This window comes from Diaporthe amygdali (genome assembly GCF_026229845.1).
Source record: "Diaporthe amygdali strain CAA958 chromosome Unknown NODE_19_length_847323_cov_64_739301, whole genome shotgun sequence".
NCBI lineage: Eukaryota > Fungi > Ascomycota > Sordariomycetes > Diaporthales > Diaporthaceae > Diaporthe > Diaporthe amygdali.
Genome location: NW_026517039.1, coordinates 1 through 66,819, shown reverse-complemented (window position 1 = coordinate 66,819; position 66,819 = coordinate 1). Strand labels below are relative to the sequence as shown.

General features: G+C 48.3%; 23 protein-coding genes across 23 annotated transcripts in view; 9 read left to right on the top strand and 14 right to left on the bottom strand.

Annotated features, from left to right (window-relative positions):
* J7T55_010369 (uncharacterized protein) overlaps positions 1 to 192 on the top strand; it is a gene marked incomplete at both ends in the record, with an annotated part of 598 nt that extends 406 nt beyond the window's left edge. The window contains one exon of the mRNA XM_053144906.1: positions 1 to 192. This exon is cut by the window's left edge and continues 50 nt beyond it. Within this exon, the coding sequence (XP_052992217.1) occupies positions 1 to 192 (192 nt within the window).
* Positions 193 to 680: 488 nt separating this feature from the next.
* J7T55_010368 (uncharacterized protein) lies at positions 681 to 2,834 on the bottom strand (the record flags this gene model as incomplete). Its single annotated transcript, XM_053144905.1, has 1 exon — positions 681 to 2,834. The coding sequence occupies one exon, from the start codon at positions 2,832 to 2,834 to the stop codon at positions 681 to 683; it is 2,154 nt and encodes a 717-aa protein (XP_052992216.1).
* An 825-nt stretch (positions 2,835 to 3,659) lies between these two features.
* J7T55_010367 (uncharacterized protein) lies at positions 3,660 to 5,006 on the bottom strand (the record flags this gene model as incomplete). The annotated part of the gene is made up of 4 exons (XM_053144904.1): positions 3,660 to 4,078; positions 4,149 to 4,216; positions 4,268 to 4,431; positions 4,725 to 5,006. 4 exons carry the CDS (start codon positions 5,004 to 5,006, stop codon positions 3,660 to 3,662), a joined length of 933 nt encoding a protein of 310 aa, XP_052992215.1.
* A 1,320-nt stretch (positions 5,007 to 6,326) lies between these two features.
* J7T55_010366 (uncharacterized protein) lies at positions 6,327 to 7,070 on the bottom strand (the record flags this gene model as incomplete). Its single annotated transcript, XM_053144903.1, has 3 exons — positions 6,327 to 6,503; positions 6,574 to 6,963; positions 7,017 to 7,070. 3 exons carry the CDS (start codon positions 7,068 to 7,070, stop codon positions 6,327 to 6,329), a joined length of 621 nt encoding a protein of 206 aa, XP_052992214.1.
* A 1,189-nt stretch (positions 7,071 to 8,259) lies between these two features.
* On the top strand, positions 8,260 to 9,003 carry J7T55_010365 (glycoside hydrolase family 128 protein; the record flags this gene model as incomplete). Its single annotated transcript, XM_053144900.1, has 1 exon — positions 8,260 to 9,003. One exon carries the CDS (start codon positions 8,260 to 8,262, stop codon positions 9,001 to 9,003), a length of 744 nt encoding a protein of 247 aa, XP_052992213.1.
* Positions 9,004 to 9,474: 471 nt separating this feature from the next.
* On the bottom strand, positions 9,475 to 11,303 carry J7T55_010364 (uncharacterized protein; the record flags this gene model as incomplete). The annotated part of the gene is made up of 5 exons (XM_053144899.1): positions 9,475 to 9,628; positions 9,691 to 9,854; positions 9,943 to 10,341; positions 10,408 to 10,952; positions 11,012 to 11,303. The coding sequence occupies 5 exons, from the start codon at positions 11,301 to 11,303 to the stop codon at positions 9,475 to 9,477; spliced, it is 1,554 nt and encodes a 517-aa protein (XP_052992212.1).
* A 1,015-nt stretch (positions 11,304 to 12,318) lies between these two features.
* Positions 12,319 to 14,723, bottom strand: J7T55_010363 (uncharacterized protein; the record flags this gene model as incomplete). Its single annotated transcript, XM_053144898.1, has 9 exons — positions 12,319 to 12,443; positions 12,509 to 12,534; positions 12,650 to 12,673; positions 12,727 to 12,794; positions 12,859 to 12,891; positions 13,099 to 13,136; positions 13,321 to 13,339; positions 13,397 to 14,511; positions 14,588 to 14,723. The coding sequence occupies 9 exons, from the start codon at positions 14,721 to 14,723 to the stop codon at positions 12,319 to 12,321; spliced, it is 1,584 nt and encodes a 527-aa protein (XP_052992211.1).
* Positions 14,724 to 14,993: 270 nt separating this feature from the next.
* On the top strand, positions 14,994 to 15,308 carry J7T55_010362 (uncharacterized protein; the record flags this gene model as incomplete). The annotated part of the gene is made up of 1 exon (XM_053144897.1): positions 14,994 to 15,308. The coding sequence occupies one exon, from the start codon at positions 14,994 to 14,996 to the stop codon at positions 15,306 to 15,308; it is 315 nt and encodes a 104-aa protein (XP_052992210.1).
* Positions 15,309 to 15,811: 503 nt separating this feature from the next.
* On the bottom strand, positions 15,812 to 17,169 carry J7T55_010361 (uncharacterized protein; the record flags this gene model as incomplete). Its single annotated transcript, XM_053144896.1, has 2 exons — positions 15,812 to 16,284; positions 16,344 to 17,169. The coding sequence occupies 2 exons, from the start codon at positions 17,167 to 17,169 to the stop codon at positions 15,812 to 15,814; spliced, it is 1,299 nt and encodes a 432-aa protein (XP_052992209.1).
* A 2,104-nt stretch (positions 17,170 to 19,273) lies between these two features.
* Positions 19,274 to 19,582, bottom strand: J7T55_010360 (uncharacterized protein; the record flags this gene model as incomplete). The annotated part of the gene is made up of 1 exon (XM_053144895.1): positions 19,274 to 19,582. The coding sequence occupies one exon, from the start codon at positions 19,580 to 19,582 to the stop codon at positions 19,274 to 19,276; it is 309 nt and encodes a 102-aa protein (XP_052992208.1).
* A 905-nt stretch (positions 19,583 to 20,487) lies between these two features.
* On the top strand, positions 20,488 to 21,554 carry J7T55_010359 (uncharacterized protein; the record flags this gene model as incomplete). The annotated part of the gene is made up of 4 exons (XM_053144894.1): positions 20,488 to 20,650; positions 20,718 to 20,881; positions 20,995 to 21,190; positions 21,247 to 21,554. The coding sequence occupies 4 exons, from the start codon at positions 20,488 to 20,490 to the stop codon at positions 21,552 to 21,554; spliced, it is 831 nt and encodes a 276-aa protein (XP_052992207.1).
* A 333-nt stretch (positions 21,555 to 21,887) lies between these two features.
* J7T55_010358 (uncharacterized protein) lies at positions 21,888 to 22,443 on the bottom strand (the record flags this gene model as incomplete). Its single annotated transcript, XM_053144893.1, has 2 exons — positions 21,888 to 22,289; positions 22,378 to 22,443. 2 exons carry the CDS (start codon positions 22,441 to 22,443, stop codon positions 21,888 to 21,890), a joined length of 468 nt encoding a protein of 155 aa, XP_052992206.1.
* A 3,096-nt stretch (positions 22,444 to 25,539) lies between these two features.
* On the top strand, positions 25,540 to 28,485 carry J7T55_010357 (uncharacterized protein; the record flags this gene model as incomplete). Its single annotated transcript, XM_053144892.1, has 11 exons — positions 25,540 to 25,586; positions 25,879 to 26,006; positions 26,514 to 26,621; positions 26,706 to 26,809; positions 26,902 to 27,066; positions 27,131 to 27,240; positions 27,337 to 27,358; positions 27,415 to 27,546; positions 27,612 to 27,968; positions 28,017 to 28,139; positions 28,219 to 28,485. The coding sequence occupies 11 exons, from the start codon at positions 25,540 to 25,542 to the stop codon at positions 28,483 to 28,485; spliced, it is 1,563 nt and encodes a 520-aa protein (XP_052992205.1).
* Positions 28,486 to 30,046: 1,561 nt separating this feature from the next.
* Positions 30,047 to 33,159, bottom strand: J7T55_010356 (uncharacterized protein; the record flags this gene model as incomplete). The annotated part of the gene is made up of 4 exons (XM_053144891.1): positions 30,047 to 32,110; positions 32,197 to 32,478; positions 32,559 to 32,838; positions 32,963 to 33,159. 4 exons carry the CDS (start codon positions 33,157 to 33,159, stop codon positions 30,047 to 30,049), a joined length of 2,823 nt encoding a protein of 940 aa, XP_052992204.1.
* An 866-nt stretch (positions 33,160 to 34,025) lies between these two features.
* J7T55_010355 (uncharacterized protein) lies at positions 34,026 to 35,134 on the top strand (the record flags this gene model as incomplete). The annotated part of the gene is made up of 3 exons (XM_053144889.1): positions 34,026 to 34,623; positions 34,688 to 34,970; positions 35,041 to 35,134. The coding sequence occupies 3 exons, from the start codon at positions 34,026 to 34,028 to the stop codon at positions 35,132 to 35,134; spliced, it is 975 nt and encodes a 324-aa protein (XP_052992203.1).
* A 2,097-nt stretch (positions 35,135 to 37,231) lies between these two features.
* J7T55_010354 (uncharacterized protein) lies at positions 37,232 to 38,901 on the bottom strand (the record flags this gene model as incomplete). Its single annotated transcript, XM_053144888.1, has 2 exons — positions 37,232 to 38,561; positions 38,630 to 38,901. 2 exons carry the CDS (start codon positions 38,899 to 38,901, stop codon positions 37,232 to 37,234), a joined length of 1,602 nt encoding a protein of 533 aa, XP_052992202.1.
* An 835-nt stretch (positions 38,902 to 39,736) lies between these two features.
* J7T55_010353 (lactoylglutathione lyase) lies at positions 39,737 to 42,101 on the bottom strand (the record flags this gene model as incomplete). The annotated part of the gene is made up of 5 exons (XM_053144887.1): positions 39,737 to 40,145; positions 40,203 to 40,394; positions 40,635 to 40,896; positions 41,152 to 41,257; positions 41,466 to 42,101. The coding sequence occupies 5 exons, from the start codon at positions 42,099 to 42,101 to the stop codon at positions 39,737 to 39,739; spliced, it is 1,605 nt and encodes a 534-aa protein (XP_052992201.1).
* Positions 42,102 to 42,163: 62 nt separating this feature from the next.
* Positions 42,164 to 46,540, top strand: J7T55_010352 (uncharacterized protein; the record flags this gene model as incomplete). The annotated part of the gene is made up of 12 exons (XM_053144886.1): positions 42,164 to 42,181; positions 42,235 to 42,350; positions 42,481 to 42,524; positions 42,575 to 42,612; positions 42,672 to 43,089; positions 43,147 to 43,220; positions 43,286 to 43,354; positions 43,409 to 43,451; positions 43,501 to 43,635; positions 43,889 to 44,054; positions 45,096 to 45,334; positions 45,387 to 46,540. 12 exons carry the CDS (start codon positions 42,164 to 42,166, stop codon positions 46,538 to 46,540), a joined length of 2,514 nt encoding a protein of 837 aa, XP_052992200.1.
* A 1,452-nt stretch (positions 46,541 to 47,992) lies between these two features.
* J7T55_010351 (uncharacterized protein) lies at positions 47,993 to 50,236 on the bottom strand (the record flags this gene model as incomplete). The annotated part of the gene is made up of 2 exons (XM_053144885.1): positions 47,993 to 49,665; positions 49,720 to 50,236. The coding sequence occupies 2 exons, from the start codon at positions 50,234 to 50,236 to the stop codon at positions 47,993 to 47,995; spliced, it is 2,190 nt and encodes a 729-aa protein (XP_052992199.1).
* A 2,767-nt stretch (positions 50,237 to 53,003) lies between these two features.
* On the top strand, positions 53,004 to 56,524 carry J7T55_010350 (uncharacterized protein; the record flags this gene model as incomplete). Its single annotated transcript, XM_053144884.1, has 6 exons — positions 53,004 to 53,093; positions 53,161 to 53,434; positions 53,636 to 53,796; positions 53,855 to 54,392; positions 54,452 to 55,091; positions 55,156 to 56,524. 6 exons carry the CDS (start codon positions 53,004 to 53,006, stop codon positions 56,522 to 56,524), a joined length of 3,072 nt encoding a protein of 1,023 aa, XP_052992198.1.
* A 527-nt stretch (positions 56,525 to 57,051) lies between these two features.
* On the bottom strand, positions 57,052 to 59,843 carry J7T55_010349 (uncharacterized protein; the record flags this gene model as incomplete). Its single annotated transcript, XM_053144883.1, has 4 exons — positions 57,052 to 57,086; positions 57,143 to 57,218; positions 57,275 to 59,360; positions 59,419 to 59,843. The coding sequence occupies 4 exons, from the start codon at positions 59,841 to 59,843 to the stop codon at positions 57,052 to 57,054; spliced, it is 2,622 nt and encodes an 873-aa protein (XP_052992197.1).
* Positions 59,844 to 60,474: 631 nt separating this feature from the next.
* On the bottom strand, positions 60,475 to 61,830 carry J7T55_010348 (uncharacterized protein; the record flags this gene model as incomplete). Its single annotated transcript, XM_053144882.1, has 4 exons — positions 60,475 to 60,982; positions 61,071 to 61,450; positions 61,502 to 61,597; positions 61,654 to 61,830. 4 exons carry the CDS (start codon positions 61,828 to 61,830, stop codon positions 60,475 to 60,477), a joined length of 1,161 nt encoding a protein of 386 aa, XP_052992196.1.
* A 598-nt stretch (positions 61,831 to 62,428) lies between these two features.
* J7T55_010347 (uncharacterized protein) lies at positions 62,429 to 62,850 on the top strand (the record flags this gene model as incomplete). The annotated part of the gene is made up of 2 exons (XM_053144881.1): positions 62,429 to 62,511; positions 62,673 to 62,850. The coding sequence occupies 2 exons, from the start codon at positions 62,429 to 62,431 to the stop codon at positions 62,848 to 62,850; spliced, it is 261 nt and encodes an 86-aa protein (XP_052992195.1).
* Between the last annotated feature and the right edge of the window lie 3,969 nt (positions 62,851 to 66,819).

Genomic DNA, 66,819 nt, shown 5'->3' with positions numbered 1-66,819 from the left:
GTTCGAGTCGGGCAATGTGCAACTTACCGCACTGGCGTGTGGGCATTTTGGCAGCGCGAGTCTGCCACAGCTGGGGTCGGGACTGGTACTGGTACACAGCCTGCCCCTGCGCCTGCAAACCCTTTTCCTTTCCCCTTTACCCCTCCCGTGGACACCGATGGACAAGGCGATGATTCCCAGGAAAATAATTAATCTTATGAACGGGTGGAATAACGAGTAATCGGCGATGTCATTCCTGTATACTGCCCTCGGACGAGAAACATCAGTTGAGGGTGAACTCTGTCCGGAGATACTAGATGATGGACATTTTATAATTCTTTGGTGGGTGGAATCTTTCCCAATCCTCAGGTCAATGTTCTCCCCGGGACAAATGACATGTAAGAGGCAGAATGTAATTTAAGTCAACAATGAAATGTTGTTGAATCACATGCGGAGAAAAACAAAACACATTTCTGTGACATGGCCAATTGACGAAAGTCATAAGGTAATTTGTTTTTGTAGTGAATTAGACGCACTACTAATCGGATGGAAGAGCCATGGGAGATACTCGCGGTTCGCTTTAGTTCAACAACTTTGCACAATTGACTATCCCCCACAGTAATACACTCAACCGGCAAATATGTGTGGTTGGCACGCAAGCTATAAAAACATTGAAAGCGCCAGCGAGATGGTCCCCCGGATCACGACACCTCAGGGATAAGGACCACGACTACAAATCGAGTGACTTTCTCCCCGTCTTTCAATGGAGTCCAGTAGCTGACAAAATCCTCTGCCGCCCCGTTGCTGTGGTTTGTTGGCACTAGTCTCTCCAAACTAATGCTTTTGTGCAGAGTGCGATTATGGTGGGGCGAACTTGGCGTTGCGTCTCCCCCCAAGCCCAATGCAGAGATGCCGACTCCACTGGACTTTCTGGATAATGATAGGCCCCTAGGGCGGCGGAGGCTGTGTCCATTGAGCGTCAAGTCGAGCTTTGCTGTCCGTCCTTCGGCAATGTTCGCTCGGACGGTAGATTTGAATGACTTGTTCACCGATGACGAGTTCCCAGTCTCCGAGAGGACCTTGAAGATGTTGTTGCCAATGACGTCTGCCAAACACTTCTGAGTGCTGCCATTGTTCAAGCTGTCCATCACTGCCGTGGAACAGAATGCAACTGGAAGCTGGGACTTCAAGCTCTTCTTGTCATGAGAATGTGTTGATGGGCCTGCGGGAATGTAATCGAGAACAATGAATCGAGAGTATGGTGAGAGGACTGCATGATGAGTCGGAGTCGGAGACGTTGGAAGATTGATTGAGCCCCTCTGGTCCATAGGCGTAGATGGCTCAGAGGTCGACAGGTCGTGATTACTCTCGGTATCGACTGGGGATACGGGTGTATCACTTCGAGAATGACGTCTAAACGTCTTGAAGAATTTGTTGCGAGAGGTTTGCGGGGGATATTTGGCGTCCCTCTCCCGACCCGGTCGCTTTTCCCCCTTAAACGCATTCCGCCATGATCCGCGATGTTCGTGTTCATCAAGAGTCGGCAGCTTGCGGTCCCTCAGAGGAGGCACATAACCAAGTAGACCGGCGACGCCTTCTTGCGACTCCAGAACTTCTGTCACGTCGACTTGGCCCCCAAGATGGTAGCGAACTTGGCCGTCGAGCCCCATCAAGTGCGCTGTGAATAAGAGGTTCCAGAAAACCCGGCCGTCTTTCCGATAGTTCAGTAGTAGTTCAGACCACTCATTGTTCTTCGTAATAGCATCTCTGATGCGATCAACGCCACTTGCCCTTGTTCCCGGACCCTGAAGGAACCGACAATTTCTCGCCACCAGCTCATCATGTTTGTATCCAGTGAGGCCGGCCAGACCATCCGACACAAATACTATAGGGGAATCAGTTTGATAAGAATCAGTGATACAAAAGGAATCCCCGAATCCTGAGCAAATTTGGCTGGGTGAGTACCCTGGTCCAATAGTTTGCAGGCCGAGAGATAGTTGATTTTTGAGAAAGTCAGGGTAGATATCTTGTGCAAGACTCTTTTCGATATGTGACTTGGCATCATCGAAAAGGCTCTCTAGCCCGGGTAGAAGCGAGGTGGAGACGTTCTTGATGTCGGTGTTAAGACTCTTGGACACCGCCATCGGGAGTCTAATGGGTTGGGAAGCCGCTACGCCAGTGAACTTCATCGAGATATTTGCCATGATCGATGAAACTGCGTTCATCGTAGTTGCATATTCCTCAACCTTCATGAGGAAGTCGATATCCTTGTACCGGCCCCAAGACTGTGCAAATTGCCTCATACGAGCGACTGCAGCCAGATCTTTCAAAACGGTGTTGACGGTTGTCATCGCGAAGACATCCAGTATTGGGAGTTGTGGAGTGAAAACATCTTCAAACTGTTCCAAGTTGGTTCTGGCATCTGGTTCGCCAAATGTATTCCCGGTCCAGATACCGGGAGAAAAGAATGGCGATCGTGGAGTCCCGAGAGTATCATAATCCGTATATTGCCGCAGAGCCGACTCATTGACATGCGACTTCAGGCCCGACTTCCCCTTCAAACGCCTGGTCAGTGGATCCGGAATCTTTTTCCTTCGTGAGCTTAATGGTGATAGTGGCGACGGAGGGGGCGACAAGGGCCTGACAGGCTGATCAGAAGCCTCGTTTTCCATTTTGAACTCCGGGAAAGGCAGGGTGGTGGAAGATGAGTCCCGCCTGAATAGGCTACCATACAGGTGACGCCCCGCGTCCCCGAGGCAAGGAGTTGTGACACTATCGTCAGAGCTGTCTGACTTTGTAGCCGTGATCCCCAATGGGTCCGGTGACGTTTGACGGGGAGAGGGTGTCGTCGTCATTGTGGTGTCCTGGATGGATGTTTTGCAAAACCAGCTGCAGTTTGGAGAAGCTCTTCAAGCTAGACACAAGGGATTGCAAGATCATGATGCGCGGGGGCTAGGTTATGAACTTGGCTCACCCGGAGCTGAGCATTCAGTGCATCTTGTGAAGCTAAACTGCACAAGGCGCAGCTAAAGCGCCTTGGGCACTGAATTGAGTCTGAGCTGCAATTGGTGGCTTCGGTCGTCTGCTTCGAAATGGATCTATCGTGACAAAGACATGCACTCGTCGTCGGCACCATTCATAGCCGACATCCACTTCTGGTATAAGCATTGTGAGGAGGCCTGCTCTTTGACCCGCGGTCGCGGATTGACCACGTGGGGAACCTGATAGTAGGCCGCTATATGGCGAAGGAAGGCCCGTGTAGACACACTTATAAAGGGGAAACAAAGAACGTCTTCTCGAAATTGTTAGGCCGGTCTGTGCAAACCAGTTGGTGTGCTGGGCGCGACTAGCATGGGACGGTTCCTGACGCCGGCCCGAGGCCATACGGACCAAGAGCCGAGCAGCGAATCACAGACGAGACTAGCTCTACCTGTATTAATCATCTCTCTGAGCTTTGACACGGCTAATGCACAACATCGATGCGGTGTGTTTCTAATACAGCCAAGTCGGCTTGGGACAGGTGGGATTGTCGTGCCCTCATAGCCACAGAGGGAAATCCTACTCAGTTGCTAGGTGAACGCCTACTCATATATGAAGCTGCGTGAGTAATGCCATGGGTCAGCGTAAGAGACCTGTACCGGTATTAAGTTCCCAATATGGTAAAAAGCTTGTTCGAACTATCAGAACGTTTCTCGAAGGGGCCGTTTGTCCGTTGCATCGCTCCCGTGGCGTCTTTTATGACCGAGATCCGTCATTTCCAACCCGTTGTGGCCGCTTCCAGCAACTGAAGCCGATTTGTTCCCAGCCGATGAGCCGCTAAGCTGTTCATATGTGCCAACACGGTTGGTACTCATCGCAGCACCTAGGTCCGCTGGTTTGAATTGGCGAGATGTAGAGGGTTTCGTCTGTTGGCTGGAGACGAACCCGCCAATAGTGATGAGAGAGCGGGCTGGTGGCAAGGGAGTCGATGGTTCTTCTTCATCAGGGGCCCTTTGAGGCACCCACTGAATTACCAACCGCCGCAGCATAGAGAGACTGCCTGCCACTATACCAATCCCGCATTCGAACATCGACCAGATAATAACATTGGCGATGTTGTCTGCATAGTGCTCGTTAGGCTTCACGTCCTCCCAAATGCTTCATAAAAACATATTTGAGAGATAACTTACAAAGTTGATCAGCCCTGATACTCCAGTATTGCAGGTATGGAATTCGGACGATAGTTGACAAAGATGCACTACAAAGGAAATCAGCTATGTGGTAAACATCCTGGCCGCATTGAACATACCTGGCACCAAGAGCCAGCATGACCCATGTCAGTATCTTCATCTTACGGTCCATTTGCATATTCCATAGAATAAAAATCGGCAAGCCAGCGCAGGCAAAGTCCGTTAGAATAGATGTTCCGGTCACCACGAACCCGATAACCAAGACAGCGTCGTAGGCACAGTCCTGACGTGTAGCCGTGAGATCCCAATTTTTCTCAATGGGGTGACACACCGTCAGGCCTCCAATTATCCCAGTCAATCCAGTCATGATGACAATGGAGATAATTATCCAGAGTACGATTTTGTGACTTGACTTGGCCGTAACGCGCAACATGGTCAAAAAAATTGCACATTTGATGAACATTGCAGCTGTGAAATAAAGCAGTTCCCAGATAAGCAAGTACTGCAAATCTTTATTTAGAGCTGATCAAACAACAAGGGACACGAGCCAGTCTTCATGTCTAGCATTGCACATACCTTGTGTGCCTCAGAATATTGTACCATGTTGATTTTCGCATCGTGGGTCCCTATGCCGATGAAGCAGGCATATGCAGTCACACAGGATGTTGCCTGAAAAGTGACCATGCCGACGAGCATCATACCATCATCTGCCCCAAAGAGCTTCTCTTGCATGCGAAGCCAGCATCTTAGCGAAACGGTGGCGAGAGTCAGGACAGACAGAACTATTGACAAAGCTAGAGTCGCAAGCGCAAGGTCGTCGGAGGGTTTAAGGTAAAGAGACCCGGAATCAGCGAGCATCTTCAATGAGTTGGCGCCTTTGGCATGTCATTTTGGTCGAGGCTTGAATGCAAGTGACAGCTCGGAATAGAACTACCCTGAATCGGTCCCATCATGGCGCAGGAAATCGGGCCTCTTATGGCTGGTGCAGACACAGTCTTGCAAAAGCCCCCGTTCATCCCGTGGGCCCGCGTTGTAATCACCGTTTAAGCTTGTCTCAACAAGGGCCCATTCAGGACACAGGGGCTGATGTTTCATTCACGATCTTGGAGGCTCCATAGGGGCTTGATCCATTAAAGTCAAAGCGACACAGCTTTCTTGTCCATGTTGCCTGCATATGTCTTTCTTCCGTCCTACTATTGTGCCTGCTATTGCTAGCCCAACATCAAACTTTGGTCGATCCTTTCAGCTCCATGGTCTCGAAGTGCTAGGCCTCGATTAAGTGGTAGTGCGTCTGCCTTCCTCGGGAGCTGAGTCGTGTAATATGGATACGAACCCTAATCGGGCTCCGCATTGACTGCAGCCGTACGGCAGTGTGAAAGAACGCGCTTGGTATTGCCTAGGATCTCGTCCAGCATCGAGCGGGATTGGTCTGCGTTGTGCCCCGGACCATGTCACAAGACCCGCCTCCCGGGTGACAATCCTCTTACGCGCGGTGAATGCCGCCGCCCCGGGGCTTCCGGGTTCTTCGCGTCCGGGACGCAGTGGAGCCCAGGCCCAATAGCAAACACGGCAGCGGGTCTACGCAGGCGCGGCCTGTGCCGTGATTTGTTTTGAAAAGCGCAATGACTTGGTAAATATGTGAATTGGTTGATGATCGGTGTTTCGGGACGAGTTCGGAACCGACGCTGAAGGACCCACTAGAATATTTCAGCCCCGATGGGTGACGGCGAAAACACCTCTAATCCGACGGGATCATATACAACTTTTTACATACTCGGACGTTTGGAGCGAGAAATCACGATGCGAGCCTTAGAGCACTGCCTGCGTACACAATATTCGCCGAGCGCAGGCAAAAGTTCCGCACCGGAAAAGGCATTGAACTTAGATATTAGACACAGTAGATAGTGGTCACGTACCAAAATTTGTTTGAACATTTTTCACGAGATATCGAAGTTCGAGCTCGTATGGTCGAGCTCATGAGCTTAGAAAGGGCTTTGGAAAATAGGAGGAAAAGCTGATAACCTTGTCCGATTAAGGTACGCCTATTCACGCCAATTGGACTTTGTGAAAAAATACAACCAAGCTGCAGAAAACAGAACCATGAACAATGCAAGGGGTTTCCTTGGCCCTTCCAATCAATGCAATATCTGCCATTTGGCCCTTGGTAATTCTTCCGACTCAGCAGCTCTCTCCTCTCATCAAGACATTCCATCCTTCATCTGAAAACGCTTGTCCAGAGATGGGATAGTTTGGGGATGATTGACAATTCGTCGTCTTGCAGCACTGATCGATGATTGCCTCCACTGCGTCGCCAAGCTCCTGAGTACCCTGAGGAAGCTTTATCGTGATGTTCCGCTGAGGCCAAGATTCCATGTCAGGATACGCGTTTTCATTTGCAGCCGATTGGAGAAGCAACGGGACTTACGTCGTTGCACCACCATATCGCGGAGTTCTGAGCACAACTGACCTGGGCACAGTTGCCAGGCCCTGGACCGATGACCGCGGGCCCCGAGATGACTCCGATGGCAGGGACTAGAGCTGCGATATGATGCGCGTCGGCCATGGGGAAGACGCCGCAAAATTTAACAGTATTGACTTCTCTGCCGATGTTGTATCGTTGATCATGCGCCGCAGACCGCTCGGCTCGAGGCCGTGGAGGAAGCTGCAAGATTTCACTCCCCTCAAGATGGTCCTCGATCTCTTGGAGGGTCCCATTGATCAGGAGAGGCTCGCCGAATGCCGGTTTCAAGATCCATTGCATCTCATCGATGCCGTAGTCCGTAAGAGCAGACGTGACACGTATGTAATCCTGGGCCTGCAGGAAGGAGTTAGAATCGTCGAGCTGTGCAACTATAGAGAGGGTCTTACAGCTGCTTGGACTAGGCTCGTGGCTGCCGCGTGCAAGATAATCGAGAGCTTCATGATGTATCTGGTCCAGGATTCGTTGTGACGACAGGATATATCGGGTCTCGGGTTCGTATTCGTCAGTTCGTGTTTCGTCAAAAGGTAGTCAGGTCAACCATTGGAAGAAGACTTGGACTAGAAGAACGGTCTCAAGAGGTCTCAGGAAAACACAGTTCCCTGCTTCAACATTCAGATAAACAGAACCGGTCACTTGCCTCGAGGAAGGCGCATTTGCAGCGCCCGAACGAGAATATGAAGGAAAAGGAAGTCATCACTCTCTGGTAATACCTTCTATTTCTGTTCCGCTCTTCCGCTTTTTGGATCGTCATACCATTGAAGATGATTTGTGTAATTTACAACCTCCTTACCTGAAGGAGACCGTCTAGGGATGCATCTATATCCTTTTACAAGTCCGATTGGGATCAATGCGTAGGTACAAAGGCATGTCCCACCTCGCCAACATTAGGCTGGCCACGTGCGTAAATGTCAAAATTGAGAGTGACCCAGAAACTGAGTTTCTCTGATAGATAATACAAGCCAAACTTCATCTTCTTTCTGACACTGTTAGAGATACAGGGAGCAAGAACGTAGTCCATCGATTTGTGAACTTTTGATGAGACACCCACGTTACATAAAGACATCTATATTCAAATTACTGCAACATATAGACAGTGCCGAATCCGCCGGTCTTCCCAACTGTTCACCGGCTTGACCAATTCGACACCAAGCCGCCCTTGAAACTTTGGAGGAACGCACCATCGAGATGTTGAGAGACCTCGACCCCTCAGCTCCCAACCCCAACCTTGAGAACCTTGGCACTGAACGAGTACATGGGTGGCCAGAGGGGTTGTGCATACCAAAGATAGATCTTGTCACCCACAAATGAAGCAGCCGGAGAACGGACTGCAAGTTCGGATAGAGAAATCAACAATTCATTCATAGCCTTCTGCTCAATTCTTGTGACATCAACGCAAGGAGCAACTTTGTTGGATGCCGCCGTTCGTCCATTCTTTGCGTGACATTACGTCAGCAGCTCAGCCACCTTTTGACATCATGTTGAACTGCAAATATTCCCAGATCCACAAACACAGCTTTACCCTTATTTCTTCTTGCAACACAAGCCAGATATTGACTCTGGCCACACTCCGATAGTGAAATCCAGTCTCCTCTTCCATCTTTCTCCCCATTGTCCCCCAGGACCAAAGCTATGGCCTCCAAACGTGGCCTCTGCTGGCCCACCGACAACCACGGCCGAGACGAAGTTCTCGCATTCACCAAGCCGGGCTCTAAAGTCTCGTGGCTCTACAACTGGTCCCCCCACCCAACCCCCAATGGCGGATCCCTCCAATTCATTCCCATGCAGTGGAACCACGTCAACATCGACCAGCTGCACGACCACGCCCGCAACGCCGGTGCCCAAGCCATCCTAGCGTTCAACGAGCCCGAGCTCCCAGACCAGTCAAACATGCCCGTCGACCTCGCCGCCAACGAGTGGTTGCGATGTATCGAGCCACTACGAAAGGCCGGCGTGCGCTGTGGAAGCCCAGGGATCTCGTCCGCGCCTCATGCTGTCGGCTGGCTGCAGCAGTTCCTCGCCAAGATCCGCGAGGGCGGCTCCGACATCGACTTCTACTGCTTCCATTGGTACGGCGTTGAGCTGGGTCAGTTCTACGACTATATCTGGAGTACGCACCACCAACTTGGTCCAGATAAGCCGGTATGGATCACCGAGTACGCCTGCACGAACTGGAGCGTGGAAAATCCACTGCCGCGGGAGCACGTTGAGAATTTTGCGAGGGAGAGCGCCAAGTACCTTGATACCCTGGATTGGGTCGAGCGCTATGCCTGGTTTGGACCCATGAGAGACTGTGGGACTGTCGGCCGATGGGCCGGCATGCTGGATGGTGAAGGCAGGTTGACGCCCCTGGGCATAGCATATAGGGACGAATAGAGTAACATTTACTTATGCTCACGAATTTCCTCCGTCTCTATCATCACTAGAGTCTCGAGCATAAGTCCAAAACTAGGGCTTACCATGTAGCTCGGTCTGGCTGGGCGCCGTCGCTTTTCGGGAATTAATCATCCTCAAGTGGGCGCGTCCACAGGTCTGTCCCTCATTTCCAATGAAATCTGAGTAGAGTTGCATCCTTCCAACAAAGTTTATAAGTACAAAGTTCAGCCGCAAGTGAGTATTCCAAAAGCATTTCCCAAAGCAGATACACACAAATCCCAAAAGCTATGCGAAGGTACTACCGTAAATACTGAATGCTTGGCTCCTTCCGAAATTTTAGTTCAAACTTGACTTTCATGCAAATCCTCGTTCTCCCGATGATGGGCAGTCAAGCGATAATTTCCGTACCTCAATATTCATGAAGCAGTGAAAACTGGCCATCTTTGTACATACAAGTTGAAATGGGACGCCTTAGATTGCCTCGAAGTTAAAACGCACTCCTCTCGGAGAGTAACTGACGGTAAAGTGCTCTCTGACGGCAGGTTCTTGGAAGTCACAAGGCCGGGACACCTTGAGATTGTAGAAGAGGTGAGCGATGAGAATTACCAACTCTGCGTTAGCAAGGCTGCGAAAATTGTATGTTAGCATGATCTCTTACGTTTGGTCCTTGGAGCAAGAGAATCTTACTTGATACCGATGCACATGCGTGGGCCCTTGGAGAAACTGTAGATGTGCTCCCCAAGCTGTTTTGAATCAGGACGCAGCCAACGTTCGGGGTTGAATACTCGCGCGTCCGCGCCGAATATCTCCTCACTCATGTTCATAGTGTAGGATGACATCCCAACGACCGTCTGCAGAGGTGGAATTCCATGGTCAGATTTTTAACTTTCAAGGCAGGGAAGGGATAACACGGGAAAAACTTGCCCCTGGAGGTATGACTTTGCCATCAACAATGAGCGGGTCCGCATCATTGGGTACCACACGCGGAAGGCGAGCAGGCTGCGCCACCGCGCATCGCACGGATTCTTTCACCACAGCCATCAGGTATGGGATCTCCTCTAGCTCACTCAGCGGGAGTCTCTCGCCCCTCTTCCTGCCACGGGCTTTCAGAGCACTCTCTAGTTCAGAAACAAGCCTCTGCTGGATTTGCGGGTTGCCGGTGACGGCTGTAATTGCATATGTCAAAGTACTTGCGGTGGTGTCTCCTCCAGCGACGAGCATGCTCATCGCCTCGATAGACTTCTCACCATCAACCAAACCTTCGAGGGCGTCAAATATGACGGGATGATCGACTTGACCCTTGTGTTCTTCCCAGTATTGCACAGAATCTTCTGCATACTGCCTCATGCGGGTTAGAAACCAAATTGGCATAAATGGTGAGCGAGCGAGCGCTCATGGACTTACGTCGAGAACATTCATAAATTGTCCCACATCTCCGCCGAAACGGGCCACAAGCTTCCTGGGCAGCATATCAGACAGCGCCCTCAGGACCCAATATTGCCGCATGTATTCGACGCCATCGGCGGTTCCTTCAATAGCCGCGACGGCACGGGCCTTGAAGCCATCTTTCGACTCCTCAATCAGGCCAGCGGAGCGGGAGAAGGCGAATTGAGCGATGATCTCAGTGGTCAAGGCCCTGAAGGCATCGTACGCATCGACACTGGAGCCCTTGCTCAGGCGCAGGATCTTCCTCTCCATTATCTCGTATTTGTCGTGCATGAGAGACTCGAGCTTGAACATGCCGGCTCGAGAGAACATGGGGTTCAGCAATTTACGCCGCATGCGGTGGAGCTGCGGGTCGTACTGTCCGAAGAGGGTCTGGTGGGAATTGAACGCATCGTAGAATCCCGGGTCTTTAAGATACTTGGTATTCTGGCCATAGATGGTCTTGTAGAGGCCGACATCGTCAAGATGAAGTTCGTTGGGTCCGATACGAAGAGCATGTGTATCTACTAGGGTGTGAGCGGGTCTGTGATGCCCTGAGGTAGAGCATATGAAATCCACTTACTGTATTGTTTGTGCAGCCTTTCAAACACTTTCTCGGGATATGCGACCTTTTCTGTAGCAATCTTGTGTTCCCAATATCTCGATATGGCCGCGTCGCGTGGTCCTGGAAAGGCTGCCAGAGGATGGAAATGTATGCGATATATGGAACGCAACCATACGTAGACCAATCGGAGAAGGCTAATTGTGACCAACACAACCCCTGCACGCGCCACAGTGGACTTCGGCAGGATTTGTGGCGATGTCGAAAACATGTCCGAACTTAGTTCGGTGAAGCTTTTGGATAGAACAGCCATTGTTTGTGATTTTCCTGGTACTGGGATTCTGAAGGCGATTGCTTTGAAATGCATCAACTCTCATTCTTATACTATATTTACAAGTTGGACTGAATCGCTTTCAATTCACAATGAAGTCCTCATGGCTCGGACATCGGAACTCTTCAAAAATCTCGGGGTGCGGCGGCTCCGGGGTGCGGGTGCAGCATCGCCCGGGGTACCAGTTGAGCGGTCGCCACTACGGGCTGAGCGGTCGTCAGGGGTTAACCAATTTAGGACTAGCATTTTGTGCACGGACTCTGACAACCGCTCAACCCGTAAAAGTGCATACTGAGTTTAAACTCGAGCTGGCAATTGAATTTTAAAAAGGGCCGGATGGGGCGAAAGGACGAGCGCGAAGCGAGAGGCTGGTAGGCCGGGCCTGAGCACCACTTGAGGCCCAACCCGGTACTCTTTGTGTTCCTCTAAATAGTAAAATGCGAGTGTGAATCTGGTGTGAACTTAGTATGAACTCTGTGTAAACTCTGTGTATACTTGGCGAGATTTTAGCGCTAGCTTAATTTAGCTAGGGTTATGGTTCTCTTGGCAGGGTTAGGGGTAGTGCACGGGCCCTGACGACCGCTCAGCCCGTAGTGGCGACTGATCAAGTGTATGCCCGCATCGCCCAGCCTCGCACGGTACAGACTGCCGGACTGATTGGGCGGGGGGCGCGGGGTGCGAGATCTCTTCCGTCTGTAGGTGCGGAACGGGACGTCTTTGAACAGCGAGTAGCCTGGGCCAAAAGTCTCCATGATGGCATACTGTGACCGTCCGAGTCAATAGGAAGCGTGGATCCCACCCCACTCACGCTGGCTGCATGCTGTCGAAGCGGTGGAGTAGCTGTGTAGTGCCAATAAATGATTTTGCTATGCTTGTTGCTTGTGCATTGGTGGCATGCCTAAATGTTACAAAGTACCGTCCTGGTCGTCCTCAACCAGCAATTACAAACCTAAGTCACCCTCGTCCTCATCAGATTGTCAATACTACATCATGTCCCTTAGAGGCCGAGGAGTCCACCTCCCCCTTTTCCGCCACCTCCAAGCCCTAGGAGTCCGCCACCACCTCCTCCTTCCTTGCCTCCCTTGCCTTGCGGTTGCCCGCCCAATCCGCCCAGGACACCTCCTAGAAGACCTCGAAAGTGCGTTAGCTTTATGATGGCTGAAATGTGTGGGCCTCATGACACTTACCGCCGACTCCGTCAGTGACTCCGCCGCTGTGAAAGATCGTTAGCTGGTATTCCAATGCGGATAGTTCACGTCACGACGTAGGACCACGTTCAGATACGCGGAGTCCGCCGAGACAAAGATCAGTTGAGGTTGAAAGCTTACACGACATCGCCGACGCCGCCAAGTCTGTGAAAATGTCAGAATCAAGAACTTTCGATAAGGGCTAAGCTCCAACTTACAGGTCTCCTTGGCCAACCTTGCCGACGCCCTTTCCTAGGCCACCTGTGATTCCGCCGACAGCGTCGCCCTGTTTTGCAAGTCAGTATGTATGCATATCAAATGACTGTTGTCGAGGTGTAGTGTCAACGTACGAGACCACGACCGGCTCCGCCAACGATTCCGCCCTATTTCACACGAGTTAGTTTCACGTATTGGACAAATCGAGTTGATGATACGATATCCCAATTTTTTAAGAGGTGGGGAGGGGACGTAGCCCTATGGTCGCCTTGCTGCTCCCCAGTGGAGGAGCAATGTTTCATTGAAAAGGCGCATATGATGCTTGAGATTCATGATAGTGCCGGGGCTGGGGAGCGAAGAAGGTGGAAACTTACGACTGGTCCTGGAAGGCTGTCTCCGAGGCCACCGACAGCTGCAAATCACTCATGGTTAGTGTTGTTTCTCGCTTTGTGTCGACAGTATCCACGAGGCAGACTTCTGCAGACTCTTCCTCGGGCCTGACGTCTGGGCAAGCTGCTGGAGTGCACCCTCAGAGAGCGGCTGGCCTCGAGACAGCACTACTTTGGGTTTCGGGGTGGGTGGTGGTTGTTGCTTACTGCCTCCGACGGTATCTCCCTGTCAAAGTGGTCAGTGATCAGGTGTTTCACACAGGCGAGAATTAGGAATACTCACCAATCCTTTTCCTACGCCTCCGACGGTGTTCCCAAGGCCCTTGGTCGCACCGCCCAGAGTGCCACCAATATCGCCGCGGCCAAGAGCACCAGTGGTGTCGCCCAGGGTCTGTCCAAGTCCACCTGTGGCAGCTCCAACAGTCTGGCCAACCCCACGGGTTGCGCCGTTGACGGCCTTTCCAGCAACTGGCAGGCCCTTGCCGACGTCGCCGATAGTGAAGATTCCTTGCTGCGCAAGGTTCCCGGCACCGTCCAGAGCGCCCTTTCCGGTCTTGCCAACGGCGCCGAGTGCACCGCCTTGGCCCTGTTCTTGTCCCTGGCCCTGGCCCTGGCCCTGCTGTCGCTGCAGGGCTTCTTGCTGCTGCTTGAGGGCCTCTTCCTTCTTGCGCTGGGCCAGGATCTGATGTGTGGGGATCTTGGCATCGTCCAAGTACACCTTCTCCTTCTTGGGCGCCTGTGGCGCCTGCGGCACAGGTTTCTTGACAGCGGCCTGTGGCTGCTGGGGCAGTTCCTCCGCCGCGGGCTGCGGTGCCTTGACGGCGGGGGGTGCGGCCTTCGGCACCTTTCGGACCAGCGGCTTCTTGTCTGTGAGGCCGGGAATCTCCTCACCGCGCGACAGGGCTGCAGCCATGTCGTACTTGGGGGTGTGCCTGATCTTCTTCTTCTTCTTTTTCTTCTCGGTCGTAGCTTCTGACCCATCTAGAGTTGCAGACTCTGCGACTGCCTTCTTGGCCTCGGCGGCCGTCTTGCTCACGGATGGCTTGGCAGCCGAGGTGGACTTCTTGACTGGTGCAGGCGCATGGTCCTTGATGTCTGATGTGTCGGGCAGATTTGGCTTGGACTTGGATGCGGCGGCCTTGATTTCCTGCCTTGATGGTACCTTTGCCTCCACTTCGGGCACATCTGGCTTGGGCAAGGATGCAACGGCCTTGATGGCCTGCCTTGATGATATCTTTGCCTCCGCGGCCTGGTCTCGTGCCTTCTTCGCCGCAACATCATACGCCGGCTGTTTGGTTGAGACCTTTTTGATAGCTTCGTCCGTTGCCTTTTTGGCTGCCATGACCTTCTTAACCGCATCGTCTGTTGGCTTCTTAGCTGCCTTGTCTGCGGTTGAAGCTAGGGACGGTCCGTATTAGCGTATGAACTGCTGAGATGGACCGTGATGAGGCCGTAAAAAGTCAGACTAGCTTACGATGGAGAGCGGCTGCTTTCTTCAGAAGGGCGATCTCCTTCTTCAGAGCCTCATTCTGCTTCTGCAGCGCTGCTTCCTTCTTGAGGCGAGCGACCTCTCGCTGTAATTCCTCGTTCTGTTTCTGTATATCCGCCATGTTGATTCAAACTGACAGCGAAGAACTGAAGTTGTCCTGGAAAGAAACATCCAAAGGTTGGTACCGAAATTGGACACAAGCCATTGCTGTGGCTGAGGCGATGGACATATGTAATTCGAAAGCTGACCGGTGACGTATGGGCGCCACGGCGATTGAGGAGGGTGGGCATGAGGTGTGATGAGATGACAGCTGGGGTCTGCTGCCGGTGACGTCGAGCACAGGCGGTTTGATGATGCTGATTCGCTTAGACGACACCCTCCTTCATGCACGATGCACATCGCGCCTCGAACTCACTCGCCACACTTGAGCCAAACTGCACCAAGCAGCCCAGGCTTACGCAGGCCCTCGGCCACTCACGTCGCCTGGACGAGACGCTCATATGAAAGCATGCCCCCTGTCACCGCTATCATACCCTCCCACCAGCCACACGATAGCTGTGGGGATCTTCATTCATCTCGATCACCGGCCGAGACATTGCGGCACAAGACACAGGCACACCTGCACTTGACCGGCACCACGGCTGCGCAAAATCAAGAATTGTGGCGCTTCGACATCACCGTCTCCTCTTTTCTCATCGAGGTTTAGCCTACTTCGGCTTCGGGCGTGGAAACTATGTCACTCACAGCAGGGGTGTACCAGGTCTGGACCTTTCTTTCGGCCCCGATGTCCTCGCATCTCCTTTTGCTCCGCTATTTTGTTTGCTTTGGAAGACTGCTTCTAGGCTCTCAGGGTCTCAAATGGTCGCATTACCTTGGGGGGGAAGTGCAGAGATCGCTGTAGGTGCAATACATGAGCGCTGCATCAACTTGCCCGGTCACCTATATGAAACCCAGCCACTGCAGGATATTTTGCGCATCCTTTTGGAATGATTGTGTACTTTCACGACGACACAGACGACCGTGCTCGAAGATTACGGTGAGGAACGGGGAGTCGGGCGCCCGATGACACGTCGAAATCCGCACATGAGAATGAAAACAATAATGCATGGAACTAGGGATCACTAACACGGTATGTTCTCGTTTTATCTCCACACTAATTGTCCTTGTTCTATTCAATTTCCATATAGTATGTCTTTTACTGCATTTGCATCATCCTCTGTTGTTCCAAGCCCTCAGATTGTCTCTGTAATCACCATCCTGCCACATCTCATACCACTCACGCATCAGCACCTCTTTAGCACCATCCTCCTCCAAGCGCCACGCATCCCACATGATATAACCCCACAAGCGCAGCGGCCTCGGAATAAAGGTGCCAAACAAGTTACTGTACGCCTCGCCCCAGATCAAAACCCAAGCTAGAGGCGGTGAATCTAGGTCATCTCCTATAAAGGGCATCGGTCGACCCTCATCCTGCGCAGCGTCGCGCTCCGAGTAGGAAGTCTCCCATCTCTCATGCATGTCGGTATTTCCGGTTACGTCGCCAAGCCAGTACTCTGACGCGTGCTTGAACATGTTGGCTTGCATGGTGTTCACAAGCTCCTCGTGCTCGTGTATACGCGATATCGATGCAAAGAGCGGAAGTCCTTGGCTTACGAGGAAATTGCGACAGTTGACCCTGGTACCTACCAACGATGTAAGCGTTGTCACCATTTATCCACATATGTCGATTTCTTTGACGTACCGCCTCGTTCGAAGTCGAACGCGTGTTCCGGCTCGCCCGGGAACGAATGGCCGTTAAACCTGTGGCTACTAGGCTTGAGGTCGTCCGAGACCTCAGAGAGCCTTGCCTCATATTTCTCCTCGAAATAGGCATTGATGCATAGGATTTCTTCAGTTTCCCAGGGCTCATAGCTCGAGAGGAATCGAAGGCAGCCGAGATGTCTCGGTCGATTGGCTGATATGTTATGGTCCTTGAGCCTGTTGCCAAACACATCACACAGTATTTGAAAACGGTACATGCCTCTTTGAATCCGCATTTGCTCCGTAATGCTGAGAGGTTTTGACTTGACCGAAGTTCCGAGATTTGTCAAAGCCCAAGATGAGTATTGCTCGACTAGGGGCTCGACTATTGCTGCATGGAAGGTCGCCATTTGCACAGCCTTTTCCAGTGATACGGAATATCTCCAGGACTTGTCGTGCAATTTCTTTGCCCCATTTCGGTATGATTCCAGGAAAGGCCAAATCATACTTGGTTCATGACGCATCTTCATTGCGTCTCGGCGCTGCCTCTGAAAGTCATCCTGCATGGCGGCATGCGCAGTGCAGGCATCGATAAACGAGTCTCCAAGAACAATAATCAAACAATTTAATATGAACTTCTTGGGCTCTCTTCGGAACAAAGAGTAGAAAACCGGAGACGTGCAGATGATAGCGCCTAGAGACCCCAGGCTGGGAAGCCAAAGCATAATTTCCCTCTGGATCTCACCAGGCAGCGTTTCAATGCAAATGGGCGGTGGACCCCGATCCACCGAGCCAGATTTTCGTCTTTGCAAGTAGTTGGTTTCCATGGTTAATTTCAAGAATCAAAGATCAGATGGAGTTATTGCAGACACAAGAGTTTGTTTGGGCTTGAGCTACTTGTTATGGGGAGAAACCCCTCCTTGTCAGAGAATCGGCTTTCTCCATAGCTGTTATCGCCTGATAGGTCCCTCTCTGGTTAAGGGCGCAGCACACTGCATTGAAGCCCGAGATGGTGCACTGCGGGGAACGTACGCAAAATTGCTTGGCTGGGCTCAACGTGGCAGCGCCGCACACTCAGAAGACTAAAGCTAATGTAAGATTGACTCACAAGGGCAAACAATAATTCGCTATTGAGGTGTACAATCTGTGACTGAATGAATTCTAATTTGTTCCACACTGAGTTCGGTTGGACCAGGTAGGCATTTCCCTCATGTGCACTCAAACAGAACGATTATTGAGCAGCTGTTGCCGGACAGATGGTATAGATCTCACCAAAATGAACGAACAATGACAGCATCATGACTCCCCTCAAGGAGTCTCTTGTCTGAGTCCGACGTATTCCGCATGCTGACTGAGACCCTGATTCTGGAATGGTGTTCATTCTATCTTGTGGGTCTTCAAGTGACAATGCTCACGCTAAATGACCGTATCAATTCAATAAAGCGACTACTCATCTGATGTGAGGTACAATTGTGCGACGGCTAAATCTCTGCCCTGGTGCTGGCTTTTACTTCTTAATTGGGCTTGCATTGGAAACTTTGTGGTTATAAAAATTCCTTTAAAACACCCTCGCCACTACAAACGACCTTATGTCAGTGTTGATGGCAGTACCAGTCTTTTCCCTCTAGTAGACAAAGAGCTCGCCTTCATTATGCTCGCATTTCTCACGCGTTCCCGTTTTACGCCCCTCTTTGCACTCCCAAGTCGCAAACAAGGGTAGTCTCTTTGTCGAGCTGCTCTCCACAACGGGCGTGGTAACAAGGTACTATGTCCCAGACCAAGTCTTGACGCTGTGATTCATTGGGCACACTTTACCAGTATAAAATCACTGAGGAGCGGCATTGTTATGCGACAAAGCTCCCTAGCGATGCACGTTTCGGATCACTGCTGGCAGCAAGTATTAAAACATCAAGGATACGAAACGCATTCACAAGAGTGTCCGTGGTGATCCAAGCAAATCGTTGCGAACGTTCAGAGTACACCGGCAAACTATTTCAGCAAATATTTGCATCAAAGACCCGCAAAAATTACCAACTGGACATCGAAAACTTGACTGGATTGTTCTCATGATGGCAAAAGACAACGGGCACTGTCATTGCTTTCGGAACACGGTTTGGTTAGCCGTGACCGTTTGGATCCTATATGCACTCTTCAACTCAGAGCTCGCAGCACGACTTCAGGAGTTTTATTTCTCGGTTTTGGTGTCTACTATCAGGCTGTGTATCTTTGTTGCCGAATACCTGAAAGAACTTGGACAAGATGTCTATAGGAATTGGCAAGAGCACTCATGCCAGACAGCTCCATGCACTGCCCATCCGCCTCCCAACGTTGTATGTGCTCAACAGGCCACGAAGTTTGGAGCCGATCTATTTGTAAAGATAGCAGCTTTTCTCGTCGACCATGCTATCAGATACCAAGGCTCGGGCATTTTGGCATCAATTTACGTGTGGATGAAAATTGCAATCCCTAATTGAGACATTCCCCTTCCCATTACGGTGCATATCTCTTCATTTATGCCCATTTGGGCGATCTACTAGTCGTGGTCCTTCAGTCAAACATACGATTAGTCAGGCATGTGGGTGTCGGAAGTTTTCTGCGGTCTTGAAGATGAAGTAAAATCACAGAAGCGACATTGTACAGAAAGCTTTCAACTTCGTTCTTTTTTCTGTGGACAAAGAATTTACATATTGACTGTCTCCGTGTTTCCCATATCGTGAATAGGCCAGATTACATTTTATGACCCATAGCATATGCAGCTGTTGTTTCATCGGAATTTCGAATTGCTCGAAGATCAAACACAATCTGAACAAATAATATAGCGATACAGAATGATACACTCGAGACATACAACTTTGTCGAAATGTGTGGCAAGACTAACGAACCACGGCCAACTGCAACGACCTTCCTGACACTCGCAATGTTGAAAAGTCGTCAATAGTGGTGAAGCGGAAAGAAGTTGAAGTTGCGCATGTAGAAGAACATTTCCGCCACATATGTTACCACCCCGCCTTGCTGCACCACCTGTCCTTTGGGCCTATGGATGTTCGGCTCCACTTCAAGCTCGACCTCCCTGGACTTGTCTGCCACAACCCTGGGCCAAGTCTGCACTCGAATTGCCTCGGGGCGAATGGTCGTCTCTTGTCGTAGCTCTATAGCAGCAAATGCAACCTTCTTTTGTTTCTTGCCTTCTACTTGGCCCAGCTCAGGCTGGAGGCTGGGCGCTTGCTGAGGCAAACCCATTTTGGCGTACAGATTTGTCGGGACAGGACTTGGCTTATGGTGGAGCTGATCAATTCGAAAACCAGGTAGAACCAGTTACAGGTGTGATATTGAGTATGGCAAGAAGTCGAAATGCGCAGGCGCTCAGGACAGCAGAGGAACAGTATGGCGACGATGAGAGCAAAGCAAGCGTTTGCACTCAGGATTTGGTTGTGGGGCAATTGGCATCTTAATTCATGACCAAAAGAATTTTAAGAACAAAGGGATGATTTTTCCAATAGAATTACAGAATTTGGTCTACCAAAGGCAGGCATTGGGTTCTCGTCCTCTTTTCTCGGGAACGCTGACATGTCAGCCTCGCCTGCTGACAGTCAGCCCATCCGCCACCATTCATCATCAAGGCTGCCGCATTTTTGCCTCCTTGGGCATCATAAATCGGATTCGCAATCGCAAAGTTGATCCCGAAAAAAAAGGCAGGCTTCTGCTGCAGCATGGAAGTGCCGCGAGCTCAGCGCAGGTTTCAGATTGACGATCTTTACCAGGACAATTAAGGATGCTTCGAACCTCAGAGGCAAGTACAGAGGCGAGGTCGAGATCGGGACATCGGGAACCTTATATCCAAGTTGGATGCGTCAGGTCAGTCACCTCATGTGCAAGCTGCTGACCCGCGCCTGAGAGATGCCAAGCCAATAACCCATAAAACTATCCCCATTTCTACAACAGCATGCACCACAAGGAATTATCCGTCCAAAACGTGCCCCTCAAAACCATTCGCCAGGAAGAGATTCTTCGGGCCGACGCCATCTGGCAGAAAAGTAGAAGCTATTGCCGCCATTTAGTTGTGACCTACACGCTAGCATTTCTCTTACTTTTCCATTTCCTCCTTGGCTCAAGCCTTTTCTCACAACTCCTGAGCGCTTGTCAAGATGGGTGGCGTGCCCTCCGTCCCAACTGACCCCAACAGGACCCTACAGGTCATTGGGGCAGGCTACTCCCGGACCGGAACCTCGTCGATGGCGATCGCGCTCGAGAAGCTTCTTGATGGACCGGTCTGCCATGGTGGCTCACAGATGCTGGGCAGAGAGGACAGTACGTAATAAGCAGTGTCAATTGCAACACCATACAGCTGGTGACCCTGGTCTGACGGTGCGAACAGGCTATGTCCAGAAGTGGATCGAGGTCTACAGACAGCGTGATGCGGGCAACCGCCCTGCTTTGATGAAAGCGCTTCGGGAGGCGACACGAGGATTCGTCGGCGTTACCGATGTACCTGCTGTTGACTTCATTGGAGAGTTGATCGAGCTCTACCCGGAGGTCAAAGTAAGTCGGGACTACTCTAACTTGACGCATTTTACTTTCCATCTTCACGCCATCGCCACCAAGGAGTGACGATTCAAACTTGAAACAAATGCTTACAAATATTTGAAAAATAGGTCATGGGGGTTAGGCGAGACCCCGACGCATGGTGGAAGAGCATGGGCAACTTGAACAAGGTATCATCGCCATGGTGGCTCCAGTACTTCCTAGCACCTATGCCCACGTGGCGATGGTTTCCCGCCTTTATTGAGGGAATCAGAGGAAGAGGCAAGCTGGGAGCCAAAGTCTCCGGAAACGTTGTCCCCGGCCCCCGTAGGTCCTTCTCTCTATGTTTTGAGACAGCAGCTTCGCTGACCAGATTTTGAAAGATCTTATCGCACTTCACAACAAGACAGTGGAAAAGAAGACGCCTCCTGGACAGATGTACTGGATGGAGATCACCGATGGATGGGCTCCATTGTGTAAGATGCTGGACAAGCCTTTACCTAAAGAGCCTTTTCCCAGGGTCAATGATGCTGCGGCACTTAATGAGTTGATCAGAGGAATGATGCTGGCCACTGCGGGAGTATGGCTTGGGATCACCCTTGTACTTTTCACCGTCATTTACTGTGTGGCTAGATCGGGAGTCTTGTTGCCGTCAAGTGGCGGCTCATTTGTGGCATTGTCCACCGTTTAGCGGGACTTTTCTGTTATGCATTTATCCCTTGGGGAGTTAGACTCAGGTAGACTGCCTAGTACTATGTGCTAGGCCACCAAAACTAGAATGATCGAATTGCTCACTGCATCAGCGGGTGTTGACGCACCAGAACTCTCAGCAATCATAATCATCATGTCGAACGATGACATTCCAGCCACCTGGCTCGAAAATCTGACCGCCAGTCATAAGAGACTTCGATCGGTCGTACCAGAAACATTGGCGAGTAATATCCTCAGCAGCATCTGCAATTTTCCCCCACGAGTCCAGCGTTTTCTCTTGGTCGTTGTCGTTGCACCAGTAAATAGCCGAGTACTACTCGCAGCTGATTCTGCCACAGGATCCCGGGCCAGGTTTGTTCCCAGGCTGGCCTGTGAGATTACGAAGGTAACTGATTCCGTCGAGAGTGACCATGTATGCGGCTGGCTTCCACCGCCTAGTACAGACATCGCACCAACTGCAGAGCCTCGGTTCTTCTGACTTTGCTTTCAAAGAAGCAAACCCATCAAGAGGTGCCACAGAGGCTTTAGAAGCCCAATACTGGTCGAGAAGAGCAGGGTAGTTGGAATTGATGTCGATGAGCTGCTTCAGGATCTCCTGGACACTGCCATTGAGGTACACGGTGGACGTTGCATTGCCAGGGATAGATTCGACCACCCACGAGACATCAGTCATGGTGTAGTTTTCGAGAGGAGAAGGAATTCGAGAGGCAGGCACCTATTGAAACCTTGAAGTTAGGTTTGAAAAGTCCAATTTAACCGGTCATCAGTACGTGATGCTACATGTAGGTACGACGAGGACTTACGTAAGAAGCCGTCACCAGCATGAGACCAGTGCAGACTGCCACGATGGCGATGATAAAAGACTTCATTGTGACGAATTAGGAAGCGTGGGTGGGATGCTGAAGCTAGACGAGGAACTGTTGGGTTGGTTCAATCAGCTGGTGGGTATTGGGAAGGATTGAACTTTTCCAAATCTCAGTTGTGGTACGAAGAGAGAAGTCAGTCCAAATGGTCGCGGGGCGAAGTCAAGATTTTATGGTCTGAAAATGGTGGTTAAGTCAGTCACAAAGTGGATGATAGCTAATCACAAATCAACAGTCCCGGTCACTCATCTCTCCTAGGATTCAATCTAGATGTGTTTGAATCGTGGCAGTACTACCCTTACTGGCCCTGACCGGTCTCTACGGAGACTCAAAGCTTGATCCGGCCCATGAGCAAACTGCGCCTTTCCATCCTTTAACCGCGAGGTGATTTTTCATACTGGGCCAAGTCATCGTCCGCTCAAACGTCTTGCTTCACGGGGAACGTTCTAGGCTAGGCAGATTTTATTGAACTCAGTCGCTTGGGATTTGCCCCTACGAAGTATGTAGGTCATCGGGATGCACCGACTTGCGACGACCACAAGATAAGGACTGATAACTCCAAGTCTCAGACTTAAACCAGCGGCTTCCTACACACCCTCAAAGGTCAATGAAAAAGGAAAGATACATCCTGGTAATACTGTTTTGGTGTCTATCTTGCAAGATTTTACTTGGACCCAAAGTGGCCCGCCCATTTGCTCGTGTATACACCTCATTCTGAGACTGCTCCAGCTTGTGCAACTCCGAGATTGTCAAGCAAATGCAATCTTAATGAACAAAAGCGTTCTGAATAAAGCGACGTCAAAAGGTCACGTTAAGCGGGAATCAAAACGCTGTCAGATACATCATGAATTACCACCTGCTCTTCATCATTCTGGCTCTGGCTCTCCTGCGGCTTTCTCCTTCCCTAAATTCACTGCACTTCCCACACTCGCTGCAGAATCCAACATCGAATCGGCAACTGCAAACATTACACTTTTTGAGGGGACGTTTGACTTCGGTCTGAACCACAGCAGCGAGAAGTCCTTAAACACTGATTGGGTCCTCCCGGCCAGCAAATTATTCTGTAATGACTCATCGGCTTCAACAATCGATCACAAATACGTGTCGCACCTGGTCAACAACCCCTACGCGCGCAGGTCAAGATATTTCCTCCTACTTTCGCAGAGCGGATACATATTCAAGCGTGTCAACTTGGTCGGCACTCCAGTCCGAGGCACTCAGATATATCAGTCTCGTCCTCCACTCCTCGAATTGTTACAGAACGTCTTGCTCGAAGTCTTGAACAATCCTATTGAAGTCGGGAAGAATGCTCTTCTGACATCTAACAGACATCTGCAACTTTGATAAGTACGATGTTCCCATCAGTATTGCTGAATACAACATAGTCGACGGGATTTTGAATGATAATTGCGGAGATTTGGGCGGTTGGCTAATCTTTCCAGAATGGCACCTGTGGTATGTGTGCCCTTCACTTTGATATGCCAGAGCTTTACATCAGAATGCTTGTACAATTTCCTGTGGTTGTGACACTATAGGTAGCGACAACAACACTGGATGTTTTGCTTGCTCTTCCATGCGTCTAACTCAAATTTCTACTCCACAAATTCGAAAGTTGTTCTAGCGGAGGCTCAGGATTGGCCGAGACGCGACAAATGATGATGGGAGTTTTCGATGGGCTTGCGGCCTCCAACCATTGCCGGAGAGACAAGAAATCGAGGCACCACCGTCGGACGGCCAGAAAGGCACAGGTCAAGACGCTCAAAGGCGTAGGATGTTGGACGTTTGAAAATGCAGGGGATCGCAAACATCAATGAAACGGGACATTAACAGAGCTGTACTAGGATTTATCAGCCAGTTGAAAGGATGGTAACATCACATCCAAGTGTCGAAAAGAGAGATGATGAGCTTTTGCGTTGATTTCGACTTATCTGAAAGCCGTCGTCGGACTTTTTAAGACAGCTATTCTTATGGAAATACAAGTCTGCATCAAAAAGGTCAATTGAAGAACAGGTAAAGAGTTTTACCGACTCACCATACGCTAAGACTCGTCGTTCCATCATCAATTGAAGTACCTTTCTAGCACCGAAATGTAAGAAAGCCTGTTCGAAATACCGTCTTCCTAAAAAGAACAGGCCAGGCTCGCTAGGGTGGAATGTTTGGTGCGCCTCTGTTTGTCCGTGTATCTTGATTTTCAGGAGCTAGACCGCCGTTGGGGGTCGTACCACTTCAGTCGGGTGGATAAACATGCCGGTGGAAGACTCACCTCACGTCATGCTGCGCTCTGGCCATGCACAAGCAATCAATATTTCATGTAGAATCAGGAAGTACGTGGCAACGTATGGACGAGCCGCTGTCGCCTGCCAATGCGAAAACGAAAACGAAAATTAAACAGATTTGTGCAGCATGCATCTACCATAGGATTGTATTGTTGGCAGCCGTTGTATCCGGTGATGATTCATGGGCGGTCTTTAAATGAAAATTCATGTGTGGGCACCAGTTATGAGTTGTACGCCCAGCATTCCTTTCAATGTGGCTTACTCACCGTACAGTATGCCATCGCACTCCCGTCCTTGCGCGTGCAGCGTGGCTGAGGTGACAGCAAATAGCCGCCTTGGCTGCATTCAACCTCCAGCGAATTCATACATCTACGTCAGATCCTACTACTTCCAGTGTTGTGGGTAGGGTTCCTATTCAGTCTGTGGCGCATATGCTTTACCTTGTCAATGTCGATCACTGACTCCCAAGACTCCTAATTCTATGACCCCTGTAACCGGTTCTGCGTAGTATCTCTTGAGCCGGAGGATATTTGACAACCGAGGTAAGCGCAGCAGGCACCGACGTGAAGCTGAATCCGACATGCAGGCATTCTACCAACACGAACGGACCTTGCATTAGTCTCAAATTCGTACCGCCCTGTCAGAATGGGGAGATCTTGGTCCGCCCCGCGGCTTCTTGGGCGTCCCGCCCCGCTTGTGGAGCCATCCGCTGTCAGAAGAAATGACAAGCAAAGGATATGGGGTCCCAGGATACAAAGACATTGATATGTGATCAGATTTGGTTGTTTGGTGAGTTTTGTAACCGGGGTGTGTGAGCCGCAACAACATGATCCCGGATGCGAAATACGTGTATTCAGCTGGCCTATTCAAGACGTAAGCCACATTGAATGAGACGCAAATCAAAGACGTGTGCCCATTGGTGTAGTCGACAAGACATTTATGCATCAGTTATCGCACTCAAGTTCATCTGTACAATAACCATCCAAACGTCAGGTTGAACAAGAATGGGGTGGAATCTCTTGGCTACACGTTCTAGCCCTCCCGAATTCCTCTTCCCTGTTTGGACATAAGATTCGTGTGAATTCGTGTCTGTCCAGGATAGAACTACTCAATTTTGCCTAGTATACCAAGACGATGAAGAGCGCTAATGGGAACCGTAATATAGATCAGCTGGAGGATTCCGGATCCGCGTGGTCTTCGTGGGCCCACAGAAGACTTCTTCAAGACCGTCTGGCAGTGCCGAAGTCCGCCGCACCCGAAAAAGACTGACCAGTGCTACACTGGGTACTTTGGGTAATGCGGATCAAAATTGGGTCCCAACCTTGAAACTTTGAGGACTGGGCAGTCCACTTACCGTCTGGGCCCTTCCATTCCGGTACCCGGATAACGTGTCGCCCCATTGCAAACGGCAATCTGCATCAGTAGCGCCCAATAGTACTTTTTCTCAGCTGAACCGAAAGTCTGAGCATTCGAAATAGGTGCCACTGCAGACCCAAAAAGGGAAAAGAGGATCAAAGCTACTTCACAAACATCCCAATGAGCGATCTCGTCGAATGAAGCTGATGCCACTTGACTACCCGCAGAAAACCCCATGTCGGATCTGAAGAACAACCCACGAGTCCGTAGATACCCACTTGTGTACTGGCAAAATATAGTATAAATAGGAAAATCTTGCTGCCATCAGTTGTCCCGTTCTCTTACGATCAGGAACTTTGGTTGGCCCTTATCGTTGACTTTTAGCCGAAAGCTTGCTCGGACTGCACAAAATGAGACCCAATACTGTATTTCCAGTTTTGATAGCAGCACTGCTTGGTAGGGCCAAGACCCTCGATGTAGATCCGGCACTTCAAACCTGCTCCGACATCAAAGGAAACGTTTCCAGCTCCAGCGCTGTGATCACGAGCCCGTGTAAGTAGTGACGTGACACGTTTCCAGATGAATTATTGGCTCCCAGAGACCAGCCTGATGACGTTTCAACTTACTTTCAATTAGTGGACGCAAGATATTCTACCAACACTGATCACTGGTTCGCGTCGTCGAGTCAAAAACCAGCGTGTGTCTTCGAGCCTGGGACTCCCGAAGATGTATCCATTGCAGTATGTATCGACATTCTCTGAGCCAAATTATCAATTCGTTACGTGTAAATTAAGCCTCATGATACCACCTTTGTACTCAACTTTTGCATCAGATTAGCATTATTGGACAGTCGCATACCCCATTCGCCCTCGAGAGTGGAGGGCATGCCTCCAATCCTGGCCATTCGAGCACGACCGGTGTACACATCTCTTTCTCCCGCATGAAGCAGGTTGCCCTCTCCGAGGATAAGTCAACTGTCGAACTTGGAATGGGACTGGTTTGTACCTTCGCTTCATAAGCTTCCTGATAACACTGCTGATCATGTCGTCACCCCGAACTAGATTTGGGCCGAAGCATACAAGGAGCTGTCCAGTGAGGGCGTCAATGTCGTTGGTGGGAGAGTTTCCGGACCAGGTGTTGGTGGCCTGACACTGGGAGGAGGTTATTCCTGGTATGTGCTAGACCTTTGAATCAGGCGACATGAGTAGCGACTTACGCAAAAAACCAGGAAGACGAACCAATTTGGCTTGACATGTGATACTGTCAGGCAGTACAATGTTGTGTTACCAGTAGGTCAATAACATCTCCAGCATCTCCACGGTGACTAATGCAAAACTTCACACAGAACGGCACTATTACTACAGCCTCCGCCAGCATAAACACGGATCTCTTCTTTGCCCTAAAAGGTGGCCTGAATCGTTTTGCGGTGGTCACCTCTATCATCTACGAAACACACCCTCAACCTTCCCAAATCTTTGTAAGTATCGCCCATCAGTCCAAAGTTTTTCTTTCAGGCCGTGCGCGGGCTAATTCGGTCAACAGGGTGGACAACGGGTTTACACCGCCGACAAGGCGGATGCGCTTCTCAATGCCACCGAAGTGTTTGCACGTACAGTCACGGACCCTAAAGCTCAGATCATCCTGACCCTAGAGGGACTGCCTGCCCTTGGGCTTACACCAGTGGTCTTGATCTTCTACGATGGACCTGATCCGGGCAACAGCTTCTCGATGTTTGACGGCATCATACCCGTCACCGACGGCGCATATAAGCAGTCGTTCACGAGCTTCGTAGCTGCGCAGGCGACCGAGCTCATTAAGAACAACCGGGGAACCTCGCATACAGTCTCGGTTTCGACCATCACAGAGACGCTGCTAGCTGCCATTAAAACTCAGGTCCAGGTATGATGACCACCCTGCCGAATATGTGGATCGCTAACCCTGGCATAGAGCCTCACAGCCCAGATGGCTTTACACAGCGGCTCGCTGATAAGCGGCGGCGTCGATCCGTTCCTGCAGTACGGTCAATATGCCACGGATAGTGCTTACCCTCACGCAGACTCGCCCCTCCTGGTATGCAGCAGCCCCTATTCCTGGCTAAATACATTCATCAACGCCGCATACAACTGATATTAATTCTGCTGCTCTACAGGTCAGCTTGTATTGCGCCTGGGGCTTGACCGTTGACGATGAGTTCTGGATTGCTTCGGTCAAAGCGGCCATTGCGAACATCAAACAGGTCGCTGTCCAGGAGGGCATTTTCCAAGATAGCTTTACTGCGTATCCTAACTACGCGATTGGTGACACAACTGCCGACGAGCTCTATGGGACGGCCAATGCAGCAAGGCTGAGATCTATTAAGACTTCCGTTGACCCAGATGGGGTGATGGAGTTGGCCGGGGGCTTTTCTCTAGCTTGATGAAGCCGGAGATGACCCTGGATAATTGCTGAGGCGTACTATGGAGCAGTGAGAGCGTTGGCTCGCAGTGTGGAACACCATTTAAAAACTCGAAAAAGTCTTATATGAGAACTGAGCAATCCCCGAAAGTGGTTCATATTCGCTCGGTTTGTAATACAAGATACAGGGATATATATATATACGCTATTCTTATGCGTGAAACAGATCCCCTTCCCTTACATCCTAAGGACAACCGTAATAAAGGCATATATACCGCCTGTCCCTTTTGTTCCGGCAACATGTTTAGACTGTCTATTTCCTTATCCTGCTATACTGAGAATTGAGTGTCGCGAGGCGTCGATGAAATATAACCCGTGTGACCCAGTTGTCGAAGTCATGCTTCCATCCCCATTATTGGCGGTTTGTCCCTCCCTGTGAGGTGACCATCATTGTTCTACAATACACCCAGAGGTATGTAGAGGGTACGCAATACGGGCGGTCGGTCACCGGAGAAAACACCCTGCGTTTACTCTGCTAGTTCTTCCATTGAATTGACCGTCGAGTGGCCAGGAGGCGGTCGCGTTGATGTTTCCAAATCATTTTGCGCTCTCATTGCAAGAGCCTGGCGGTCTCCGCCACGTGGATAAGTACCGATCCGCAGACACCTGCCGTTGTGCTATTTTCACTGTATTTGCATAAAGTGCCGTTCTATTGGGGAGTTAGGTCTATCCGTTGTCCATAGTGCTGCCACTACATCGCCTCTTCATGGACTGCTGCCGCCGCTGCCAAAGAAAATGTCCATCCATCCGGCGAATCGACCATGTTTGCTACCACAGAAATCCATGAGATCAACATTAGGCTATACTTTGTCACGGCTAGATCGACCAGGTAGGGGTTAAGCAGGCCGAGATGAGGAATACGTCACGTGGCCCTCTAATCTTCTTTACCGTATTTGCTCCCTCAATTCTGAGTTTGGCTTGAAATTGATGCCCGTGTTAACCATAAGTCGCATTGGTAAGGATCAAGGCTCCCACCCCCGCCTCCGGCCTTCTCAACCGGTCTTCGCACCGTATTCGCATCTTGCAACCCGCTTCTACGATGATGAAAGTTCCTCGAGTGTTTGTACGCTGTCCCAAAGAGACACTGGCGTGCTCGATTCAGGGTCCATGACGAAGCATCTCTGACAATCACCTATACATTCAGGACATCTCTAGCCTCTGGTTCCTTCCAGACGCTCAATTTTCATATTTTTTACCTGCAGGAAATTGGACTTTTTTCCCTAAATGACAAATATCGCGGGCGGTGTATACTTCTCGCATAGTATCAAGGGGCTGAATACCACTGGTCTCTGAGGTCACTACAGGCGTTGAAGTTGCTTCATGGAGGTTCGGTAAAGACTCTGAAGCCTGCCATTTAATAATACTGAGATAGATACCATCCCTGTCGCTTCATTCAAATTCTAGAAAAGACATCACTTCTAGAACCTTGAAACCGCAAATTGGTGATCGGGTGCTAACAATGTATCGTACCGCCCTACAAGCGGTCGAGATCGAGCATCGTCTCAGAAAGTCTCACTGGCTATCTACACATCAAGACTAAGCTCGTCTGAGCTGTGGAGTCTTAGTAGCTGAACGATTTTCGTCCGTTTGAGCCTTTCAGCCTGTTCGAGAGGCGTCTCGCCGTTAACCTTGACAGTCACGTCAGCTTTACCTTTTACCAGCAGCAGCTTGACAACCGCATCCTGCCCTTCGGCCACAGCCCAAGACAGAGGTGTCCAGCCCGAATTGTCTTTCGAGTTGACATCAATCCCTCTCACTCCGAGTAGGTGATCAACGGCTTCCTTTTGTCCACGCTCTGCAGCCCACGAGAGTGCGGTCGAGCCCGTCCCCAGCCGTTCCTCAACTTTGACCTTGCCTGTGTCTACAAGTGCTTTCACCATGTCATGGTCGTTTTTATATACAGCGCGAAATAGTGGAGTGTAGCCATCTTTGCCCCAAAAATTGAGTTCGGTTTCGCCAGTCTCGGCCGCCTTGCCCAGCAGCGTCACGGCTTTCGCCTTCCTCCCCGCCAGAGCTCTTGCTAGTGGTGTGCGGCCACCGCCGTCCTCCAAATTGATATCGACCTTACTTGAAGCCATTAATAGCTTCACGATGTTGTCCTGGCCATAGCCCGCAGCTCTCGACAGTATTGTGTGACCATCACTACCGTTTGAGTGAAGATCGATTTGATCCATCTCGAGAAGCAGCCTGAAAGTATCCTCGTCATTATTTGCAGTCCAGGAGAGTAGTTGTTGGACGGAGTTGTCTGTATCAAGAAGTAACTTGATGGAACTTGCGAACTCCACCTGTCTGTCCTTCACAGACCGAAGAAGAAGAGCTGAAACTTTCTCCCTGTTCCATCCCGCGCGGGATCCTGCTGCAGCTTTGAAAATCCCCTCTGTCATGAGGACATTTCCTCCATATCGCTCCACGAGTAGGTCCAAGACTGCATAACCATCACCTGGATTGGTAACAGCAGCCTTGACAACCTCCTCTGTAACGATGATCTGATGTCCGGAGCCAAGTAATGATTCCATGACCGCCTTTCCACACTGTACGTTGGCAGCAGCGGCTTTGAGGATGCCCTCCGTAATTTTGATCTTGTTCCTAGATCTCTCAAGAAGTAGATCAAGAATCGCACTTCCGTTCTTGCTATTAGCAGCGGCGGCTTTCAAGATCTCTTCAGTAACATCGATCTCATCGACGTAATTCTGGAGTAGTAGTTCCATGATTGAAGCTCCCTGCTCTATATTCGCGGCAGCAGCTTTGAGAATCTCTTCAGTAACCCTAATATGATTTTTGTATCGCTGAAGAAGTAGTTCGATTAGTGGCTTTCCACATCTTCTGCTGCCGGCAGCGGCTTTGAAGACCTCTTCAGTGACACGGATCTGGTCACCGTAGCGGCTGAGAATAATTTCAATGATTGCGCTGCCATCCCTTATGTTCTCAACGACGGCCTGGAGGGTCTCCTCACTCACAGTAATTCGATCTCCCCTCATGACAAGAAACAAGTCCAGGATATCGGCGCCGTTGAATATATCTTGAGCCGCAATATAGAGGAGGTCCTCACTTATAGTGATCTGATCTCCGCGCAGAGCGAGAAGATAGTCCAGGACGTCAATGATATTATTCCCTTGTCTTGCTTCAGCCTCAATTAGACCCTGCGGAACGGTCTTTTCCCAAGTAAGAGCCACATCCCAGACATGACCCGTGACCCAAGACGGCCGGTATGCCTGATCGCGCCGCTCCTCCGATTGTGCTCCACGCTCGCTGTCTTCTCTGGTGACCTCATATTTGTGTGAAGAGGAGATCTCGGTCTGTCGGGGAGTCAACCTTGGGATGCCGACCTGCTCATCCGGTGCACCGCTTGCTGTGAGTTCAAGTTTCGGGTCTTTTGAGACACCCTGGGGCATCTGCGAGGATTGCATCCAATGCCACAGCAGTGTCTCTTGGCTCAAGCGATGAGAAAGCTTTCCGTTGATCAAGTCCTCCAGCTGAAGAAGTTCTGATGATCTTGCGCTCTTGGGTTTCGTCGTTGAGAAATGGTCAGAATCGAGTGGTATCGACGTCACACCTGGGAGAACAGCCCATTCAGGTGAGATTCCCTTCTAAAGGACGATGTTAGTACTTTGAAAGTCAAAGCTGAGGAGCTAAGCAGAGTAAATGATTAGGGCACCTAGGTATGTTTACTTACAAGGCTGTTCTTGGGATGAGATGACGCAAAGAAGCATGCCATTCTGGGGCCCGGAACAAGTGCGCGGAACTCTTTTTGCATTTCTGCGATCCTATTCAGATGTGTCTGGACATCTGACCAATCTTGCAGCTGAGGTGTGCGTGCACATGGTATTTTCAGCTCCTTTGCTGTGATCAGCAACCATTGTGCAAGTCCAGCGCGGAAATGCGGTGTTTCGAATAGGATAAGGCCCTCAATTCGAATGAAGTGGCGTCTATGCTTCTGAAGGCTTAGTAGGTAGGCCTGGTTTTAGGGAATACTCAGCACCAGTAACCAGTATCACTAGTTTGTCAACACGATGTTGAAACCAAGGAGTATATTACCTGCTCGCATATCAGACCGCCATAACCGCGGGCGACGATGAAAGGCGCAAAGAAGTGCCCCTGTTTCTTCTGCCAATTTTGCAAAGCTCTAACCAGTCTCAGAGCATGTATTTTTAATACATCGTATGCAATGATCCGATCCATGGAGTCGGCATAGCTTGAATCGTACTCGAACGTGAATGTGCGGAAGCTATCTGCCAATTGTTCAGGCCAGAAACAATCGTCTTCTGTTTTCCACGCCTGGCCGGAGGACTGGGCTATATCACGAATGAAGATGACGCTTCAGAATGTCTAGTCAGCACTGAAATACAGTAGAGAGGAACGTAGACTGGCAGGACTGCGTCCTTTTCTTTTTTTTTGGGGGGGGGGGGGGCGGGTTGAGGGACAGCGATGGTTGAACTCACTCTTGAGTCGGGCCATTCTCATTACTTGGCTTTCGAGATTGAGCAAGGCGCGCGGACCCCCAAGGGCGCATCGTACTCCGCGCGAATCTCCGAGGGCTGTCATCCCTATCGCGAGCTCGCTGAAAGGGCTTGATTCCGTTAAAGAACTTCCTCAACATTTTCCATTCTGCTGATCTTTTGAGGGTGGGTATATCCATTGTGGCTTCGGAAAGCGGTGATGAAAGACGCGAACAAAAGAAGCACAATTACGTGACGTAGAGGAAAGTTGAGAGAGAGGGCCACCCGACGCATTGCTTCTAAGGGCTGCCTACAGGCTGGTTGTCTGAGTAAGGAGGGATGGGGTGGGGGTTTGATGTCAGCTTGGTTGCTCGAAATGGTCGAATCACTGCATGACTTAACCGGATCTGATGATGGCTGGTAACACATACCTTGAGGGGCTTGCAGATGGGCTGACCTCGGGAACCTGACCCAATACAGCTTCACCAAGTGGTTCTGGCTGCATGCAGTGTGATTGATTAACCTACACGAAGCGCTGAAGAAACTTGGTAGCCACATATCATAACAGGTTGATTCGAAGGTGCATATGCGTGGAATCTTCGAGTCGACTGATGCCTTCGGCCAGCCTTTGACGACGCCAGACGTTGAACCTGCCGTTGAGTTTCTGACCTGTTCCCTTCCAGAATGTCCAGAGCACTGACATGACCAGAGTAAAGAGTCACGTTCTTGTCAATAAAAATGAAGAGAATTATTATCTGCTGCGATGGCACATCCAATACCGCATATCGGAGTGTGGAAAACAGTCCCCGTACGAATGTTTTCCGCATATCTTGTTATATAAAGCACACAGCCGACGATGGTACAAGTCAAATTGTCCTGTACCAGCCCGGAGTTGGGACCGCGCCTGGAAGTAGGCGGAAGTTGAACCAAGCATTGGGGAAAGGTCTGCGGTTCCCTTATTCTTGTTCTGGCTGAGAGTATCATTTATAGATCCAAAGTCGATTCAGGATCATCCCTGAGTAGCACCCCTCTGTTAACGTAGCTCCCAGGAATCGACCATAATATCATGGCAGCGTACCACTTCCTCTGTGTCAACTATGCGACCGGCGATGAAATTATCCTCATTGGCTTTTCCCGTGGCGCTTTCACAGTCCGCTATCTTATCAAGTTGGTTCAGGAGCTCGGCCTCCTAGCTGGTTTGGAGCTCGGAGATCTGCATGAAATATTTGGTCGCTGGTGGAAGACCGCAAGTGTTAGGGGAAATGTGAGCCTAAATCAGGAAGGCGATCATCCCAGGAATCGTCCTCAAATCCCTATCAAGGCGTGCGGTCTCTGGGATACTGTCAATTCTGTCTGGAGTACCGACCTGCAGACAGAGATTATGGGGGTTGAACACGTCTTTCATGCTTTATCTCTACATGAGCATCGTTATGATTTCCAGGTAGTCATGGCAAGTGTTCCCGATGGAGAGCAGCATCTTGAACAGTGTTGGTTCAGCGGATACCATGGGGATGTTGGCGGTGGCAGGGAAGATGACGCGCTGGCGCATCTGGCGCTAGCGTGGATGATGGGGAAGCTCGACAGGTTGATAGATTTCAACAAGCTTGCATTTTATCAGAAAGAGATGGTCAACTCGAGATGGAGAGCAGTTTTGAATCGTGATGGTGAGTTTGTCTCTTGATCAACTTCCTACTGACGCTATTCACGCTGACTGGGTGTACAATGGAGAAGGCAGGCGCCTCACGTCGATTGCACCGGATTCAAGGACTCTAGGATGGCGGGTATGGGAGACCATGGCATTGCCTTTTCGAAAGATTATGAATGTTTATAGACGACCTGGAATCACCGTTCCAGACATTCATGAGTACATCCACCGGAGCGTCTGGAAACTTACGTCACAACACTCTGAGTTCTTAAAGCCATGTTGGGCCCTGAAAGGAGTCACACCGGAGGACCCCACCAACGGGGTCAGGCACTGGACACCTCGAGAGTCTCTCCGACGCATGCAAGAGTCAGCACGTTGTGACGCTGAATGTTTGATGGTACAACTTTGGGTGGACACAGTACTGAAAGCTGCGCAGGACCATGCGGAAGCGGGGCAAGACGAAGACAGAAAGAACCTTCTCATCAGCTTTCAGAATGGCCCAGGCGTGGATGATGACCATGGAATTGTAGCTGGACAAGGCACGGTTCTGAGTCGATACCTTCTCGGAACTAGTGCAAGATTTGCCGAGAGAGTGAGGCGCCGATCAATATAGATAGCGGCTTCTCAATGTTGTTGATGGCACAGGCATGGAGTAGAGCCATGAAGCGCAGAGCGATTGGGGCCATTCCTATTTATGTCAAGGTCATTAGTTCTTAATACTTCCCAGGTGTCCTCTTCGAGGTGTGCCTAGTCGATTGATGCATGAGATATAATTATTTTCTCCAAAATTATGCAAAGTACCGCTTGTGATCTGTCATCAGAAGCTTCTGTATCAGGAAGGCGGATTAAATATTCGAGAAACTATGTGACAACTTCTGAGCGGCATACAAGGGTAATTTTAAAAATGAGCCCTCTGATTACGCTTGTTCCATCAGATCCAGAGGTCCCTATCCTCGTCATTTGAGTGGAATTCTCCAGGCATCGTCACTAACTCCAGTACTGGGCCAGGCGGCACTGCTGTTTGAATACAAAAGCCACTCCTCCGGCATTTTGGATCTTGTGTCACTACTCCTCAATGGTTCCTGGTGAAATCATGTGATCAGGTGAATATCTGGAGTCTAATATTCCCTGTTGACCAAACGGTCATCGGGCTCCCTTTCAATTGGAGAAGGGAAACCTCGATTGAAGAGAAGTAACCAAACATGCAAAGTCTTGCTACCAATTGTCCCGATTCATTCAGAGCCACTAGAAACCATCTCGCTAGATTATCTGTCTATCTTTTGGAGCACTTGAATGCTGCTGTAGACTTGTCTCTCCTCCTCTTCCAGTTCATGACCCGAGATATTCGGATTTCCTCTCTTGTGCTCTGTCATCATTGACAGTTCCCAAGGTAGCGACTGCTTGCTGCCTCTACGGAGTGACAGAGTCGTTGCGGCGTACGGAGATGCTGGCATCGTGACTGGGCTCGTCCTTGTCGGGGGCCCACTGCTAAGCGAACGGTCCTGTAAGTGCCGGCCGAGATGGCGCTCAATGTAAATGATGTAATATGACAGCATTTTGTAGCTGGATAGATGCGACTCTGATGTTCTAGAGCACGGAGCCGAGAGCTGTCCCGGGCATTTATTGCATGTGATCTCTCCGACCTGCGAGTTGATGTCCTTTTCTACAAGTTCTTGCAGGGGTTGAAAGTCTTATTTCGACGTGTGACTTTACTCTTGGCTGGGCATATTTATCGCCGAGTGACGGCTGGGCGGCGTGCTAGACTCTAAATTCTACTCGTGTCGTCACCTTAACTTCTGAGACTCTCTTTTACTTGGACACATTTTCATTCTAATTGACACCTTCTAAGTCCAAGAGATACAAACACGTGGAGCTAGTCTAAGCTCATGACCATTGTAATGCATATGACAAAGGAGAACTTATACATGGAATGACAATGACTTCCAACTTCACTGAAATACCGTTAAGTCATGTGAATGAATTCACTTCTCCATTAAGACTGACGACGCACAAGTGATAACCCCCATTGATGAACATTAAGGCTATATGGAAAAGGACAATGCCAAGGAAGCTAACCATCTAGATAAGCCGGAGTTATGCTTGTTAGAAGGAGCCGGTATGTGACATCAGAGGCCCAGTAGGAGATATTAACCTTGTGAATGAGCAAACCTGATGCATTCAATTTGGAGAGAAAAGAGAGAGTGGTTGCAAAAATCAAAATAGTCTCTACGACGGTGTGCACGGCAGCACACTAAATTAGTGTAGACAGTTATTATCTACTCAGGGTGATCATACCCATAAATCCTGTGTTGGGTTGAGAATACCGATTTCTTATTCCTCTGTTCAGCCGCGTGTAACCCTCCGATCAGGGGCTTAGTTATGCGACACGCCATATTCCTCCGCCCTGGGCCCTTAGGTATCAGACGCTCGGCATTGAGGTCGACTCCCCTCAATAAATACTTCTCGGGCGCTTGAGCTGCCCTCCCTTCTCCTCCTCGGCCCTTCATTTCTATCCCTTCGGCCTCCTTGTACCTTGGCTAATGGCAAAACACCCGCACGCTAGCTGGTCCTTGTAGCAAGACACCTGACCGATGAATTGTTTGAAACGTATCAAAGCGACACTATAACTACCTTTTCCTGTTATTGATTGAGTTCTCTGAGCTTGAACTCCCACCAGAACCTGGTTCGTGATAATTAACTTTAATCTTGGAGTCTTCCTGAAGCTCCTTGCTTAGTAGGGTGCTGGGCATCTCTTCGAGCACAACAGAACTTGGCTTTTCCCCGTTGCTATCCATTTGTGCACGACACAACCGCGCATACGTTTCCGCCATATCCCATTCCCCACGTGCTCGATGACTTTCGGCAAGGAAATTCAGAGCATCAGCCCTCCGAGCTCCTTGAGCTCCCCTGTTCAAGATTTGCAGGTACAGCTCCTCGAGTCTCGGGTCTAGGTGGCAATCCAGCCGTTTGGCCATATTGGTATAAATTATCAACTCGGCTTTGCTTTGCAATGCTTCGATGCATCTGATGTCGCGCTTGTCGTACGCTGCTTCACAGCTGGCCATCGTCCCGTCAATTATTCCCTCGATGATTCTAGAGAACCACATGCCATCCTTGACTCCCTGGTCGCCAATTTCAAGCCATTGAATCACGGATCCCTTGCTCACAGCGGATGAGCAATCTAGAAAAACAAGCTCTGCCCAGGACTGGCAAGTTACCATCCACGCTCTGGACGCAATCTCACTCAAATCGCTGTCTGGAGCAGTAGCAAGGCCCTTGATTATTACTTGTAGCGGGTGTGAGGTTTGAAGGCCTGGGGAGCCGGAGAATAAGAGGGACGCGGCGTAATGAAAAAGCGACTTCACAACTAGCCTGACTTGCCTGGACTCGGCGGGGGTGATAGCAGGGTAGTCGCAAAGTTTCAAAATGTACATGAAGAGGTTGACGAAAAGGGCGGTTGGCTCTGTCTGGACCATGGCGGCGACCTCTTCTGGTGCTCGGCGCATTTGGACGATGGCTTCGCCTAGATTTTGCTGCTGCATGAGGTCCTTGATTTTATCGGTAAACCTGAGCCACCGGCCGGTTATGGGCTCCTCCCGTGCGAAGAGGTCAAGAGCATCTGTTACACCTTTGATTTTCCCTTGGTATCGACCCAAGGTATGCGATCGGACGCTGTAGAAGATTGCCTCGCTGTTATAGAATATGTCGGGCTGGTTGATTCTGATGGCGAGTTGCATCTCCTTATATCGTCTTTTCCGCCGTAGATGTTGGTGAAGACGGCCAATATCGACAAGTTGCCCATTGGCTAAAAGGACCTTCTCGGCCTCGAGATCACCAGCGTCTTCCGGGCGTCTGCTGTTGATAACTTCTTGCACTCTGCTGGTGTCTATATCTGAATTGAATCTGATGTTCTTCCGCCAGCCCCAGATTCGAAATCTCCTCTTATACATCTTCGCCCTGTGAGGTTGAGTTACACCTGTACCCTGCTGATGCTGCCAATGCTACAGCTGGAGGGGCAGACATACGTTGCTTTGAAATCAAACTCATTCTCCAAGATCTCGATCACTTCTTGGAGTGTTCTGTTCTCGTCGATGTACAATCTTCTAATTATCGGCTTGTAGTCTTCCCAGTAGCTGAAAGGCGGCCAGTCACCCCTTTTCAGGGCAGCCGCTTCTTCCACCGCATATTTTGTCGCGGGGAAGCTCTGTGGCGGCAGGTGAGTCGCCTCGAACGTGGATTCTGCAGGCATGCCCTGCATGGGTAAGATGGAATCCTCTGATTTTCTGACAAGCGCCATTGTATATGGTTTTGGAATGCGAATGTGCATATGTACGGTAAGGTCTTTTTGATATCTTCATTCAGTGCTGGCAACTTGACTCTTGAGTCTGGTCAGTCACCTCATATCAAAAGCGGAGCAGGAGCCGCTGTGCCCCACCTAGTCCCAGAAACTCAACCCAGAATTGGTTCAGCTGGGAATGTTCCACTTAATTGGGGATTCGGCAATGATCACCGCCCAATGTGTAGTATCCAATGTATCAGTGTAATAATTGTATTGGTCTAGTGTATAAGTCTACGTAGCTATCTCGGATTGATCGACCGCTTGATCGATTGATTATATTCAACGTCTCAAATAGACAATAGAGACGTGCTGGCGTACTGTCGACATTACGTGTATGGATCAAAACTATGGTACAGCTTCCGTGTCACCTAAAGTTCCTTTGTAGTGCATTAGGAAAATATTTGTAAAGGAACACGTTGCCTTCATCCGTTTACAAAGTTGGGATGTGGATCTCAACGGTCCCTGACAAAGTCTCCGAGACTCGGTCCTTGGTCATAGGGATTGAATGCAGCAGTCGCAAACATGGCCTGTGCCGCAGTCCTCGTAGGGTGTGATCTTGGTGTGTTCTATTGGCATCGGAAATATAATCATGCGACCGCAATTCGTCAATACCAATGGTCCACGGGGATATTTGTGTGTAAAAGTAAATTCCTTTTGGAAATGAATTATGAAGAGAACAGGAGAGTACGTTTTCTTGTCCGCATTTGTTTGACAGCAGTATAGGTTTTCAAACCAGCGAGGCGTATGAGATTATCGTTATTATACCTTCTGTTCAAATCATGCCCTGGGGGATTCAGGACCTGCATTGAAGATTGTCCTGCTGGGACATGCTAATCCAGTATCCAACGTCAGAGCCTCCTCCCCCATCAATTCCCAATTCTGGCCCTGGTTTGCGGCTTTGAGCAGGCTGGAAAAGACGTAGTCTCGGATGGTAGGAGCACATGCTCGAAAATTCCGGCTTCCAGTTCGGAAGCCCAGTGTTGCGGCCGTGCTTGCTAGCTTCAAAGTGATAACGCTCGAACGGCGTTGAGGGGAGTCCCAGCTCAAGGTCGCAAGTCCTTCCCATCTGCGCGAATTGGAGGGCCATAGCCTCCATCAGACTCGCAAAGTACTTGGTGCACTCGTAAGCAAGGGTACTACCGTATTCACAGCGAAGCAGCAGACACGTATCGGGCCAGAACCCGATATAAAACTTCTGCAGGCTTGGCATAAGGCGGGGAATATTAGACATCGTGCGTTCCAACATGTGTCCTTCACACCTTTCCGCCGGTTCCAAGGCGTGATAGTCCTTGTAGCCTCTGAATAACTCCTCCATAACGCACTCCACCGAGGTGATTCGTGACAGGATGGTTGCAGGGATCTGCGGTACGAGACGTCCAAGCAGGCCCATGCTGGTGGTACGGACGTGGAAAGTGTTGCTACTGTAGAGGATTGTAATACCCTCATCGTGCCTATCAGGTTAGCTGTCAGCGCAGGCAAAGCCAACCAGAGCCTCGGATTCATAGAACAGGTAGTGGTTGATGTGTACTTACGCACGCCGGCAAGTAAGAAGCCAGCCAATGACCCCAACGGCGAGCTCGGGTGGACTTCCGCATGAGCACCCACCCCCTCGCAGACGTTCCGCCAGATTACCTACACAGCTGTCTTGGGCTGGTGAAACGTCGGGCTGTCGGCGGCAGACACGCCCGCACCATTTTATCGGGCGCCGAGCTGGTCGTGTCGCCTTCCTCTTCTCCTTCGTCTTCGCTCTGAACAGTCTTCCGAGCCGCTGCTTCGCAGTGCCGAGAGCCCCGCGTGATACCTGAGGTACAAAAGTCGGAGCCTCCATCTGCGATTGTAGCGACTCTGGCTGGCACTGCTGTATGTGCAAAGTCCTGCCGCCCAGGGCGGCAGTGAGGATGGAGACGCGCAGCTCGGGCGGCAGAACCGTAAAGAAGGGGCTATTAGCGGTCGCTGTGTCGTTCATTTTAGCCATTCTATGTTTTTGAGTGCGAGAGATGCCGCTTCAGACGATTCCTCAGCGTCGTGCTGGAGACGTAAGATAGTGCGGTGTGAAGATGGGTAGAATGACTTCTTGCCGAGGAATCCTTCGAGGTAACATGCCAAGGCCATCTGACAAAGCAAGCCTGGGGTTGCGGTATACAATGTGCTGAAATTTCCACAAGTAACATTTTTGCTAGTTTTAAATTCTATGTGTGGTATTTTGACCTTGGCTTTCTCGTTTCAACGATATGAAGTGACTAGAGCGTCTCAGAAGCCATACAATGACGGCGTATAAGGAGTTGGGCACTTCTGTGGCTTTTCTCTCAATGGACTAATTTCGTTAGAAACCATGTTCCTTAATCCCTCCCTCCCCAGCCCCCCCCCCCCCCATGAATTGGTTTTAGAAACGGGTTTCCTGAAAGTTACCAATTTCCCGGTTGTTTTCAATGCATATTTTGAGGTACTAACTCGACAAAATAGCCATCCTTCCCACATTTGGTCAGCCTTATTTCATCAACAAGGTACATAGAAGAACTTACCGGGTCTGCAACCATGGCGACTTGCTTGATTGTGTTCTTGTAGGTTTCCACCATGTCCTCGACACCCACACCACGCTGCCTTTCCCACTCTGTCAACGGAATACTTGCACGACCATTGAAATCCGTCTCCTTAAGTACACGAACTCCCGCAGCTCTGAGTCTGTCGACGGTGCGCCGAACATCTGGAACGGTGAACCCCAAGTGACCAAAACCCATATTTGGGGGAGTATTGCCGTTAGAGATCTCAACCCCACCTTCCTCCACCGGCTTTTCGGACCCGTGAATATGTTTAAGTTCCAAGAGGCCCTTGCAACGAGTGAGGGTATTAATATCGGAAGTGCGTTCTGCCCAAGTGTCCAGATCATTCCTTTCAGCATCTGTAGAGGGGTATCCCAAATAGTAGATTGTGAATGGACCCGTGTTCATCGTCCAGACAGTTCGCATGCCCATAAGATCTCTATAAAAGTGTAGGCTTCGCTCAGGGTCTCTGATACGTATCATTATGTGGTTCAAGTTGATGCCGATGGATGGATCCGTGCTGCGCAAAGGTGGATCTTCGTAGTGTCCGCCGACATGGAAAACACCAGCAACTGGCTCGGGCCATGATCGGCCTGAATCAAGGTGACTCGATTGCATGATGTTCAAGTTAGGATATTTTGATTCAGAAATTGATCAGTTATCAGAAAGCTGAAGGAAGGATGTTTATGAAGACATGTGTAAGTATGAAAAGATAATGTTCGCGTTGGCTCGCGCGATGTCGGTCATTTAGCAAAAGGCGAACATCCGACTGCATGAGCTGCGAGTGAGTCTCGCTCTCCATCGGCATCCGCAACGAGCTCCAACGAGCTCCGAATTCGTAAGCAGCGACAAGCTCCAGAAGCGAAGGTATAAAAGATCAGTGTTTCTTGAGATCTTTCCAAATGTGTCTAGAACTTCGGTACTTGACAGGCTCCATTCCGTACTGTTTACACTTTCACGCCGAAGAATTGACAAAAATACTGAAATTATTTGCCAGCATGGCACATGACGAGAGCCGCCGTGTTCTGATCATTGGCGCTGGTAAGCCTACAGCTGGTTATCCGTGACTTGGCAATAACCCATTCATTTAGGTGCCACTGGCCTGTTAATCGCCCAAGGACTGAAGAAGGTGAGCGTGCTCCCCGAATAATCCAGCTGTTATTGCACGTTATCCTAATGCATCATAAGGCTGGTATACCAGTTGAAGTGTTCGAGAAGCAGCCTTTCGACAAGTATCAGGACAGAGCTGGCGTCTGGGGAATGGCACTGCATTGGTCTACTTACAATGTGGAAGCCTGTCTTCCTCCTGAGATTTTTGCGCATCTGAAGAATGCCCAGACGGATCCATTCACCGAAGTCTCTGACCAATTTTCCAAGACGATCCCGCTGTACAACGGAAAGACAGGAGACCTGATCACTCATGTCGAGGCTGAGGGACCGAGGCGTGTTCACCGTGGTCGACTCAGAGATCTCCTACGCACCGGCTTGAACGTCCGATTTGGCAAAGAATTGCATGCTTTCTCCGTAGAGAATAGCACTGTAATTGCTTCGTTCAATGGCGGGGAGGAGGTCTGGAAAGGGGCCTACCTAGTCGGAGCTGACGGACGTAAGCTACTGCGTGTGCAAAATTGTAGCTCTCGTTGTATGCTGACTTTTGTCTCAGCCCGGAGCAAAGTGCGCAGTAGTACCGTCCCTGAAGGGGAGTCTCAACTGGAGCCCGCGCCAATTGTCGTATTTGTAAGTGTACCAACCAACCAGGTGAAGTCTTTTTATACTTTGCCTTGACTGAGCTAATGATACAGAATTTCGGGGCAACTTTCACCGCGGATCAGGCCTTACATGTCCGCAGTCAAATTCATCCAGTGGCAACAGTGCGTACTAAAGGATTTTGTTCACTGAAATAGTTGACCGTTGACATGGCATAGTTGGCTCCTCATCCCGAGCAAAAGACCTACTTTTTCATGACAGGTATGGGGTTTATTGCGCTACCATCATGCACAGTTCTAACATTGATCAGTTGGCGACATCAAGGACCCCGACCATCCTGAGATGTGGATTTTCCAAATTTCATTCTCATACTGGACAGATGCAGGCTACCCAGCAAGCCAGGAGGAGCGTATGCGTCTTTTCAAAAAGCTCGGATCGCACTACTGTGAGCCCTTCAAGACAGTGGCAGATTGGGTAAACCCAGATACTCATCTTCCCATTGACCACGTGAGTGACGAAAGTTTGGAAGAAAAATAGTCTGAGACATTAATGAGGTTTAGTTTGGTTCATGGACTAAAATACAGCCTTGGAATAACTTCCGAGGCCGAGTCATACTTGCGGGAGATGCAGCGCATCCTATGGTGCCTTGTGAGCGAGACTTCCCTGTGTCCTGTTGATCTGAGCTAATGTATAACTAGACCGCGCCCAGGGTCTGAACAACGCCCTTGAGGATGCGGGTCTATGCGTGCGGACGCTCGTCGACGTCATTAATGAAGGGAAAGATCTTGCCCCAGCTATAGCAGCGTACGATGCGGATGTCTTTGGTCGGGGAAAGTCAGAGATCAGTCTCTCAAACACCCAGATGTATGCTTGCCACCATTGGGATACTTTGATGGGGAGCAAGCTTGTCCGCGATGGCTTCTCTAGACGCTAGGCACTACGGCTTTTCTTTTGAGTTCCTGAATCACGCATCAGCTTGGATGAGGTTTCCATATATTTGCACCGTCTAGATAGTCGGTAAGGAAGTGTAAACAAGTTACACTGTCACAAAGATGAATTCGAAATAAAACTCGTCAACCTTTTTGGACTTTCTTTACAGTGAGCCCATCGCCGTGCAATGCTTTCTTAAACCCTAGATATTGACGGGGACACCACACTTCCCTTTCGTGATCGAATAGCCCTACCCCAAACCGAGCATAACTACCAAAATCGCCGTGATCATCACACGACACTGCCCGCTTACTCAAAAGGAAGGGACTTCAACGACTTACAAGACCTGGACGCCTGAGATTTTGTTCTTGCTGGGGTTTTCATTGTATTAGAAACAAGCCGGGCCCCGAGATCGCCGGACCCCGTCGCTCGGCCGGGTCGCTCGGCCGGGTCACTCGGCCGTGACATCGCTTGGCCAAATGTACGACAGTACATTGATAGTGAGGAAGGATATCCCAAATATAGTTCAATAGTAGGCTTTGCATAAGCCAATTGACCCTGGCGAACGCCTTGGCAAGACGACTTCCATATCCAGTAGCTTGTAAATATACGCGGCAAAAGTTCAAGAAACAGATAATACCAATCGAAGTCGGGGGCCGTAAAATGCGAGGAGAGAAAGCTGCTTGGTCTCCGCCACCGAACCATGGACGGACTTTTGAGATGCCATCAGGGTGTCTATAAAACGAAGCACCCCAACTTCATTGGAATAATGTCATCCAATCAGCAAGACACCAATTCGACTCCTGGGCTCTCCTTTTAAATTTCTCAGGCTGCAATATCGAAATTCATCAAGTGCGTCAACGAGATGTTAAACACGCCGACCCCCGGATCTGGGCATGTCGCCCGAATAGTCGTTGCAGCTCTGGCCATAGCCGGAATACTTGTTCCGGTTGAGGGAACCATTTTAACAAACAGAGACCCGCGGGACTGTCTTGTCAAAGCTGTCGAAGGCAAAACTTCGCAGGTTAAATTCGCCGATGAGCCCAAGTTCTATGAGACCGACGTCCGCCCATACAACCTCAACCTTCCGTACGAGCCCTTCGCGGTCACCTACCCAAAATCTACAAAGCAAACCGCAGCTATCGTCCAGTGCGCTGCCTCGTACGGTTACAAGGTGCAAGCCAGGAGTGGTGGTCACGATTACACAAACAAAGGTATTTCAACTCAGATCCCTAAACAGCGTGGCCTTTAGACTAAGTCTTGCAGCCCTTGGCGGTGCTAATGGAGCTATTGTTATCGACTTGATGTATCTCTCGAGTGTCCAAGTCGAATCAACGGGACTTGCTCAAGTAGGCCCAGGTAACAAGCTGAAGGACATCGCCGAGAAGCTGCACGCCGCCAATGGGAGGTATATGCCCCATGGATCTTCTCCCACTGTCGGCATCGGAGGGCACGCTACGGTCGGTGGCCTTGGACTGCATTCCCGCCTCGAAGGCACAACCCTGGACGCCATGCAAGATGCAGAAGTGGTCCTCGCAAACGGAACCATTGTGCGCACGTCGTCAACCCAACATCCAGACCTTTTCTGGGCCATCCGTGGAGCCGGCGCCAGCTTTGGGATCGTGACCCAGTTCACGTTCAAAACCAAACCGGAACCCAAAGAGGTTCTCAACTTTGGTTTTACCGTAGCGTCGACAAGCCCTGCCAATTTGTCTGCATCATTTAAAGCCTTCCATCAAATCACCAATGACGTTGATCTCGACCGTCGATTCTCTGCCGCCGTAGTGGTCTCGAAGGATCAAATCCAGATCGCCGGGGCCTTTTTCGGCCCGGAATCCGACTTCAACCGCATCAATCTAGAGGCGCGCATTCCTGGTATCACCAATGGTACGGTCGTGGCAGGACTGAGTTGGATGGAGCACATGAACCGCACTTTTGACAGCATTTCATCCATGTTTCCTGCACAGTCCTACTTTGCGGCGCTGGACACGTGCATTACCCGCTCGACCCTCCCCAGCAATACGAGCATCGACAATATGTTTCAGCACATCCAGACCGCTGATGCGGGATCTGACAGGTGGTTTGCCTTGATCGACCTGTACGGAGGGGCGGTCGGCGACGTGGCCATCGATGCAACCTCTCTGCCCCATCGCGAAGTATCATACTTCTTCACGCCATACGCAATCACGGATTCACCCACCAACGAGACGACGCGAATGTTCATCGAAAAGGCGGTCCTCGAGATTCAGGGCAACGAGCCTGAAAGATATCTGTCGTACGCCGGCTACACCAGCTTGCCATCTGGCTTTGTACCACAACAGAAGTATTGGGGCCCGAACCTCGCGCGTTTGCAGAAGATCAAGGCGTCCATTGACCCAAACGACGTATTCTCGACGCCGTATGGCGTCAAAGTCGGCTAAATTCCTTCGAGATGAGCCACACGGGGGTTGCGATATGATCGCACGCCCCTCGTCTTGGATTTCTTTTGCCCTGGAATGGAATGCTCCAACAGATCAGGCCTGCAGATGACCCAGCTGGGTATATGAACCAGGAACACTTGACGCGCTTAGTTCACGGGTGCCGAGCGAAGATTTCAGCTGGATAGGAGGCGTTCAATGTTTTGTAAGAAAATGATTGATTTCCAAATTTCGTACCCTCATCTCCCCCTTAAAGACGTAGCCAGTTCCATAAGTGAGCGCCGTACTGCATCCGCGCCACTGTCGTCCCCAGCCGCTGTCGGCTTTGCCGCCTGCGCAGTAGCCTCTATCCTAAGCCAGAGATCGGTCCGTATTCATAATGTCCTGTTCACTCCAGTCACATTGTGGAAAGTTCCTCGCATTGGGGTGCCGACGTGTGCCCATTCCCTGGCCTTCGCCCCGGCAGAACCGGTTGAAAAATTTGACGCGGCGGGACCCCAGACACCTCTCACAGAGATAGCAGTCTCTTCCTCCGCACCTGAAACAATTCTCGCGCTCGGGCGATCGGCCGCGGCATTCAATGCAGCTTGTCATTATGCCTGAGGCAGCACAGGCGTTGCAGTCCCCCTGACTTCCGTCAAACAGGACCACGGGGTGAAGTCCTGAACCATCGCAAGCGTCACATCGTACAACTGCATGGGCGCACTCGGGGCAGTCCATCTCTACCTTTATTGCACACGGGCGTTCGATATCCTTGTGGCAGGTTCTACACGGATCCTGAGGCGGTAGACCGTGTCCAGCGGGAAGGCTTGTGGACGCGGAGGCGCTCATATCGAGATATGTAATGGCTTGTCGATGGACGTGTAGAGTCGATGTTTCACTGACAGTGTCCTTATGGTACGTTAGTAGCGGTTCTTGGAGCATGGAATCTGAGGATGCTACAGCTTACCTCTCGAGACCTTCTTCTCAACAGGCCTCGAGTATTATTTCGCGTTGCAGTTTTGCTCTTAGATTGCTCACAGGATCTTGATTCGAGTCCTTGTCTTGAGGTTGATTGCGTCCTGAACCTCCTACAATGAGGCAGGACGTCTTTATATACCCCATGTGGGCATTAGTCACTTGTATCTTCCTGGTATTGTTTTCAATACTCACCGAAATTCGTCTAGAGATATACATGACCAAGGCTATACATATCCATAGCCGTCATGGTCACGACTCACTGGCACTCAGTGACAGGATGGAGAAACAACGTTCAGGATAGTCGCATTCTTGATGTATAAGATCTTTGTGGGACAGGCAGAATCGCCTCCTCGCCCCGTCTATTGAGCACTGATTTCTTTTAAAGCCAGACCAAACGCCAAAATTCAATTCCCGCACACATTTTCTACTCATCAGCAGGCCCATTTCCCAGTCTATACACGAAAACCCACGAAAGACGGTCCCATTCACAGCCAATCAACAGTCAGGCACACTGACGGGGATATTAAACGGCACGCTCGTAGCAAGTCCGCTCAGGCTAGTCTCCTTGAACTCATTCCGCATGCCCTGCGCGGTGAGCCTCATGGCGCGGATGGCATCGTCGAGGCGCACCTTGGCGGTGCCGGAGCTGCTGAGGGCCAGGTTGGCGCTGGAGATGGCCTTGATGGCGCCGAGGGCGTTGCGCTCGATGCAGGGCGCCTGCACCAGCCCGCCGATGGGGTCGCACGTCAGGCCCAGGTTGTGCTCGATGCCGATCTCGGCGGCCTGCTCGATCGTCTCCGGGCTGGCGCCCATGCAGGCTGCGAAGGCGCCCGCGGCCATGGAGCAGGCGACGCCCACCTCGGCCATGCAGCCGCCCTCGGCGGCGGAGATGGTGGCGCCCCGCTTGTAGAGCATGCCGATGGCGGCGGAGGTCAGCAGGAAGGTCATGATGTCGCGCTCCGGGTCGTCGCTGATGAACTCGACCGTGTATTTCAGCACGGCTGGGATGATCCCCGCGGCGCCGTTGGTCGGGGCCGTCACTATCCGGCCGCCGGCTGCGTTGGTCTCGTTGACTGCCATGGCGTAGACGGCCAGGTAGTCCATCGCCGGGAACTCGGTGCGGCGCAGAGGAGACGGCATGACTGGGTGGCTGAAGGAGCCGTGGACACGGGGCGGGCCGCGCTTTGGAATCGTCGTAATCTTTGACTGTGTTGTTGCCGTCGAGGTCAGATTTGTAGACCCGGACATGCCAGTCGTGCCTTCCAGTCTGCTCTGCCCAGGGGCTTCGGCAGCAGAGGCGATTTTGTGTGCGCTTGCCGGGTATAGACCGCGGGTGAGTCGCTTGTACAAGGCTGGTGCGCGTCGATGCAGGTTCAGAGATCCCGGAAGCGTCGTATCGGCGGAGGCTTGCACGCCTTCGAGGATACTGTGGTCCATGACGTGCCAAATGCGCATGATCTTAGTATAAATCTCCTCATCAGTATATCCGTGACTCTTTTCATTTTCGTAGACCAATTGCGCAATGGTGAGGTTGTGCTTGTGGCAGAGAGCCAAGAGACTGGTCGCATCTCGGAAGGGGTGACTTGGCTGTGTCGCGCCGCCGGTGTCGTCCTCTAATCCTGCCACATGCTGTGCATCTCCCCCTGAAGAGACGACGACGGCCTGGTCCTCAGCCTGACCTGACTCTAAGAGCTTTGCATCTTCCTTTGGCTTGACCTCTATACCACTTCTTCGGTCGCCAGCCGCGTCGGACCGTCTAATTTCTTTGTAAAACAGGTTTTCCCCCAGATCCTTCGGGTGTGTTCCTGGTGTTGGAGCGCCCGAATCTTTGTCCATCGAGATGGATGGCTCCTTGTGAGATGCTGAAGTGGATAAAGCTCCGTTGACGACGAAGCCGCCGCCAACGCTAAAGAGGTCATTGGTTGCCAGCATGTCGCCGTGCTCATCGAAGACCATGAACCTCATTCCATTGCTGTGCATGGGCAGTTTTCGGCCCCATTCCCAGACGAACTCTGTGTCGTAGTCAAAGTCGATCTCCTTGCCCTTGCCGCCGGGAAGGCCCTGACCTAGGAACAGTTTCTTGGTGGCCTTGATCTCAGCGAAACGAGCAGGCACGTAGGCGGTGTCAACGGATTCCACATCGGCACTCTCGAGGCCCAGGACCAAGGCTGAGAGGGATCAGTCACCACTTTAGCGTTGATGCAGTCAGGAGATGGACGTACCAGACGGAGTCATGTGGCCCTCACCGGTGAGGGCCAAGCTGCCATAGATGGAGATTCGAATCTTGTGGACCTTGTGCAGTAGACCAGCCTCAAGGAGATCCGTCACAAAGATGTTCCCAGCTCGCATTGGCCCGACAGTGTGAGATGAGGAGGGCCCGATGCCGATGGAGAACAGGTCGAAAGTCGAGATGACGGCGTGTTCATGATCAGCTTCGCTGTAGGTGCCTGTATCCTCGTCCTTCCCGTGACCAGCCTCCTCGCCCTGGGCTGCAGAGGTGCTCAGATGCCGTCGCCGTGTTGGTTGCAAGTGAGCGTATGGTGTGAGGTTGGTTGTGCCGACATCGTGGCCTCGGCCCGGCCTCGAGCTGCAGGACCGCATGCATGTCCTCACCGCGTCGACAGCTCCCAGTGACTGTTCCTGACGCGACAACGACACGGACAGACCCAATTGCCTCGCATAGGGGGCACCAGCAGAGCCATGCAACAGCCTGAGCTGCCGCAACGATGCGCCCCGCATCATGAGGCTCGGTGTTGACAATGGACGATCGTGTCTTGTCTTTGTCGACAAAAAAAATCTCCCAATGAGTCGGGCATTGGAGGTCAGTCAGCAGCAAGGTGATAGCTAGACATCAAGGTAGCACGGCAGCTCCACAGCTGGCAGGGGTCCGATAACACATGCAAGATTATGTCACTGCCCAGCTGGAGTTACAGGCCAATCACAGCAACGATATTCTCAGCTCCTGGTGCTGCCCCTCCACCCATCGGCATCAGCCCCTCCTTGTCCGATGGCCGACAACACCGAATTTCCTCCATGGGGCGTTGTTACTATTTGGCTTGTAAGAGACGAACAGGCAAAGCTGAGGGGGATGCCTACAAATATGTACGTAATTAGCAGCTCGAGGATTGATCATGCGCCTTGCCAAGAGACCGGTCTGATCCCTCCCTCAAGTGCTCAAAATGTCTCGTCAGACTCGGTACTTGCCATACGTAGATCAGCTTGTACCTAACAAGGTACCTGGGTAGATAAGTGAGCAGCCTCGATGTCTCACTCATTTCGCTGAATAAATTGTACGTCACATAAATAGTGGGACAGTGGGAAGCAAAGATACGTGGACCATCGCCCGCAGCAGGTAAATAAAATCGAGTAGGGCGATCCGAGGCCAATTGATAGAGACTTGGCCAGCTGATGTGGCACGGAAACTGACAACGCATGCGGCTGATTTTAAGATGGTTTGAATTTGACATAAGGGGCAGGGCGCTCCCAAATAACGGCGATGGTCAAGCCCACGTTGAGCCAATCGTAGGCACAGAAGCTATGCTTACTTACTCTGATATATAAGCACTGTATAGTGTGCCGGTTGACATGTCTACATAGATCGACATGCTGGTACTTAGCGACATCTATGGAGGACCGAACGCTGTATCGACAATTACACCGACCCGCAGTCCAGCACACCAGCCACCTGCGCTGTACGTTACCTGGCATCACCCCTAGCTTTCCTAAAAGGCTACCTCGTCGCTCACCACGTACAAATCGATCAGGGCATCAATCATCATGCTCAACAAAGGGTGCTCCGTCTCAGCGAGTGCCAAGACAACTTGGCGCCTCCTCAACCACCGACTACGGTACATCCCATCTAGAAGACACAAGACGGTCTTTTGTTATTCGCTTCGATGATGATTATCTGGAATGAGATATGATGGGTATCGTTATATACTCGCGAACATGCATATCCTGACCTATTGTACGTCAAGTGAGTTTGGAATTTATTTTCCGATTCGACCGCTTCGCGGCCACAGCTCCAACGAAGACCACGAATTTACAGTGTTGTGTTCATGACTAACAACGAGTCAATCAGTCTCCAGCACCGCTTGAAATCTATATCAGACCTATTCTCATCGCCCCTGATTGGTTTCAGATTGCGTTGAAGGCTGTGCATAGACTGGTGAGGACCGCACATAAGGTTGCGAGCCTTGGTCACGCCAACATTCCCGGTCGAGGACGGCAACCAGGTGTTTCTTGTATGAGCTTTGCGAGCAGAGCATAATGATTCATAAATGAGATGGGGTAAACGTCGACCGCGGCATGTTGTCCATTGCACAAGAGGTGTGGCGCCCCTTCGACCGTGACTGACACAGCGCCTTGAGTGCTGCACTATAGCCAGGGCTATTTTCCTACCAAAGGGTCAGAGTTCGTAGAGGCTGCAGACCCCTAACCACCGATCACCTGTTGGTAGGTGTGGCTTGTAAATCGCTCTCTATGGCTCGACCAGCGAAAGGAGAAACTGATAGAGATGCTATATAGGATCCTACGCACACTATATGTGTTTGGACGCTGGTACCTGAACCCATGATCAAAAGCTTATCCTGGTCCGCAAACTGGTACGCATGACAGGGTATTCGCTGCGGACGGAGATGCAACGTGAAGGTGCTCGGATGGTGAGCCACGGGTCTTGGCGTTGTGGGTTCAACTGGATCATTTCGGCGTGTGGGGAGGAGCACTGATAAGCTGCGCCAATGAACATGAGGATGGGCCTTGTGACCTTCTGACCGCATGTGGCCATCCAGAGATACTCATTCGACTTTGATTAGCATAGAAGGCCAAGTCTCATGGGATCACGTCAATATGACGGGTGAACGCCACAGCTAGGAATGGGTGGTGGCTTCACACAGACGACAGAATAAACAATACGCCAAAATAAAGTTGGGGGATCTGATAGCTGATGATCATGCGGGCCGCAGATCTGCGGGCCAGAACTATTGTAAGCACGAAACACTTGAACGTGCAGGGCTTGCTTTTGTACAAAAGCTGTCCAGAATACTGAAGACTTGACGGTATCACGTAATTGCACAGAATAGTGGCGTTAAAATTACTTACGCGCTGTGCAACTGAACCAGATGCTCTCGGCGCAGATGCATTCCTCCTCTGAGCGTCCCGGTAATGAGACCATGCATGAAATACGAATGTCTCGCGACAACAGCTTTCGGGATTCCGAGATAGAACAGGGTTAAAGCGTCTCCACAGACGCACATACACGAGAGTCGAACGAGAAGCAGAATCCTTTGTCCTCCATATACGTGCTTCTTGACGGTAATTGATCACAATGGCTACAGGTAGTCCCTAGTTGCGATTAACAAGTCCACAAGAATCTCTCGTCAGCGACCACCGGCGGTAGTTATCCGGGCCGAACCGCCATGAGAGCTGCACTCTATCTGTATGTTTCACGCCCAGGCTGCTGGCACAGAGGTGATTGGTGGCAGCCGACCCCTTTTGTATGCAAACGATGCAGCGGTATCTTATCACGTCTTCTCTTGGCGGCGCCAATAATCACAACCGTGCCTGGCCAGATGTGGAAGGTCGCGGTGAACTCCACGTGAGTACCCCAGTTTCGACAGTCGTCGCCTGGCCCCAGCAATGTTACCCTGCTGGTCTGCTGTCAGGGGCCGCCTAATGAGATTGGCAACATGGGCAAACACCATCCACTTGTGTGCAACCTCACCACCAGCACCTCATACCCTCATATCAGCACGCGCAGGTGGGACGCGTACGGCCTGCTGTACCGCACCGATACTAATGCGACCTATTCCTGCGCTCGCGTTCCTATCTGCGGCTTTGGCCTCCCAAATGGCACCCTGCATCGTCCCCGTCCTTCCCAGATTAAGCAGCCAAGACCGCCCATCCTGCATCTGATGCTGCCCTCTGGTCTATGGTCGGGTGAGCTCTCCTTGCCACCTCCACATGCCGAAGAAGAAAAACGGTCGCGATGGATAGCGTCTGCTGTATCTAGCATTGTGTGTGCGCGGCCGTATATAAGGGGCAGCATTCATGATATCGCAGACATGTCCGGTCCACGCCTTGGTAGGTAGCCAGAGAGGCGCGTCCCCCAGCCCTTCATCTTCTCTTCCAGTTTTATAGTCCCTTGTGACACGCACGGTTCGGCCATGCTTCCATTCTTTTCTATACTCCCCTTTTTGGGCGGAGCTCTCATCTCGACCGTGTCTGCGGCCAGTGCAAGGGCTCCCAAGGGCAATGCTACTATTCCCGGCGCCTACATGGTCGAGTTTGAAGACTCTCACGTAAGAGATAACATCAAGACGAATTCACTAGATACATTCATCTAACAAGACGTGGCAGGACATTCGCTCTTTCTATGATAGTCTCAGCTCCAAGAACATTAAGTTCTCCGAACGCTTGAACCTCAGTTACAGCCTCTTCAAGGGCGCGTCGTTCAAGCTTGAGGACCTAGTTGATGAGGCCCAGACTGTGGACGAAATTGTGTCCCTGGCGACGGTCAAGGCCCTGTGGCCAGTCCGCCGCATCAACGTTCCTATCGAGAAGAAGATCACCACAGGGACCAGCATCACTCCGGAAGAAGCCGCAAGTGCGCTCCGCAAGCGGCAATACAACGGCACTGAGGTGGACACCTTCTCCACCCACGTGCAGACCCAGGTCGACCAACTCCGCGCTGCTGGCTACACCGGCACCGGCGTCAAGGTCGGCATCATCGACACTGGCGTCGACTACCTCCACCCTGCTCTTGGAGGTGGCTTTGGTGAAGGGTACCTGGTATCGTACGGTTACGATCTTGTTGGCGACAACTATACTGGTTACAACACACCGGTGCCGGATCCTGACCCCTATGATTGCGCCGGTCACGGAACGCACGTTGCAGGTGAGACGAATCCAGACTTGGTCTGCGGTACTCCTTGGAAGTTGCTAATGATAGTCCAGGTATTGTTGCTGCTCAGCCAAACGAGTACAACTTCACCGGTGCTGCGCCTGGCGTCACCCTAGGGGCGTTCAGAGTCTTCGGATGCGATGGCAGCAGTGCAGACGACGTCCTGATTTCTGCCTTCAACCTAGCATACGAGGCTGGCAGCGATATTATCACGGCTTCCATCGGAGGTGACTCTGGCTGGAGCGAAGAGCCCTGGTCCGTAGCCACCCAGCGCATTGTCGAGGCTGGCGTTCCCTGCACTCTTGCTGCTGGCAACGCTGGTGAGTATGGCCAGTTCTTTGGCAGTGCTGCCGCAGACGGAAAGGGTGTCACCTCGGTCGCGTCCTTCGACAACTCGGAGTACCCCGAGCTGTTGACTGAGGGCACATACACTACAAGCGAGGCCAACTCTTCCACCCCTTTCGGATGGGTCGCCAGCTCTGTTCCCTTTGGCAATGTGACTCTGCCTCTGTGGGCTGTGAGCAACACCACGACTGTAGTCGATGATGCCTGCTCGGCTCTGCCAGCTGACACCCCTGACCTGTCGGGCTACATCGTCCTGATCCGCCGTGGAACTTGCACCTTCGCAACCAAGGCAAACAATGCGGCTGCTTTCGGTGCACAGTATATCCTTTTCTACGCCAACACGGATGAGTAAGTTCAAAAATGCTGACCATTGTCATATTGCGACTCATCATGCTTACGATTATTCCAACAGAGTCATCTCGGCAGACATCACCGGTGCTAGCTCTATCCTAGGAGCCGGTATGGTCTCGGCAGACCAGGGCGCCCAATTCGTCGAGGAGCTCAACGATGGCTTGGACGTCATCCTGACTTTTATCGACCCCAACTATGCAGGCGTGTTCTACACCTCAGTCCAGAACACGCTCACCGGAGGCTATGCCAGCACATATACCAGCTGGGGTCCGACTTACGAGCTTGATGTCTACCCAGATGTCGCTGGAATCGGCGGCAACGTCCTCTCCACCTGGCCTCTCGCTCTGGGTGGATACGCCGTTCTCTCCGGAACTTCAATGGCCACACCCCTAGTCGCAGCCATCTACGCACTTGTCGGCCAGGTGCGAGGCACATTCGATCCAACGACTCTCGGCAATCTGATCACTACCACCTCCAAGGCCAACTTGTGGAACGACGGTACTGCTACCTACTCTGGGCTCGCTCCAGTGGCTCAGCAAGGACCGGGCTTGATCCAGGCCTATGATGCAGCTTTCACCACAACATTGTTGAGTGTCGCTAGCATCTCTTTCAACGACACCGAGCACTTCGTCGACAGCTACACCTTCGGCATCGAGAACACAGGTTCCGACAGTGTGACCTACACGCTCAACCACGTCCCAGCTCTGACCGCCTATACACTCACTGAGCCCGCGTCCTGGCCAGCGTACTTCCCCAACCCAACAACAGACGTCGCCGCCACCCTCGCCTTCTCAGACAGCACCATCGAGATCCCCGCCGGCACCACAGCCAACATCACCGTGTCCCCGACCCTCCCCGCGGGCCTGGAAGCGGACCTCCTGCCCGTGTACAGCGGCTACATCGCCATCAACGGCACCAACGGCGACAGCCTGACGGTCCCGTACCTGGGCGTCGCGGGCAGCCTGTACAACGCGACCAACCTCGACCAGACCTACACCTACCTCACCACCTACAGCGACCCCTACCTGAGCTCCGTCGCCGCCAACACCACCTTCACCGTGCCCTACCCCACGCTCGCCGCGGCCGAGAGCCCGGACTCCAGCATCGCCTACCCGGCCGCTACGTACCAGCTCGACCTGGGCGCGCGCATCGTCCGCGTTGATGTCGTCCCGCTCAGCTCGAACTACACTGGCAACACGACCGAGGTCCTGGGCACTACTATTGCGGGCAGCGTGTACGGATACCCTGTTACCTACCTGCCACGCTACTACTACGTTGCACCGTTCACGGGTCTGCTGGCTGATGGGACTGTCGTGCCGCCTGGGCAGTATGAGCTGGTTGTCAAGACATTGCGGATCTTTGGTGACCCCGATGTTGCGGAGGACTATCTGACTATTGAGACTGTGTCTTTCAGTTTGGCTTACCAGTGAATATCAAACGAGGGTTCGTTGTATTGAACTCTAGACGCTTCGAGTGGTCAGTGACTCTGGGCGTTCGAAAGTTTACAGGAGGACTGGAATTGTAAACACTGTTTCGTCAAGCACACGCTGAGACTCTAAATGTATTTATAGTTAAGCCCATATTTAAAAGATATCAGGATTGACTAGAGAGCTCGAGGTTACTTTAGTAAAATCAGTTGCAACCTGCTCGTGCTAGATGACATTGATGTTTTGGCCCTCGTTCCTTCACCCAGCCCATACGCATATTGACTGCAAGCGTTAGTACAATCTAGTATAGCCCTCGAGCTTCACCAAACTCTGTGTTTCCGATGACCAATCCACTGATTCCAAGTACAAGAGACTTTCATTTCCGGATTCGCGACTGGATTGCGCAACCCACTCCATCAACAATTGTAGTCCACCTTCGGTAAATCGGCCATTTCTCTCTGTACCTGTCGCTTGAAGCAGTGGCTTGGAGCCACAAACATCCGTTCTCATCTTAGACGTTTCGATGAGCTTCACAACCTCTGCGCCGTCGAGTCGAGCTCGTATTCTTGTTGACGTTTCAGAAGCATTTCGTCCCTTAACCCCCCTTACTGTCATCCACACCGATATATTCAGACTGGCCCTGGATTGCGAAAGTAATTTCATTACCTCCAAAGACGCTTCTATCCACTTCCCTGAGCTGCGAAAGGATCCTAAGTTCTGCCTGAAGATCTCTGCAGTGGCAATGACGCACACGGGAACCAGTGTCTGCGCATAGCGTATCTGCTCATTGTTTTCAGATACTCCGCACAGCTGGGTCATTCCCTTGCCCAAGTTCAACAACGCCAAAGCCAGATTGTAATGCTCCCCGCTCAACGCTGCTAAGAGGATGTTGCAGCTCACAGATGTCTCGTTGAGCTCTGTTATGTCTCTGGTACTTTCGCGAAGGACGAAACGATCGAGCCCGCAGTATGCAGCAAATGCTATGAATGAGACTTTTGCTGGGCCTTCCACCGGTGGTATTAAAAGGGTATTTTGAACTAGTCTGAGCATGCGAGGCGGCTCCAAGTTTTGAACCGGGAGGTCGAATTTGCTAACCAAGTCAGGGTCCGCGTTCTGGCGGACTGACTGATCGAGAGGCGTGAAGATATGACGAAGACTATGAGGATTCTTTGAATGGCCGCCGTGAATAACTTCTGCAAGAAAGATTCTTGTATACAAGTGAGAATTTTCAAAGTTTGGAAACGACCTGAGCATGGCACGGCGCCTGTCTTCAGTTTGAAGTAGATAATCCCGGGCGGTTCTGTGACAAAATTGAACCCTGATTCTGAAGAGCCTTCCTGTCTGTCCTTCGTTCAAAGGACCGTCTGTATAGGTTTGAAGAAATCCTCTCGCGAGCCCATTGATCTGTTTTGTGACGTGGTCGAGTCTTGTGGAAATCTCGTCTTCGGAGTATGGATCTAGCCCACTTGCTGGCGGAAAGTTGGGATTCATCAAGCCGCCTTGGTCACATTCGTCCAGCCAGGAAAATGCCATAGCCGTCAAATTTGAGGGACCAGGACTGTGTGTCGCAAGTAGGAGCATCCGATTTGACCTCGTCCTCTGGATACTGTCAGTCTCGATAGACTCTCTCAACTTCGCGTATAACTTGTCCAGATCGGATGGCAATGCTTCGAGCCGGGCCAGAAGGACAGAATCGGGATCGTGCTGGCGGAATCCCATGAGCAAAATGTCGATCACTAGGTGAACCCAAAGAAAAACGCCCTGTGCTTGCTCAAGGACCTTTTCAACCAATTTTCGACATAGTTTGCCTCTCTTCTCAGCGTCGACATCCTTTCCCAAACGGTCGAGGCAATAGGCTCTGATGTCAGACTTGTTGAGCTCGTGCAGCTGGATCTGTCTGTTCCCGGGAAGTGCGAGCGGCCCCATGAATTCCGAATACGGCCGGGAGCTGATACAAAGCTTTACGGCTTCTAAATTGGCCCAGCTTTGTAACATCTTTGCCAAATCCTCATGCTGAAGCTTGTTGCCTTTGCATTCGTCAAGGCCGTCGATGAAGAAGCATAGCCGGTAATTGTCTGGAGAAGCTCGGCTCAGAAGTAAATTAAAGGCTTCTTCGATGTCATCTTCATCAAAGCCTTGAATTCTCTCCACCATCGCGTCTCCGGTGGAGGTTTCCATTCTCCTAATTTGCACAGGAAATACTTCTTCCATGAGTTCAGGACATTGGGTGAGCGCTTGAAAAAGGAGCGAGCTGTAAAGCCCCGTAAGGGTGCGTTGCGCCATGGATCCTGGATTCCAAAAGTAAAACACACAAAATATCAGTGTCTTCGATGCCGCCCATGCCTTGAGCTCTTCCTTAGTTCGTTCATGCTGGCTGACAAACTTCATCAAGGTCGATTTTCCCGATCCGGCATTTCCCGAGACATGAAGAATCTTGTCTCCCACCCTCAGCCATTCAAGAAACACTTGCCACGCATGTCTGCGTTGATCCAATTCTTCGACAGGACCATCTTCAACAGTCCATTTGTAAGTGTCTTGCGCAGCTTTGGGGATCTGATAGGCGCGTGAATTCATGTTTTCATAAACAAGCTGACGAAGAACTCGGTGTTGAAGGTGTGTTTTATGAATTTCAGCTTGCATCTCGAGAAGCAATTTCGAGATATCTACCAAAGAGAATTCACTCGTCAAATTCGCTTCATCAGTGGATCCGTTCAAAGCTTCTATGGCATCCAAGATTTCATCTTGTGTGCTAGTGATTTGATTTCTGAACTCGATCCTCAGCTGGGAGCAGTCATCTTTGATCTTGGCGATCCCTCGACCAAGGCTCGACTGCTCCTCTCTATATCGTCGTCAGAACATAATCAAGGAGGTATATAGCTGTCAAGATATGAGCTCACCTCAGGAGCATTGTAACATGGAGGAGAACTTCTGAGCGGTACTCCTGCAGCCGAACCTTCAAATCGGCGATTTCTTTTCGACTCCTAATGCTCGACCAACTCGCCTTCAGACTTCGCCAGAAGGCTCGTTTATTCTTGCCACCTGCAATCTCTGCGAGCAAGTCTCGAAGCGTGTTGGAGTCATCCCGGCAGTCTTCCGCGATCCTGGCGATCCTCCTTTCAGCTTTGGTTTTGCAAGGAGGTTTCACGCCCAGTAGATCAGATAATGAGTCAAGGTCATCTTTCACATCATCGAGACGCGCATTCTCGTCAAGAGTCCCGTCAACTGAGCGATATATTTCCACTGCACCTCCGAGCAGGCTCCAAGCGAAATCCACGAAGGTGAGAATGGAAGATGCCAAGCCAACAGCAGAGACGGGGTCCATGATTTAGGAGCAAAGAGCAGTGGAAGAGATCCTCCTAGACTCTGCAACTGCAATAAAGAAAATCGATGGCGATAGACGGAATGCCAACAATTACCAAAATCGAGTTGTACAGTATTCGTAGGTGTCGAGACTATTGAGTGAGAAAACGGGAGCTCACTGGGGCACGAGGGGTTGATGCTGCGTGACCTTTCAGCTCAGCTCAGTGCTCTGTGGCTGTGGGAGAAGTGGCTGTGCTGAAAGTGATGGTAGCTGAATGGTTTGTGGTAAGATTGCCTGCTTTCTGCCTATGCCAAATCAAGCTTATTATTACCTGCCAAAGCTTGATTTGGCATAGGCAGAAAGTAGGCAATCTCATCACGAAAATACCTGCAACATGCTGCGGCCCGACTTGGTGTGATGCGAATTTCTAACGTATCTCGAGAGCACTTGGACATGGATATCCAATTTTCACCACTGATACGGTGCTGTCCCTCCTCTGCTCATGGCACCGGGCGTGCGGCAGATAGCTCCAAAGAATTATCAAGAGTCTCAAAACAAAGAAATTGTAAGACTTCCTTCGTTATTTTGTTGATTGTATTACTTGTCGTTATCTTATTCGGATCTCATTAATCATTGAATGTATGTAGCATTGCTACTCCATGCGGATTTCTTGAACCTCCCAAGTTCTCTCCACCAGGATACCGAACTCTCCTAGAAAATCAGCAGCTCCCGCTGACACGGGCATCTCCTTTCTCCTTCTTCGAAAAGATGTGATGATGGTCTTTGTCGCACCTTCATTTGCCGTCAAGTCTGCCTGAGGATCATGAATGCCTGCATTCGACGTCCACGAGCTTTGCTTCTTGGAAAATAGCTTGAACATGCTATCCCGAGAGCCACTCGCTGCCGATTGATTTTGACCGATCAAGTCCACCTCGCTTCCAGAAATATGATGGGGTATCTGCTGTGTCGGCCTTGGCAAGATTCCTGCTGACACAGAGTCTCTCTGGTTTTCAGGTAAGCTTCTCGATAACAGGGTTCTCATGTTGCGATCTCGCAGGTGCCGTATTGTTGCCAAAGATGCTGTGATTACACCGACACCGATCTCAGCAATTGTCCAGCATGCAGTACTCATGTAGCCTTTAGGTGGCGCATGAATGAGACTGTGGATACGACCGGCCGAAATAATGGGAACACTGAAAGTTGACTCAGTTTAAGTACAATAAATTTAAGAGGGTGGACCAAGCTTACATTGCGCCGATGCCAAGTATACCAAATACAGCCCACCATTGACGACCGCGAAGTTTCAGACTCAGGACGGTCGGAAAAGGCAAGAACAAGACGATCACGTCGGTCAGAATTGTTCCCGATGAGTTGATGTATGTTGACACGAAGGCTGGCAAACACACAGGATCGCGGATGCCATGATTCCAATTGGCTTCGATAGGAACGCAGACGAAGACCGCGAGGAAGATTTGCGTGATACTCCAGGCTCCGACGATAAATATCGCCACAGTGTAAACAATCCTCATCACGTAGACGTTTTTGAAAATGTGATAGAACTGGAACAGGAATGTCATCTTTAACGATGCCATGGCGACGTTGTATGTAATCATCGTAGCGTAAGCAATCTGTTTGCTTCGTTAGACAACTGCAAATCAAGGAAGAATCAAGCGAAATACCTTCGCACCCTCGCTATTTGCGGTCATCGATGTCATGCTAGGGAGGTAATTTGAAACAAAGACACTCTGCAAGATATTGACCGCACATACGGCCACCTAGGAAGACGTGTAAACAAATCGGAACCAGCACGAGCGGAGTCTAGGTGGCATACCATTGCAATCACTGCCCAAACATCATCTATCCTCACCCTCCTTATGATGAACTTGTGGGTGTATAATCTTGCGACGACAGACACCACTGTGAGAGTCGTCACAATTGCACCAAATGCAATTGTCGCCTTCGCTTGGTTGAGGCTGTAGACGAAGTCCTCTTGAGTGGGAGGCCCCATGCCTGGAGATGACATTTTCTTCGTCGGAGCCGCAACGGGCGACACAGGCGCGTTGGCTATAAGATCATTGTAAGATAAAAGGTCGAATGTCGTGCAATGGTCCAGCAGCGAACTCGCGGGGCTCTTTGTAAATCAGGTCCTCACTTGTAGATCAACGAAAGTGGAGAAAATAGGCTTGTCTCAGAGATATGGAGACAGGGTCACTTTTCGTGCGAAAGAAGGGCTAGCACCCGGGGCAGCGCACCCACAACGGAAATGATGTCCAATGTGCTCCAAGGACTTGAGCCCCAGACAAACTAATCTGCAGTGTTTAAAAAGTGGTTCCATCACACCATGTCCTTAGTTCCATTTTCGTCGGGGCTCCCGCGCTACCCCTTGTTTTTCACCTGCTCACTACGGTAATATGTCCGGTCAACAATTCGAGTAAGGCTTTCTTCGAGGCGGCTTGCAATCACCGCCAATTCTCACAACCGTTCTCTACAACTACTTTTAGCACAACGCCTGTAGTCAAAGCCATAGTTCGGTTCCCAATCGATTTACACTACTTGGAGCACTATGATTCTCAGTCTTCGGCACCTGTCTATAACGAACCACCAAAATGCTTTTCTCGCAACCATTGTCACGCGTCGTCATCCGGAACATGCATCGATGCTTGACCAAACCTCGTACTACCAACTTCATGTGCGCTGGGACAGCACACAAATCTTATAAGGTCTGAAAAATATCTTTCGCCCAGCTCTTGTGCAAAAGTGATGGCACTATTAGCGCTGTTTAGGCCGCGGTCTTTGGACATACTGGGGCTGGTCCGCACTAAGACGACTGATACGTGGCTCGACCCCGAGCGCAGGGGCATGTCAATTCTCCAAGGATTACAACAACGAATCAAACGCCAAGCAGGTCGTGAAAACAAACGAGAAGGTCATGTCAACCAGTCACAAGAATGAAAAGCAGGCTAAACCAGAGCCGCAGCAAAGGAAAGTATTCACCTATGTGAAGCACCGTGGATCACGTAGCGAGTAGTAGAGCGTAAATAAAAGTATTGTTATTTTAGCTAAGTTTACTTTAGCAAAGAGCAAGCCCTTAAAGTATAATTTATAGGTATTTTAGCAGGTATATACTCCCTTATAATAGCTTTTAGCAGCTTATATATACACTAAATTTATAATATATTTTCTAAATATTATTAAGTATTTATTTAAAAATAATTTAAAATTAATTATTATAAATATAGCTAGTTAAAAGGAATTTTAATAAAGAAAATATTAGTTTAATAAAATATAATACTTTTTTTTAAAAAAGCATTTAATAATTATAATAAAGTATTTAGTAATAATAACTTTAAAGTATTAATAAGCTTAATAATAGTATATACTAACTATTATTTTAAATATAAAAATAATTCTTTAAAATATATATTTTAATTTTTAATTCCTTTTATTTATAATTATTAATTATATTAATAATAACTTTTTTTTATTATTTATTTTATAATATATAATATTTTTTTATTTTTATTTATAAAAACTTTATATATAGCTATTTAAATTATAACTTTTATAAGTAATTAATATATTTTAAACTTATACTTTTATAAAATAATTTTTTTAAATTATTATTTATATATTTATTAATAAACTTTTTTATTAATTTTTTTTTATTATAAGTTATATTAATAAAAATTATAAATAACTAATTTATTATATATTAAAAATTACTAAATAATATACTTTTTAACTTTTTTATTAATTTTAAAATACTTTACTTTTTTTTTATTTATAAATACTTTTTATTATTACTTATTTATTAAAATATTACTAATATATTTATTTAAATATAATTAAACTTTTAGCTAATAAAAAAGCTTATATTATTATTAAAAATAAATATAAAAATATTATAAAGCTTTAAAAAAAAAGCATTAAAAAACTAAATATAAATAGTTTAGCTTTTTTTAAAAAATATATTTTAAAAGCTTTTTATTATATTAGCTTAAAATTTTAAATATTTAGCTATATTTTACTTACTATTATTTATAATTATAAAGTACTTTATAAATTATTTTTTAAAAATAAGCTTAAGCTTAAAGCTATAATTTAATATAATAAGCTTTACCTTATTTATATATATTTATTTATTAATAATAAAAGTAATAATAGCTATTTTAATTACTTTAATAATAATAATTATTATTTATAATATACTTATAATAAAAAGTATATTTTTATTTTTATTATTTTATATATTAATATTTAAGACTTTTATAATATAGCTATTAATTTTAATAAAAAGGTTTTTATAAATACTTATATTATTTAAAAAAAGTACTTAAAATAATATTTTATTAATAAGTTTAATAATATTAAAAATAAGTATAATTTATTTTTTATACTTTTAAATAATAGTTTTAAAAAGCTTAATAATAATATTAAAAATATTAATATAAAAAATATATTTAAAAATAATAGCTTATTAATAAATAATAATATTATTAAGGCTATTAATAAATATATTAAATTATTTTTAAATATATTAGCTAATTTTAATATTAAAAAGTATACTTTTTAAGCTTTTTATAGTTTTTTAATTAAAAGCTTTAATAAAAAAATTATTTATTAAATTTAAACTATTAGCTTTAATAGCATTAAAAATATTAATAAAAAAAATTATTATATAATTAACTTTATGCACTATATAAAGTATATTTTTACTTATATAATAAAAAATATAATTAAAAAAGTATATAATACTTTTATATAAAGCTTTATAAATTATTTTTATTTAATATAATATTATTTTTTAAAATTATAATATAATTAATACTTTAAATATTTAGCTATTAATAAACTTTTATAAGTTTAACTAAATAAAGTTTATAAATATTAATATATATTATTTAACTTAATTTATTAATACTTTTATATTATAAAAGTTTAATAGTAATTAAAAGTATTTAAATTATTTCCTTATAAAATTCTTTATAAGCTTATTAGCTAGTATTTTACTAATTTTAAAGTATTTCATTTTAAACTTTTTTTTTAATATTATTTTTTTAATTATATTTATTAAATATTTAAATATTTTAATTAAATTATAAGCCTATTTTTTATTAATATAATAAGCTAAATAGCTTATTTATTATTATAATAAATTTCTTATAATTTATTAATATTTAGTAAAATATTAATAAAAAATCTTTAAAGTATTATTATATTTTTAGCTATATAGTTTAAAATTATAAGTTTAGTTTTTATAATTAAAGTAGCTATTATACTTTATTTAATTATTTTTTAATAAATTAATTTACTAAATAATATAATTATAAACTTTTAAAATAATTTTTAAAATTTTTTATTATTTATAAAAAAAGTATTTTTAGTAATTAAAAGTATATTAGTACTTTAAAGTTTTTTTTTATATTTAATTTTTAATATTTTTATTAAATAAAGGTATTATATTAAATAGCTATTTATATTAAAATATATAAGTTTAGGGTTTATAAGGAATTATAAAAGCTATATAGTTATATATACTATATTTAAATAAAGCATTATTATAATATATAATACTAATCCTATATACTTTTAATATTTTTTAATTTTAATATATATAGCTTTTCTAGTATATTTTTATAGCTTACTAGCTAATAAAAAAGTTATTAATAAAAACTTTTTATTATTTATTAAACTAAATTTAAGTATAATCTTTTTAAAATATATATTATATACTAAGCTAATTATCCTTTTTTAGCAGTTTTTAATTATTTATATATCTAAAAATTATTTTATAGCTTTTTAATTTACTATATTATATATATATTTAATACTTTTTTTAATTTAAAAAGCTTTTATTTAGTATTTTTAATAATAAAATATTAAAATATTATTTATATAAAAAATTATTATAATACTTTTTATTTATTTTATAAATAAATATAGTTTTTTTATTAATAATAAAAGCTTAAGTTAATTAAAAATATAATTAAATTTTTTATATTATTATAATAGTAAATTTTAAAGTTTATATAAAATATATTTTAATAATATATATTTTTTTAGTTTTTAAAAGCTATTTAGTAGCTTATAAAATATTAGTTTATAATTCTCTTTTATAATATTTAAAAATACTTTAATTATATTTATTTAATTAATTTTTAAATTAAACTTTATAATTATTATAATAACTATTTAAAAAGATTTAGCTATAAGTATTATTATATAAGTATTTTATAATAAGTTAAGTATTTAAAAATTTCCTTATATATAAATTTATACTTTATATTTTATAAAATTCTTATTTTTATTAAACTTATAAGTAAATATTTATTTTAAAAATAAAAGTTTTAATATTACTTTTTTTCTTTTTATAATTTTTTATATATTTAATTTAATTAATATTTAAATTTTAATATATATAGCTTTAATAAAATTATTTTTTATTAAATAGTTTTTTAAGTTTTACTATTTATTTAATAGTTTTATAAGATTACTTTAATAATAAAGAATTTTTTTTTATTAATATATTTATTATATAAATTATAGCTTTAATAACTAAATATAAAGTATAATAATAGTTTAAGTAATATTTTTTTATATTTTTTATTTATTAACTTATATTAGCTTACTTTAATTATAATATACTTAAAAAATAAATATTTTTTTAATTTTTTTTAACTTTTAAGTAATTTTAAAATATTTAAAAAATAAATTATAAATATTAAAAAATAATTAAATTTATTATTTTTTTATATTATAAGCTAATAGCTTATATATATTAAAGGTTTATAATTTTTTATTAACTCTTTTATATACTTTATAGTTATTTCTAATAATAAATTTTTACTTATTAAAATATCAATTTTTTTTAATAATAAAACTTTATTTATTAAAGCTTAATTTTTTTTTTAAACTTTAATTTAATTATAATTTAAATATTAAAAAATATTTAATTATTAAATTAATAAGTTATAATTTTAATTACTTATTTTTAAAT